A 69,370-nucleotide genomic window follows, 5' to 3' on the forward strand; every position below is an offset into this window, starting at 1 on the left:
GCTGCGACTGCTTCCATTTCACAACGGAAATCAATAAAAAAAAGCCAAAGAACGCCGTGTTGCTTAAAACAATGCAAAACATGTTATTTGATGTACATGTGTATATGTATACTTCCAGAAGAATGAACAAGCCCCTTCAACAAACAATCCTTTAGTCAAACCACAGTCTCCCACCTCGTTTTACCAAATAAAAGAATTGCTTGACCAATATTTTGTATGATTGTACTTCTTTTAATAGCAAATTTGGTCATAGAAAGTGCCACAATAACCAAAAAAATACTTAAGTCAAATCTCAATTTCAACTCATTTTACCACATAAAAGAATATCGTGATTAAATATATTGTATAATTTTACTTCTTTTACTAGCAAATTTGGTCATGGAATTTGCTGATAAAAATAATTCTAGAGAATAAGATGTATTTGAGTATTTGCTCAAAAACAACGAGTTGTGCTCAATTACATTTTTGACTGTAGAATAAAACATCTTTCAATATCGACCAACGTTTTATACGAATGGGTTTTATTAGGGAATAAGCTATGAAAAAGAGTAAAACAATAGAATATTTTGAATAATTTTATGCTATTATAAGGTAAAAAGGTTTGTGAATGAGATTGAGGAATGACTTGAGTATTTTCCTGATATTGGGACCATCTATATAAAGAATTATATCATTTAACTTACACTTTGATGATGGGAAATACTGTTGTTATGTTTCAGTACTATAATTACAAATATTAATTCAATGAAGAAAACAAATTGTTTCGCTTTCGCTCGCACCAGTTTTCAACGAAGTAAAACTATGTTGTTGTTGTTGTTTTCAATTTACCCGCTCCTTTCAATTTGTCTCGCTCAAAATCAGATGAATAAACAAAATATTTGGTGTTGCCTTTAATACTCAATTTTTAGATTGTACGTGTAATAAAAATGCTCCGGTAAGAAACGAGCGCTCGATCCGCAGTGCGGTCCGTTTCATTTGAAAACAGTTTAAAAAAAATTTGCAGTGCCATTCACTGTAGTTAAATACTATATCTGCAGACACAGCAAAGTCGTAAAAGTAATAATAAAAAAAAATCACACATGTTTTTCAACATATCTGATGCATCATTGATATACATGTTCGGCACGCCGACAAACATCAAACATTTCCCGAAAATATTACCTACTATATTTACAATAATTTTAGCCATATAAATGCCATTTTACATTTGAATATCTTAAAATTCATTTTAATGACTACATCAAAGACAAGAATTACGTTCAAAAGGTGAGGACTTAATTTCACTTTATTACATTCGATTTTCTTTGATTAAAAAAGTAACCGCTGCTTTGGGCGGTAAAGTGTTTGTGAAGTCCCGGGGGTGTAAACTTTCACCAGTCAAAACAATGAGCTGGTGATATGTTGCTGACAACAACAATCGTTTAAAGGCTGTCTTGTTTTAAAGATAAAATCTCACATCATAATGCTCCCTCGTTTGATGACGGGGCCCATCTTCCATAATATTTGTGTTCATTATGCAAGCGATAAGAACACTCAATTAGAGAGTATATATTAAACATTAATTGGCCATATCTCTTGAGCAAAACAGTGGACAAAACTTGCAGAAACATATGCTGGACAAGTTATTCCCATTGTTTTTATTTCAAATTAAATGCACTTATCGATAATTGTATTCAAAACAATAACAATGTCTTTTGCGCGTTTGTGACGTAAGCAGACACGCCCGAGTCCGCTTCCTTTGAAGATCACTATTGCTGCTATTTAGCATATTTTTCCCTGGTGGGGCTTGAACTCACAGCCTCTTGTATATTCAATTATTACTGTTGTCCATTTTGGGAGGTCATGATAATGTTTTCCCCTTGTTGCACCTTGAACTCACAACCTCCTGTGGAACCCAGTACTACTGTTGTCCATTTTGGGAGGTCATCAGAATGTGTCCCTGGTAGGGCTTGAACTCACAGCCACCTGTAGATCCCAGTATTACTGTTGTCCATTTCGTGAGGACTTAAGAATGTTCCCCTGGTGGGGCTTGAACCCACAACGTCCTGTAGATCCCAGGACTACTGTTGTCCATTTTGGGAGGCCACGAGAGAGTACCCCTGGTGGGACTTTAACTTACAACCTCCTGCAGATCCCAGTACTGCTGTTGTACATTTTGGGAGGTCATGAGAATGTTCCCCTGGTGGGGCTTGAACTCACAACCTCTTGGGTGAGAGGCTGACACCCCTATTACAATAACTTACTCTCACATTTTGAACAGAAAAGTAATATTTGAAAGCCCAAGTATACCGACTATATTCTCGAATGGCATTATAAACTTGAAAAAGTTCCACATACAGAAAAACGTTGGCGTCAACATTTCAAGCCCCCCCCCCCCGCCCTAAAAACTGCATTCCTAATCAGTTTTTCGTAGTTACAATCGGGACGGCAAGTGCAATATTAAAGCCTTATTTTTTATCATCTTAGTATAAATTGAGCAGTAATTGCGTTCTTCTTAAACAAATGCTATATTATTCGTCGCCAAAAGTCCTCAAAATGGCTTTTCTTCTCTGTAAACCCAATAAATTCCCATGCGGACACTTCTTAAGACCAGTCTTCAAATTACCCGGTGAATTATGCAATCGCCTGTAATTTTAAATGAGTTTTGTTGGTCACATGAAAGAGAATCGTCACCTTCATATTTTAAAGAAACAGACGAAAAATAAACACGCAGACGACATTTTGTCTTCAAATAATGAGCGCATCTTCAGCGTTGCTCTCGTCTGCGACAGATTGAAAATGGCGGGGTCATGTGAACATTGTGTAAATTATGTATTTAAGTGTGTTTAATTGTCGTAAAATACAACTCTTTTTTTCATTACTGACAGACCAATGTCTGAAAATGTTTAGGGATATCTTAGGTTAAACATTTTACAATAGCTTTTTGCATTAGTGTTGATTTATTTTACTTTTTTTTTCTTTTCAAGTTTCATTCATCATGACCTATCCCTTTATCAATGGATTGCTTCAAATTAGAATTTGAAATTTTGTATGAACTTTTTACATACATATTTCCGTACTTACTGTGAGCAATATTAAATAATAAGAAAAGGTAATTTTGAAAGAAAACTGAACTCAATACAGTTTGTGTAACATTCAATTGTACTTCTGCTATTTTATATAATTAATAGCGACTAATTCAACAACAATAACAACAACAACAGTAACACAACAGCAACAGTTATACAACAACAGCAACAACAACAACAACAACAACAACAATAATAATAATAATAATAATAATAATAATAATAATAATGATAATAATAATAATAATAATATAAAAACAACAACAACACAAGCAATAGCAACACAACCTACCCAAACATTAACAACAACACCACCCACAACAACTACAAGTACAGCAACAACAGCCGTGCTGCTGTTTCTACTGCTACTACTACTTCTACTTAATTTTAACACCACTTGAACTACTACCAATGGCTATCTCTTCTACTGTATAACAACTTGAATAGTTTTACTACTATTGCTACTACTGTTGTTTCTATCGCTGCTGCTGCTTGGTGTCTTCCGCTGTTGTTGCTGCTGATTTTGCTGTTACTACTGCGACGTAAAAGTAAACAAATATTAGATTCAGCTTATTAAGTTGTTGTTTTTCTTCAAAATTTATCAAATACAGATATAAGAAAAGATAGCTGCGGTTAATTCCCACTGATTGTGGCTGAGGGCCCATTAATTCTGCGGCACCAGAGGCGAGCGAAAGGGTCAAGTGTATTGCTGAAACTTGGTGGCAAACTTCCGCCACTAAACAGACGACTGGAGTCGCTACTTCCGGTCTGTAATCGGAACCGCTCGGTCAGGATTGAATATTAGCGGTTTCCTCTTGAACGCGCTATATTCACACGTGAAAAACATCCTATTGCCATTGAAAAATGTTCGAAAAGTGATTTATATTTGGTAGTATTTAAGGACTGGTCGTGTGATGAAGGTTTAGATAAGTTGATGAAATAAGAAGCGGTTTTAGGTGACTGAAAATAGTCGCAAATAAATTATGTACAGAAAAAAACATATACGGCATAGTTTAACCTATTTCAGACAGCCCGTGTACTTTAGATTATTAGCATGGACGCCATCAACAGATGCAAAAAACAACAACATTTCTTACAAAATTTTTTGATGGTGACAGTTAAACTATAGACGCCGAAACTGTTGTTGTTGTTGTTGTTGATGCTGCTGCAGCTGCTGCTGCTGCTGCTGCTATATTTGTTGATGATTACGATGATGATTAACGGCGCTTTCAGTATTTTACTTGATGAGGTACTTTCGACAAGAACATATTGGTGAGGGTGGGGCGGGGGAGGGGGGTTTAAATAGGGGAATGGAGGGGAAAGAGGTTGCAATTGGAGAACACGGGAGGTGATGAATAAGGGGGGTCGAACCGGGTAGGAGGGTTTATCTCCCAGAGATCTCGAAAGTGTGGGAGGGGGTTTATATAGAGAGAATGAGGGTCGAGATGGGAAATGAGATCCATCTAAAGAGGTTGAGGGATACACGTCCTGTCGTCTCCTTCGTGGCGTTTCAAATCGATGCCAGATTAAAGAACGTTCTTGAACAAAATCCCTGGTGTCTTATCAGGTAGGAAACGTTAAAAAACTATATCCGACAAGGCTCAATAAAGATTATGCAATAAGCTATATCAAATATCTAAGGCGCCTTTTATTTGCCTGCTGTATTGATATAAATGATATGTAATTGATGGAAAGATAAACATCGGTGGGTCCGCATCTATCGTATTCGCAAATCCGACGAAAATCTTGATTTAATACACTATACTTGATCACTTTATAGACAATGATCTTTAGTTTTAAACAACAGGATTTTTTGGGGGGGTTGGCAAATGACTATTATACAGCTATTGGACACTGAATGCCTTTTTTGGAACCATTTCCAATGCCCCTTTTATTAGAACATTTTTAAAATATATGCATTGCACCACAAAAGTTGACAGAGAACATTTAACTGGATGTAAAGGACTGATATTTTTACTGAATGTAGGCATTCCCGCTTGGCTCAAATTTCCCGAGACTCAAAGTATTTTGGCTTTTGGCCGGTCCCTGGGATTTCGAGCTAACGGGTTTCGACTTAACCCATAACTTGAACATTTAAAAAATGTATATCAAAACTAATGCGTTGACCTTAATTGTACAAGTGGTATCATGATTTTAGTCGCCCTCGAAATTTACTGATAAACCTTAACTACTTACTTAATAATGCATTCATGGAAAATATTAGCTACTGATAACAAGATTGTAACCATGAATGTAATTGCAGAAAGCGCAAAAATATAAAATGATTGGTGAATGCTAAACGATTTACTTTGGTCTACTTTAGTTGTATATGGTAGAAATACTGTACTGTGTTTTATGCTCATTTCTTTCAAATTAAACTCGATAACCTTCATAAGAACCATACTTTTTTACATTTATTCATTCTTTTTGGAATATTAAAACAAAATTATTAAGTGTGGTAAATCTTATTTGGGAGTGAGAGCGCATCTTTAAAAAAAAGATTGTCTGTATACTGCTTTGCATGCTGTTAATATAGGGTAAGCATTCCACTTTCTAATAATTATTTTCTTTTTTCATCTGAAGCCCTACGATGCTACGTTATTAGACGATTTAAAGTCCGCATTTAAAATGACTAGTTTGAAAAGTAAGATTTTAGACAAGATTTGACGTCCTTCAACAGTTTTAATTATCACATAACCAATTAACATCAGGGTGCCGCCTTTGATCTGATTTTACTTAAAAAGTGATATAACAATTTAATACCCCGACAGACAGAAATAAAACATTACCAAGGGGCAAGGTTTCAAGGGCCGTAACTCGGTAACACCAGTAACCCCAACACCTTGGCCGGCGTCGGAAAAGGTCATAACTTTCTATCAAGTCTATGTCATGTCGCCCCCTGGTCATTTTAAACGATTATTATATTGATGTTAATTCCCATTTCGAAGTGAATATTGTATGTTTATTGATAATTATTTTTGAAAACAAAGGCACAGGTAATTAGTTCTTTTGATAGATTTATGGCGAACTTCAAGGGATGTTTTAATGTTTTTTTGGTCGCTGCAAATATTAATGTATGTATTTTTTGACATGAATATAAGAATTCAGTCAGAAATGAATTAGGCTTGAAGTATACATAGTAGAATGACAATTGTATTATCAATGGACATTGAACTGTATAATTATTTTGATATAATAATTAACGAAGGCCAGATTATTATTATTATTATTATTATTATTATTATTATTATTATTATTATTATTATTATTATTATTTTAAATTAACGTACGATATATTAGCAAAAACAGTTAAATATAAGCCACTATATTTCCACATCATGGTAGTTTCCAAAGAAATAAATCACTACAAAAAAGAGAAAAATGAAATAAGAAAAGCCAATGCTATTATGTTATAATTAGTTTCATCGTCTGCGGGTATCGTCTTAGGATATCGTTTGAGCGTTTTGGGTATCATCTGAGGGTATCGTCTGAGGGTTTTGGGTATCATCTGAGGGTTTTATAACTGAAACGCATTATCAAATGGTTCGTACGTAACTATGTATATATTGTATCGTCTTAATAACTCAAACGATATGTTATTATAAGTGTTCTATAATACATATTCAAATGCCAGGTAAATATTATTATTTTCTTTTTATGAAGTGTAAGATTTAAATTTATTTAAGTAATACCTGCAGGTCAAAAATATCCTTTATTTTAATGAATCCAGTAAAATCCCGTTATCTCGAAATCACATGGCTCGAACTTTTCGTTTTCTCTTTTTTTATACAAATGACCGTTGTTGTTTTTTACATTATGTATATATAAAAATAGGCCCGCATTGCTCTAGGTCGTTTATTTCGATTTGTTCCGGGCTCGAAGTTATTTTCGCTTTACATAATAATATCCTTCCTGTTGCACTAATAGGATGCAGAACTAGTCAGAGATGGCGCGAAAAAAGTGTTTCATATAAGTATTTATATTATAAGAAGTAAGCCAAGACTGTGGTCGCGCATTTCCTAATAATCTTGTAATTTTCAAGTAAAAAAAACACAAACACAAATAATTGGCACATACATGAATTGCTTTAAAGAGCTTGGATGCATAAAAAACTTTCGTGAAATATTACAGTCAAATTCCGTTGGCTCGAACTCGCTTAGCTCGAATCCCTCGATGGCTCGAACGTGATGTAAAAAAACGATTTATAAGAAACTGAATGTTAGCATCTCCGCTTGGCTCGAACTTTCCGAGCGTCGAGGTATTTTCGTCGGTCAAGGTCCATGGGAGTTCGACGGTTTTACTCAGTTTTTATTGTATGAATTATTAACAAGCTTTCTGCGTGAATAGGATATATCTTCTTTGTATAATATTTATGTATGATTATAAGATGATGTTTTTACCTACTCTGAATGATACTGTTACCTATGGTTTCGCCCACGATTAAGATTACGTGACTTCCGTGCAGCTCCCGACGGCTCGGTCACGTCGGCGTTGGCAGGGGTGAACAGGGGCGTCAGGCGCGGCGACATCAAAAGGCCGATCACCATAAAACTACCCGCTTAATTTCAAATCATTACACGGTGATCATTAATAAAAATACAGAACCCGATATTATTTTAAGATGATTTCCTTAAGGTTATAATTTGATATTTGATCAAGATAAGTGAAGATAATATCACTGCTTTTACAACTTTATAGGACTTAGCAATACCTAAGGCGAAGTCTTAGTCAGTCTGTGCGTTTGATAATACATCGGGGTAGCAGTCTTCTGGCGATTATAACATGAAGACGTAATCTCCACTGACGCCAAACATTTTCAAGCCAACCCACTAAAACCGTTTAACTATATTGTTTGAGTACAAATGTATTATCAAAGGTCTGTTGAACAAACTTTAGACATTGTATTATGTAATAAAATTATTATCACTATTTTGGCAAAAAATATGTACTGAGTATCGATAATTTTAATTCTTTATTATGTGATTATTTAATGTTGCATTAGTTTCTCTATGGAATCTGATAATGTACTCAAAATGTTATACAATCGTTTGGTAAAAGCAAATATGATAGTCAGTCAGTCATCATCGTTGTCTACGTTGTCGTCGTCCATGTTTCATCATCATCATCATCATCATCATCATCATCATCATCATCATCATCATCATCATCATCATCATCATCAGCAGCAGCAGCAGCAGCAGCAGCAGCAGCAGCAGTAGCAGCAGCAGCAGCAGCAGTAGCAGCAGCAGCAGCAGCATCATATGCATCATGACAGAGGCAGCAGCAGCACCACCACCACCAGCAGAAGCAGCAGTAGCAGTAGCAACATAACCACAACCGCAACTGCAACCAACACCAACAAGAACAGCGACAACGGCCATAAAAACAACAAAAACACGTCTAACAACAAAACAATACGTTGCATTTGTTTAAAAGTGAATGATGAGATTGCCAGTATGTATTCGTTAGATTTGGAAAACCCTCGAGCAATACTTCCGGGCTGATGCGACTGTTGCCTACATGATATTATAATTTGAATGTTACTTATCAGATCATAACGTTATTTTATTTAATAACGAAGTAACGTATTTCACATTTTAAAAAAATGCTTAAAGATACAAACTAAGTCCATATTTTTAATAAAATATTAGCAAAATAGTATTAATCAGATAAAAACAAATGAAATTATGAAATCCAGTTATTAATTGCAGAGGAGCCGAAATGTATTGTGTGAGGCTGCTTTCTATTACAAAAATTGCGAGGTATCTAAGCTGCACATCTTAATTAAGAATTATTTTCAAAATATAATGACATTTATAAAAATCAAATATCTTTTGTTCTGAAATGTAACAATAAAATGAAGAATATGTTACAAAATGTCTTGTTTGAATATCATCCTTCACAAATACATTAATTGGTAATTTTGCTCTGAGAATATCATAAAATGTTGTTTTCTACTGCACAAAAGACATTTATTCAAAAGAAATATGACGTTTATTAAAAATTGTACGGTTTCATAGCAGTATTGGCATTGATGTCAATATGTTGCCAAGGAAACAAAACTATCGTCTGTTGCGTCCTTTTTAAACGCTTGCCTGTGAATCTTGTCGTCTGCTGCACGGAGTTATTGACATTTACTTCACTTTCTCCAGCAAAGTAAACAGATTAAACTGAATAGATGATTAGAACCGGTCTTGGATTCCGAGTTCTTCGGTTTCCAACACACTGGTTGTCTACCTGCCGATATCATCGCGAAATCTGGTGACATTTTCACAATTAAGCCGTCTGATCAACAGTATCGTCTGATAAATTGGAAGATAAAGAACTAAACGTAACGGAAAATCCTCGCATTTAACGGCTTCACTCCTCCCAAAAAAGAAATGTTCCGGTGACAATGCATTAAAATGCACTCATTGTCCAAATAAAAAACATACTCTGTGGCTTTGAACGCAGATTAAAGTGATCTCATATGTATGCAATGAAATACATTCTGTATTCAATGTATTGTGTACGTATATGTAAATGGATCTCTCTGTACGCAATGCAGTGCACTCTATATCCTCATGTAACAGACTGCACAAATCCCTTTGTGCATTTATCGGGGTTCGAACCCCCAACCTCACTCTGCATGGGGACACTCCACCGCGTCGCTAAAGATATAGCTCTTCGTAGCATCTAATGATGTGGGTGGGGCATTCTACACTCATGGTGGCCACAAGATTTTAAAAACACACGCTCGAATGAAGGAATGTCTTTATACGATGCATGTAATACATCTTTCATTTTGAATGTTCATAAAAGATTTACGGCCATAACGAACAAACGTTATCATAAAAAGAGATATTCTTTACAGCGTTGTAACAATCACGCGGCGGCTCGCGAGTTTCGCCATGTTGTCTGCAAAATCCCAAGGGTCGTCTGGTGCGATGTCAAATTTGAAGTTCAGAATCACAAATCACAAATACTTACAAGAAAATGTAACGTTTTTGATTCGAAACAATAGCTATTCTGAAGAAATATATTCTTTTTATAAGTAATATATCCTCGTTTTGTTGGCGGCACGACTTCGCTGTGGCGACACTATATTTCATGATAGGGCATGCTCTTCTCTGGTTTATGTCATTGCACACAAACGTGAGGTCTTTCAACTTTTTGGGGGGATTTCTTTTATTCTCACTTTGTTATCATTATTTAAAATGCATCTTAAAGGGACTATACACCAGATTGTCCGAAAATCGGCAAACACTTAATTTCCTCAACAAAAAAGCCTAGAATTGCCAATACGAACTAGTATGGGGCCCTTAGAACATCACTTTTCATGATTAAAAGATTATTTTGTCGTTGTCTCAGCTGAGTTTACCCGTTTAGAAATAGCGCATAACGGTTTCCAGTCATAGTGTTTATTGTGATTATTTAGCATGTGAAAGTCACGTGATTAGTACAGATACATATACCGACGCTATTTTTAAAAGTACGGGTATTAACGTGGTAGACAAACCCAATAAGTTTTAAATTTTAAAATAACACACAAAAATGCGAAAGATACATGTGTCGTCACCGATGTGATTCGATGATTTGTACACAACGGTATCAATTCTATGTATTTTTTGACAATTTTCTTTTTTTGTTGCAATGGTATCATCTGGTGTCTAGTCCCTTTAAAAAACACCAGTATGCATTATTTGAAACCTTTATGATATAAATCTTCTCCTTTTTTAAGATGACAACTGTTAGTTCGTTGTAGTTTAGAAACATGTTAATATACTGTCTACATAAGCTGGAAGTAAAAAAGAGTCAATTTTCTGGAAATGCATTCCCAGTTTGACAGTTAACATGTTCTTTTTGGGATATTAAGCTATAAGAATGGCTCCACATGAGATGCAACTTTGCAACATATTTCAGACTTGGCAGTTCCATTACTGGTAGCTATTACCTAACAAGACGACCCGGGTTCGATTCCCAGCCGGGGCGCATGAGAGTGCTTCACCTTCACTTGGTTTGTGGTCACCAAGTCGGACAAGTGGTTTTCTCTGTGTAAGCCGGTTCCCCCCCCCCCCCCCCACAACACCAGACCACACTATCGCATAACATCGTGCCAATGAGAGTGGCATAGTATAAGTTATCATAACTTTCTTCACAAACTTAATGGTAGTATCCTCTTTCTGAACAACTTACTACGATCTCCTTTTCTAAATATCAGCAATTCGTCCATATTTTCTTCACCGTGTTCACATAAAACTAAATGGTAGTATTATTATTCTGTAATTAAATATAATTTATAATTTATTTGCAGCATTGGTAAAACACCATAAATATATAAATATTTATCTGATTAATATGTGAAGTTTCATAAAAATAAGCAAAATATAAGCACATGCATATTTGAAAGTTGTTTGATCTAAATACAGTAACCTTTGTCATTTGAAGATGTATGAAAGTAAAACAATAGACAAGCCGATATTATTAATATTAGTATCATCACGGGCAGTTTTATGGATTACTGAAGTAAGGGGAAGTAACGTTGTGTGAACTGGGTTATGGCCTTGGCCTAGTTCGAATGCAAGGTAATAAGCTTACCCAAGCCCCAGGTCCCCCCCATCCCCCACACCCTTCTCTACATTTGGGATGAAAGGTAAACTAATAGAACATGTCGCGGGTATGAGTCAACAGTTGTGGCTTGGGGGGTCTCTAGGATTCGCACTCGACTTTTAATATGTTAATTTACACACTTTTCAAATCATAGTTTATATCATTAGACATGTTATGCATTTGTACAGAATGTCACAGTTTGGGTGTTGTCGTGGTGTCAAGTTATTAACAATATGCATTTTAACTTCATGTATAGAAATTTAGCATCAAAACGCTGACTGTTTTTAAGACAACTCCACCACGGATCCAGCAACTCTGGCGTTGAAGGTATATACATGTGAAGGCAATTATCTCGTCATTAGCCCAGTTACGTCACATTCAAATTCGCGACTATATTGTCGGACAATCATTACAAAGTTACGGCGATTCTCGAGAAACAAAATCGCCCCATTATTGGCAAATAATTATTATTAAGAAACTTGATAAGAATTTCAGACGACATTCACAGCTAATTTTACCGGGTTAGCACTAAGTCCTGACAGTTTTATTGCGGAATTTTGTTGCACTATGTCGATATAGTGAAATTTATTATGAATTTGAGATTTTTGTACAGATTAGTAAAGTGTTTAGGACACTTGTTTCAATAATGTTGAATTTAGCAAAGTATTAAAAATAATGAAATACACACGTGTCAGTATTTACAGATGTTAAAAATATTGGCGCGGGGGCAGTAAATCTCGATTTCAACAATGCTTTAATTACCCTTCTACCCGTATCATACAGTTGAAGTTTGTAAATGTTTGAAATGCATTGCTGTAAACATACAATAATAAACACTGCCTGCCATGCGCGAGCCACAACTTAACTGTGGTCATTTCAATCCATGGTCATCAAAAGCGATCATCAAACATGTCAAGTTGTTGACCAGACTCGAGTGAATTACAAACCGTTTGATGAAGGCAAAACTTTGTGACATTTCAATGAAATTTGCGGACATAATTGCCAATAAAACTGTGTACATTGTCCTTCTTTCAGTGAAATCAACAATAGAAATGGGTATATGAAGTTGTGTATGTATCACTTAATGATTACAATAATGCCTATACAATAAAGCATTTCCTCCAAGACTGACCGACTTGTTTGTAGTACCAGAGGCACGCGACCTCGAGAGGTTTTTAACGACCGCTTACTTATTATACATGCCAAGAAGCGAAACCCTTCAGATCGACTAAACTATACAATAGTCGGAACGGAGCAGAACAGAACAGAACATAATTAAAGTTATACTACTTTTACGATATATCAATTAATAATATAAGGCTGTAAAATATAAATATATATATTTACCATTCTTGATTTGGTTATCAGACTATAAAATAGTCAGAACAGAACAAAACAGAACATATTTATAGTTATACTGCTTATAACGATGCATCGATTTATGATATCAGACCATACAATATTATATATATTTAAATTTTTATCACTCTTCGGGCAGTATAGAATAATTGAAAAGAAATGATAATAATGAAATAATTCAAAAAAGGTTATTTCATAAAAAAGAACCACTCAGGACTCAAGTTAAATAACCTTAAACAATCTTGCATTGCACTGTTACTATTAATCTGTATTTTCTATATAATAGATTGTGTAAAAGTAATTTATGCAATAACATAAAATTATGATTATTTTCTTTCTTTTCTTTATTTGGCGTTGGTGGAAAAGGCAAAGAATTGGTATACATACAATATCACTTTCTTGAGAATTTCAAATGATGAAAATTCTAATCACTTAAATAATAAAATTATTGAAATCTTGACGTCGAGAAAACACAGCAAAAGAAACACGCACCATGCAGCGTGCAAAACAAGAAGTCATGAAGTGTTTTCCCGCCATTTGATGTACTTGGCATTTTTCATACGAGTTTCAAGACCAATTTTCCCTGAAAATAACCACATGACGTGTTCGACTCCTTGGCGTTGAGATTATAGGGTTAACCTCGTGTAACTGTCTAGCCCAAGACTTGTTTGGCGCGAGCAAATCTTTTTATAACAATAGAACTGATAAGCGCAGCCATACTTTGATGCCATTAGAGTTATTAATTTGTTGGTAAATTGGATGTCTTCATTTTCATGACATTTATTGCTTTGCAAAAAACGAAGGACTTGAAATGTAAGAAGTCCATTAACCTTTCAAGTCAGTGTAAGCTTTTTGAGAAAAGAATCGAATCGAATGATGCTGATAGCATGTTGGTATGTCTAGCCCCTGCCCCCACGGCACCTCGCACTCCCTCCTGCCAATGGCCGCCCCTCATCGCCTGTACGCGCTACCCGACGCCCCCGACGCCACTCGACCTCGACTGTATCATCGCATACACTTTTCGCAAGGCGGCCGACGGCGGCGGTTTATACGGCGGCGGTTTAAGAGTCAATTCTAGCGCAGCCGTTCTTACATTATCCCCTTCCCTATCACTGCTGGTGGACATACAATTAACGGGCACGCGATGCCTGGGCGTACTCATTAATAAGTGAATTATATTGAGAAAACCAGTATTTTACGGCTGACAATATCCGCGTCTGTTTGAGAGCGAAATGTCTCTCCGTATACGCACCAGTGTTTCCTAAAAAAAACTTACTATTACAGGATACGAACATATCACCAACGTCAACAACTCAATATCGTATATGTTCACAATATCCGTAACATTACCGAAATGGAACAGCTTTCTACATAAATGCGCCCAACCAGTGTCCATAAAAGTACTCAAAGGACCGGCAGATAAATTTTGACATGGACAATTGCGTTTGGGTTTGGGCAAAGGCAATCGCCTTAAAACCAGGGGCGGTATTCAATAAGCATCTTAGTGAATATTTTAACTTAGTGAGAATTTCGTAATTTTTTACATCGATTATTTTAAATAGCCGCTATTTTTCTTCAGATTTATTCATATGCATATTTTAATATGACCATGTTCTTGCTTTATTTCATATTTTTGGTGTGCAAACATTGTTCGTTTTCGTAAAATAAAAATTAGAAAAAAGGCAATGTTTTCACTAAGTTGAAAATTGTTACTAAGATGCTTATTGCATACGGCCCCAGATCCACAGTACACGTTTCACATGTGTATTGTTGCAAAGATACTTCTTCGATTAGGTCAGCCGCTTATGAACACTGCTCATGCATTAAGCTTATGCTTTTAAAATAATGGCGCCAGCTTGAGGACTACACAATCTGCAGGTCTGGGTAATTGATCATAGCACTATCAGGGCTATCCCATGCAAGTTTAGCGAAACCCATTACTACACAGTGTGACCCCTTTACGACGCAAATAGGGTCTTAATAGACTGCCGTGGCGATAATATGCCCTTAACGCATTATCGAAATTGCCTCTAACGTCTGTTAAGTAACGTCAAGTGATGTCCATTTTCACCGGGTCCAATATGACGTGTTAGGTTTCACGACTTTTGCCAAACCGGGTGATAATTATTCAAGAAATTAGCATATCGTTGGCACTTAGAGAAACCCATGAACACCCGATTGCTTGGAGACTTTGTAAAGTCTTTCCTATGTCAGATCGGAACTATATTGTGAAACATTTAACCCTTTTAAGTTGTTATCTTTGTTGAAAAAAATGAACTATTGTTACGTAATTTTGCTTTTTGTAAGATTGGCAAATCCATTAGATGTTGATAGAGCATTGATTCGCAATATTTTGGTTGGTACGACTTCTGGGGGTCAAGACGAAATTCGTTAAAAGAGTTCATATGATGATGACGTGTGTTGTTTTATTTTATGTCGTGTTTTTATTGTTGTTTAATAAATGCACATCTTGTAGTGGCTATTGTTTTACGTTCAGCGTGGTCATATTAATCGACTTTTTTAATGAATACCAAAATTTGGAGAGTGTTACGAACTCTATTGGCCTCTACCACTCGTTGCTGCAATAAAACAGTGTATCAAAGCAAATGTATACGTGGGGAATTCATCTCTTACCCTCACAAAGTTGCGGCCATCTCCACCCAATTTCACGAAAATACTTCATCTCTCAATTTCAATCTCTACTCTTTTTTTCCACATTACAGTTTGACATTATTTAAAATTACTAATGTTTTACTATTTTTAAAAGCACGTTCTCACGTGCATTATGTTGATTAACATGATTGCTCAATATTCTAAAAGAAATTATTTCTACAGGACTAAATGTACTTGAGTAAAACTCAAAAATAATAAATTGGACTCAAGTACATGTTTGCTTTCATTTTTTTCTATAAAGTATTGACCAATTCTTTTATCGACATAATGAATGAGAGAATGCGATTTTAAAAAAGGGTAAAACATTTAAAAGTTTGAATCTTATGATGCTGTAATTTTAATAAAAAGAGTTCAGACTGAGAATGAGATTTGACTTGAGTATTCGTGATATTTGGGCCTGGACTTGAGAAAAATAGCCAACTAAACATGAACTATTCAAAAAAGAAAGAAATATAACATAAAACTATTTTAGAGAACCTAGTTTGAATGCATGAGAAAGAGATCAATTCAAACTGATTGTACAAGATTCGTTTCCAGCTTTAACCATCGTTTATGAATGGCAAACACTAGTACTCAACGTTATGCAATATCGAGCCGCCATCTAAATTGTGTACGTCTTAGTTTCGCATAAACTTTGACGGGAACCTTATCAGATAAATTTCATTAAATGAAATAAACCATCAAGGATTAATTGCAATTATGGCAAAGAGGTTACAATAATGTTTATTCGTTGCACTCGGAGCCATTTTACGACAACAAGACTCATAATTAGATGTCGTAAAATGCCAAAATTTGAGAACAAATTACGGCACTCACGTAATGCGCATCGTTTGGCGACACGATTATGCACAAGTAATGCAATGTTTTCCTTTCGTAATCTCTCAGTTTTTGATACTAAACAACAAGTCTTTTCGTCACAAACAACAACTTATGAGTGGAAAAATACATTCGTCATTTTTGAGGATTTGCAAGAAGGCGAACCGACTAGTTTGACGACTTGTTAAGAACGTATCGTCTGCTTCGTGATTATTTTTTGTAGATTGGGCTTCTGAAATTTGACATTAGTAGCGATAAATCACAGGGAAGTCAGCAAAAGCTTCGCTTAATTACTCTTTGATTTATTTGAGACATTCGCTTTATTACATTCTGGGTAAAAGGGAGATGTCGGGGAGATACATCTCAAAGTTTTATATCTAATATATTATGAATATGGCGTACCAAGTGCCTCAAAAGTTACACGTTGAGAGCAGGGCCTATCAAATACAGCTACGGCTATATATTTATAGCATCGGCTGTGATTTACAGCTGTTAATAACATCCAAAGGTCAGTTTTGAATATACAGCTGTAGCTATAAATAACATCCAGTATTCTGTTGTGAATATACAGCTGTAGCTATAACTATAAATAACATCCAGCTTTCTGTTGGGAATATACAGCTGTAGCTATAAATAGCATCCAGCATTCCGTTGTGAATATACAGCTGTAGCTATAAATAGCATCCAGCTTTTTGTTGTGAATATACAGCTGTAGCTATAACTATAAATAACATCCAGCATTCAATTGTGAATATACAGCTGTAGCTATAACTATAAATAACATCCAGCTATCTGTAGTGAATATACAGCTATAGCTATAACTATAAATAACATCCAGCTATCTGTAGTGAATATACAGCTGTAGCTATAACTATAAATAACATCCAGCTATCTGTAGTGAATATATAGCCGTAGCTATAACAATAAATAACATCCAGCTTTCTGTTGTGAATATATAGCTGTAGCTATAAATAACATCTAGCATTCTGTTGTGAATGTACAGCTGTAGCTATAAATAACATCCAGCATTCTGCTGTGAATATACAGCTGTAGCTATAAATAGCATCCAGCCTTCTGCTGTGAATATACAGCTGTAGCTATAAATAACATCCAGCATTCTGCTGTGAATATACAGCCGTAGCTATAACTATAAATAACATCCAGCTTTCTGTTGTGAATATATAGCTGTAGCTATAAATAACATCCAGCATTCTGTTTTGAATAGACAGCTGTAGCTATAAATAACATCCAGCATTCTGATGTGAATATACAGCTGTAGGTATAAATAACATCCAGCATTCTGCTGTGAATATACAGCTGTAGCTATAAATAACATCCAGCATTCTGTTGTGAATATACAACTGTAGCTATAAATAACATCCAGTTTTCTGTTGTGAATATACAGCTGTAGCTATAAATAACATCCAGCATTCTGTTGTGAATATACAGCTGTAGCTATAAATAACACCCAGCATTCTGTTGTGAATATAGCCGTAGCTATAACTATAAATAATACCCAGCATTCTGTTGTGAATATACAGCTGTAGCTATAAATAACATCCAGCTTTCTGTTGGGAATATACAGCTGTAGCTATAAATAACATCCAGCTTTCTGTTGGGAATATACAGCTGTAGCAATAAATAACATCCAGCTTTCTGTTGGGAATATACAGCTCTAGCTATAAATAACATCCAGCATTCACAGCTGTAGCTATAACTATAAATAACACCCGACGGTATGTTGTAAACATACAGCTGTAGCTGTAAATAGCCTACAACCGTCCTTTGTAAATATTCAGCTACAGCTATAAATATGAGAGACAGATATGAAATTCAATGTGGTTGTGAGTCATCACTTCTCTGATTATTTTGCATAAAATAAAGTTCATTATACAAGTTAACTTGTCCACATGTTTTCTTGGAAAGTGTATTCTCGGTGATTAAATCATTCCATATTCGATAAAACTATTTGCGTTCAAGAAGTCAGTTATTTGAGTTAAAATGTAAATATTAAAAAAACGCAATGGCGGATAGCCCCGCCCAACCCATTAACATTCATGAATGATTACGAAAACTTAAAACACCCGTTTTTTATGGATTTAAAAGAAAATTCTAGTTATACGTTCAGTTTAACCATCTGTTCATTTTTTAGGATCAGATCAAATCCATTCTCATTCATCAGAGGTTCGACAATGACGTATCAAACGCATAGCATCATCGCTCTAGTGTACGAGAATGAACACAAGGACTTTAATTTCCTGATGAAACTATGCTTTCTGGTATAATGTTACGTTATCATCATAATATTGCAAGTCAATGTAGCAAGAGAACAGTCATGTGCGAATCTATTCCATGCAGTTATTAGGTTGGCATGTTATGCTATTATTCAATCAATCGATCAATTGAACAATCAATCGATTAATCAACCAACCAACCAATCGATCAATCGATCAATCAATCAATCAATCAATCAATCAATCAATCATATCTTCAATATATGGTTACATGTTGGATACCATTCTTGTACACCAGAGTGATGATGGTATGCGTACAACAGAGTTAGATTTATCATTATCAAACCTCTGATGAATGAATATGGTTTGATACTGACTAGATAGATTTACCAGAATTACCAAGATAGTATGCCAGTGTGTGTAGACCACGTGATAAATTACGTCATATATGCTACGTCGGGAGGCAACATTTTGCTGAAAATGAAGACTTGAATCAAAGATAACTTTTCTTTTACTATACCATTTTAAATGAAACAAATGGCAGTCTATGTCATATACACACACTGTATGCATTTTAATCATGTTCTTTGGCAACAGTGCCATTTGAAGTCAAATTATCATGTGTACATGAGCATTCGGAGATGAACGTGGACTACTAACATGTATTTTGAATGGGACCTTTTAACATTTGATGGAAGCAAAAACAATTCTTCGAAAAAGGTGAAAGTCGTGGTTGGAAATAAAATGCCAAGCCCCCCACCGGCCAAACACATTCTCTTTGCCTTTAAACAGTTATTTGAAGGCACTAACTGAGCATTGTGTAAACACTTAACCACACGGTTGCTTTAGGACGTTTGATGGAGATAAAAATGAGAGGCGGTTGTTTGTTAAATCCGTCATGAAAACTTAGATATCTCTCAGCTCTTTGATATTTCTCAGAGCCATTATCCTGTTTCTTTTGTTAATAACCTATAAAGTTTATATGCAATCTGCTGCTTTCGCCAGACGACAATTCGTACACTGTGAGTAAACACCGGTTGCATCTAAAACACGAAATCAAAGAGTAGACGAAAATCATTTTTATGGTCGCAGTGCAGTAAATGTTTTGTTCTGTACACACCTTCTGTGAACAAACACTGGAAGAAACGATTTTAGTGTAAACATGGGGAGAAATAAAATTATATGTCAGAAACAGGGTGGTCGTCAAATTCGTAGGCCTTCGGTTTTATTAGAAAATTGATATTTTTGTTCAAAGGAGTTTTCCGATGGAAGATCTGTTTTAACTTTTCACTTTACCTTACTTTCTATCACATGGGTTTAGATAAGTAATCAACATTTAAGGATATTAATAGTTGGGAATTGTGTAGAATAAGAACTGAAATTCGTTAATGAACATCTTCTTTTTTAATTAAAAGTGTTAGATTTATATTTTATTTTAATTTTAATAACAAATCCCAATAATAATACAGTTGAAGTATTATAATAATAATAATAATAATAATAATAATAAAAAAAATATAAAAATAACGATAATGATGATGATGATGATGATGATGATGATGATGATGATGATGAAGATGATGATAATAATAATAATAATAATAATAATAATAATAATAATAATAATAATAATAATAATAATAATAATAATAATAATAATAATAATAATAATAATAATAATAACAATACTACTAATACTAATACTAATAATAATAATAATAAAAATAATAATAATAATAATAATAATAATAATAATAATAATAATAATAATGATAATAATAATAATAATAATAATAATAATAATAATAATGATGATGATGATGATGATGATGATGATGATGATGATGATGATGATGATAATAATATTATAATAATAATAATAATGAAGAAACAAAACTTCAACAATAAGAAAATATTACAAATTATGTGCTTGATCTTGCTAATAATTATCATTGATTTTGATATTGTTACCTGATTAGAAAGTCACACCAAAGGGAAGGAATAAATAATAACCTACAAATATTTTAACAATATTATGTAAATTAGAAATTATGTATTTGATTTTGCCAATTATTACGAAAATCAGTATGATTGATTATGTTATTGATCTACGATCAGAATGTCCCACCAAGGGTAGGCACAAATCTCCCTCGAAGTAGCTAGACTTTTCGTCTACAGACATGTATCACCCTTGATTAATAAGATTACTATTTGTATCCCTTTAGCGCGTTATCGACGCATGTCATACCAGATTTGATAATGTATACCAAGTTTGATTGTCATATCAAAAGTGTTTGATCGGTATCGATGATTTTGATATAATACTGTTTATTAAACCTTGATAAAAATCGTTAGCAAACTGACTACCCAGTTTTCACCGGGAATAATGCACGTTAAAATATTAGTTGAAAAAGATTTCATCGGCCGACACCTTATTGTCATATCAAATCTAGAATCTTATAACTGTGGAAAGAAAGCAATTAATTTTCATGAAATTTGACACGTAAATTAGACAAATTTTGATGAATGGAGTACGCGACACTTTTGATAAAATTTTAACAGATTATCTTTCGATCTTTAAGGAATTACATAGTTCACATCATAATGACATTATACTTTTGGTGCGCTTACCCAGGGTCTAGAGAGCCTCCAGCGAGCTGTATTATTTTGGCATATTTTGTTACATACCAGAAGCCATTAATATTCTCTTATGTTCTTGATTTTTGTTGCACTTTGGATTAATTTGAAGATCGTGTTCTATCAATGCAATATTAGATTATGCATGGTGATATACGCAACGTGGGTACGGACAAATCCCTCCGAGACCCCCCCCCCCCACACACACACATCTTTATAAATTAAATTTCAGTTTTATTCTTAACATAGTTGAAGTGAATTATTATTATTATTATTATTATTATTATTATTATTATTATTATTATTATTATTATTATTATTATTATTATTTGAGTCTTGTCCGTATACATACTAAAATGTACATTAGTATAAGTCTTAATAAAATGTCTGTTCTGTTCTGTTCTATATACCTGCTTGACGTAAATAGGGCCTGTTTGTAGACACGAATTCTGTCATACGTATATATTAAATGATCAATTATCACCAGTTTGTGAACATTTTCACTCTAACTCGCAAATTTGAGAAAAATAGTGAAACCATTAAAGACTTGTATGACACACAGACTCTCTCGTTCTCGCACCTGTAACGGGAACTGAACCGTGATTGTAGAAAATTGTTACAATGTGGGTGGGGAAAATTAGACCTGATAAATTGTGTGGTCAGAATCACCCAAATCGCTATCACTTTTTTATCAACATTTACTACGCTGCCGGTGGTGTAACTTTCACTGCACATAAACATCCATACATCATATCTCCGCTGATTGTTAGCAGACTGAACCCACGTGAAGATATTGTCGTCTGCGTTTGTTTTATTCCCGCGCTATGTTTACATAGGCGGTCGTCATCAGTCGTGCTATTCTGCACAAATACACCTAAATTGTGGACGGAGATGAGAAAATAGCCCCAAAAGGTCTGAAATCAGTTAGGATTAAAATGATATTTTTCACAAGAGTCCGACTAAGAGATATTTTGTCTCAGATTTGGGGGGAGGGAAGAATGTTATCGCGCGAGAATCTATCACTTTTCCTGTAAGCCGCTTTGGAAGGCGACAGAAAATCTGTGTGTGCACAAAAGAAATGAGACCACATACAGAAAACATGTCAAGTAATTAAACATTCCGTTAAAGTGGTATTAAATTGCTATTTTTATCGAATAAAGTTTTTTTAGTTCATTGTTATTTTCAATCTCATCAATTTGCAATAAATGTTTAAATTTAGTGTCACACAATCAGGGACCCCTTTGAACCTTTCAAATCTTATATGAAATGCTATCTTTGCATGCTCGTGTATTAAAATGTGCTTCTAAGAGACAGACGATACCCTTTATGATAAGTGGTTGTCATTATATTTTGTCCAATGAGTAGGCAGTATTTCTCATGTATTCCACTACATTTATTTCGTAAAACAGCAGTAAATATTTTTAATAAGGTGAAGCGGTAGAAAAGCTTAGTAAGTGAGTAGTTTACACACTATAATGTAGACCACTAAATCCTAAAAAATGTCATTATGTAATTACACAAAAATAAATGGTTATGCGACTGCTTCGCATCAAACTATTTATTTTGGTAAGTGCATACAATTTCTTAGTAAACTGTGTTACATGAAACTAAAGATAAAAATATTTTTCAGAATTTCCATGACCCTCAGTAAAGCACAGCGTGGTTTACTTGAAACCAAAATACAACGCCAAATTTGGCATGTTTACTTAAAGTGACTAAAGTGTCAAAATTAAAAGTCATATACGATTCAACTTTTTATCTAGAAAACACAAATTATACATAATTGTTTATCTATACTCAGTTCAGTTCATTTCCGTAAGCTATATACGTGTCATAATTGTGAATTCGTCGCCTGCGGATTACACGGTTTGTAGACACCATATTTGACAGATGGTTTATCAGTTCAATACTGTAACACAGTACGTGATTTGAAATATCCATATTTCTCATAATATTTTTGACACGTTAATTTATTTCCGCTAAAATGTTATTTGTAACCAAAGATGAAGCATGTCAGAAGTATTTTGATATTTAAAAATTATACAAGATTGTACTTAAAAAATATACTTAATAGTACAGGAAATATCAATATATTACCACGCATGCATTTAAATCATTCTGCCAAAAATGTAAATTAATTAAAATGATTAGAAAATACCTGATCCAATTAAGAGTACATTATTTGATATGTAATGCAAAGTTTATAGGCCTGTTATGATACTCACGGAACTTCGATAAATCACCACTAATTTATATCAAAGTACTAATCAGAATTACACGAGTGTAGACGGGGGTAACTATCATGAATAATCAATTGAAACATGCTCAATGTCTTTTTTTCCGACTGCACTAGCTCGCGAATGTAATAAAATCATATTCTCCTCTATGCAGGGAAGGTAACTGTACCAGGTTTCCCCGTGCCAGTAACGCGAGACGCGCGTCCAAGTGCCTGATTTGCGCTATCCGGCGGAAAACTTCGTCGGCGCCGTTTTTCGTCGGCAATTTCAATCAGCGGTGCGGAGGGGAACACAGTTTCTGACAGCGTCCGCCGTTCAGTCTGCGCAGGCGCTCAAGGCCCGCCCCCGCGACACCTTGGTCCGCGCCTCCCCCCGTCTGCCTGCACGCTAATGGGGGCTTTAACTAACATGACGTTTGGACTGGCTAATTTTGTGGACAACTCGTAAAACCACTTCAGACTTATACGATATACCGTGGACATAATCATTATACTGTAACAGGAGTCGAATTGTTTCATAAACTTATTAATTAGAAAATAAGTAACATTACTTCAGTGCATTTAAACATATTTGGAATTGTTTATTTTTATACTTCAAAGTGAATTGGAAATATTGTACTTGTTCAAAAAAGGATTTACGCTCAACACTTCAAAATTACTTTGATATGTTTTCAAATATGGACTGGTAAGACTTTTTTTTCTTTTCAGCAATTCTAGATATATTAATACACATTACTAATTATTAACAATATTTTATTCAAAAAGAAAGAAGATAAATTCGCATGTAAGGTCTGTGTATAAATGTGATTGTTATATTTGCAAGAATATTAAAAGAATTGGATGGTTAGAAAACCATAAAAACAGTATTGGCAAATTAAGTCATTTGGCATAATAAATGTATATTAAATTAGGGCGATTTCGAAGAGCTGATAGAAAAGAGCGAAATTCTTCAGCGTTGTCTGAACGTGAGGGTTTCAATTGGCCATAGATCAGTTCAATATGGACAGAAAGATAAATCTTATTGTTCTATAACTTTTGATATCGATACTTTGCCTGTAATTCGCATTCTTGTGCGATATTGATTAGTGCATATTCATAGCTCCGCCCACTTCAACGTTATTGGCTAAGCGACTTGTACTGATGACAGTTTGACAACATTTATCGCCGCTTGACACTTGCGAGCGTTCGTCAACCATGATTGATCGCGCGAGTCTATTTTAATACCCGTGTATAGCTCCGCCCATTGCTTGTCTCTCATTGGTCGACTGTAAAGTATCAACCAACCGCGTTAAAGGCAATTAACATTGCGTGGAGAAAAACAAATATGCTAATCACATCTAGTGTTAGGGCAGAAAGGCAGTATAACACAAAAGTTATCTAGTCTTGAACGAGAATACATGAATACTTATCTGTGTTCTCTTAAAACATCTTCTGCTTTTACATCGTATAGATATATTAATAAGTTGAACATTGTGTTTATTCTTTAATTCGGAATAAAGGATATAAACATATATTTATAAAGTGTATTTTAAATCGGACTTACTTGTGTAATACATAGCAATCGAGTCACAAGGAAGGACATATTTATACAGTTCTATACATTGTATCTTCATACAGCGAGGACCTATTTGATATTCTAAGTGACTTTTGTGACATATTAAATTCATGAAAAACGCAGGTACAAATGATCTTTTCCGGAAATAATCCAGAGACCAGCCAAATGGCTTATAATCCGTTTCTTCTCCATAGGCCGTCGGACTACAGCGGCATGAATTCGTTGTTGGCGGCCCAAGCGAACTACCTTCCGGGCCTCGCGGGGTTCCAGCACCCTGGGCTCGCGAGCTCCATCTTGCCCAAGCTCCAACAGAGCATGGGGCGCGGCCCCATCAGCCCTGCCGACTTTCTCGGATACCAGCACTTGCGGCCCCTGCGCTCACTAGAACCTCCGGAAGCGGAAGTTCAGGACGATCCGAAAGTGGAATTGGAAGGGAAAGATCTCTGGGAACAGTTCAACAACATGAGCACCGAGATGGTCATCACAAAGTCCGGCAGGTCAGTGTTGGGGTGGGGCAAGAGTTGGGCTGGAATAAAAGGAAATCGGTTGGAGACGGGGGTAGAAATACATATCATTTTGATTTATATACTGCAGCTTCATCTTGTTGAACAAATGATAAATAGTCTATGAAAAAGTAAAATTTTAGGTGCAGAAAAGAAGTTGTAAAAAGCAAGCTTTATAAACCAAAAGCGTAGGCAATGTAAATAGAGAGATATTGCGATTATAATCTACCAAACCTAAATTCAATTTACTTTTCATGCTCATTAGAAAAATAGATAATTTATAAACAAGCTTTTATTAAGGCCAAAAACATGCAAAGTCATCGCTATTTAACGTCAGTTAGGTTATATATTTGACAAGAAATGATTTTAGTGGTAGCCATTTATTCATTTGTATATTTCAATATTAATATAAGTAATCTAAACATGAACTAAATTGTATAGCCCTTTACATGCAAGGAAAATGTATTATAAATAATACACGAATAATATAAATAAATTATTAATAATCATAATTTAGAAATTAGCATTTCATTTTTAAAATGTTGTCGTTGTATCTTTTTAGTTCAGCATTTTTGTAAAACAATAAACACTAACACTTATTTTCATGCGCAAACAAAACAAGGGAAACAGAATGACTTCATTTAAATTACATAAACCTAAATTACGGACAGAAAATGTAAACAATTAACGCCGAACTTCTTAAAAGTCATTAAATGTGAATTTAAAACAAATAAAACCGCATTCATGTTGTCTCCATCAGATTACACAGTTTGGCTGTTTAAATTGTAAAAAAAATCATTTATTTTATACAACCGAAGAGGTTATGTTATGTTAATGTGTTTTTTGCAAGTCGATACTATCTTAATATGTTTAGAATTATTTTCACAAGACTGTAGGATAAATTACGTTTATTTCCATAGGATCGCTAATTAAGAAACTAACGTTTTTGTGTGTGATATGTCCCGATACGAAAGTAAATTGAACAAATTAATCTAAATGTGTTTGATAAAAAAAAAATGCATATATTTTTGGCTCTTGGGCCAATTGCGTATCTGAGGAAAACTAGCGAAAATACCAGAAAAAAACGCATAATGAAATCGAGCATTTATTTACAGTAAATACAATGCTTTATTTGCTAATTTCTCTTTGAAATTAATTTTGTCAATCACTATTGATGTTAAACCAACAAAAAGCAAGAGAAATAAATACAAATTAGCATGATTTTCTGTTTGTAATGCAGTTAGATTAATACTTTTTTGAAGTCACTTCATTTTATTCTCATCATTAACACTGTACTAAGGGCGGACATGTTTGGGGGAAAATGAAGATGCTATCTTAATTAATTCATACTAAACTGAGTTATTTTAACACATATTGTCACTTAGCCGCTGTTTAAAATTCCGACCACCTAGATTGTCTATCGACATTGGCTAAAACCTTTGATAGAATTTATGATAAGCAGTTTGGCTGGGTTTATTTTCCGTGTCTATTCTGTTTCTGGAACAACTCTATGATCCTTAGACGCCGGGAAGAAACATAAAATAATAATCTAGCGCCGAATCACGCAACTTTCACACCTTCGGCTCCCATATTTCTCTTTTAAATGTTTATAAAGATTTAATCGGCGGGGCATCAAAATATACATATCTAAATTAAAAACATATTCACGGTATCAGTAAAGCGCTTATAAGCTCGCCTCCAAGTCGCTGAGCGCTTGCTGGAAAAGCCGTTTAGCGCCGAGATATCTTTTCGTATCTTGTAACGTCGCACCGGTGCATTATAACCAATTTAAAATCACTAAAATCGTGCTGGTTTCTCTTATATTTCTCAGCTTTTAAAAAGAATTACCGAATTAACATCTCTTGAATAATTCTTGTTTGAAGAAATTGCCTGTCTCCTGGAGCCGTCCAGGGTTCCCGTTGAACTTTTTATATATAATCTCTTGTGTGCGTCTGTGTAAAAAAACGCACCATATTTTAGAGAATATGCGCTTATTCTAGTTTTGAAAATTAACAACACAATTAAAATAATAAAGAGATTTAAATATATTTAATCTTAATAAGTATCAAATTTCTGAGATGACAGATAAAATCGTGATTGTAAATAAATCATTTTTTCTTAGAATAGTCACGTTGAACATGACAATTCTAAATCAAGTCAGTGATATAAGCCGTAGTTTTCTTGATTTTCAAAACCACTAACTGCCTGATTTTCTAGCAAATTGTGATTTTTTTGTCTAGTTTATTTGCGAAAATCCATTATATTATAGTTGATGAATTTAACAAGAGAATTAATACCAAAGCTATCTTATTTCAAAAGAGTTAGAAACTGAACACAAGCAGAAACATTAAATAAATCTTTATAATATAATGAGCAATTTATGAAAAAATACAACTAAATAATTGAATAACGAATAATTAATTAAAGTACGGTTGCCATATATCAATATTTATAGCAGTTATTAAAATATGAAACGTGTTTGTTGAATAAATGTATTTTGGGGTATTAATTTGTGGATACAAACACTTATAAAATAGAATGCATTTAAAATTCATTTACAAAGATTATTTATACATTTTATAAAATCATTATTCAACATAACATAAGGACATACGATAAGAATTTAGTGTTTGGGTAAAGCAATGTTCCAATTAAAAAGAAACAAGGGAAAAGATGATTATCAACATTGATTCCACAGGGGCCAGTAATTGTTGTCAATTGTTTAATAATTCCAAGCAATCACAAAACGTATAGATGGCTCCGATAGGGTCTAAGCCCTTCGCTAAATTTCTCTTGTACGTTTCACCATGCCGCTTGATTGTGGCTTGATTGCGGCAAAGATTTTTCACATTATACCGACATCAAAAGGATGGGACTCGTAATTCCTCCGATGTATTCGGAAAACTCGAAGACAGATACAATCAGAATGGCCCAATGTTCACACCTTCCCTTCTTATAAGCGCAGATTCGCAACTTTAGGCATGTGGTTTTATTTTCTCACCGATTGCTCTCGCCTTTTTGATGATTTCTGAGAATTAGTAGAAACGCAAAATAATCATATGATTGTAACGATACACGGATGGTTATGACGATTACGCCTTTTATCAGCCATTTTCTTTTTAATTCGTATTTTATCTTCAAGTCGCCACAAGTTTACGGTGAATTCATAAATATTTCCGCTTGAAATGATATGATTTACAGCGAATAATTATTTATCTTAGAATTAATACCTATTAGCTCAATAGAGTAAGGATTTTCAATACTCTTTAATCTGCTATTTATTCCGGTAATTTGCGCCAAACGAAAACATGGACATTTTTACACCGCGTTAGGTTAGAGGCGACAATGTGGAGAGTATTAAAGAAGTTTACAAAAAATAATAAAAGAAACAGTGCCATTGTTTTTATTGGCAATAAGGGTTTGGAATTATATACGGATTTAGGGGGATGATTATAACATTCTGTGTACGGTCTGTCGCGACAGATTACAGGAGATCAAGAGCAGAAAGGTGCCGAAATTAACGAGAATTTTGCACTGATATTTCTGAATTTTCGTCTGTCGGTAATTCCATAATTATTTCATACCCATGAAAAATATTTATTGATTTTCTACAACTGTAGATAGAACTGATGGGTTAAATTTTACTAATAGCTGAAATATCATTTTTTCTCTACACTTTTAATATTTTTTTATAACATATACCACAATCTTCCTAATATCAGTCGATTACAGTACATGTAATTTTATTGCCCTGAACTGCCATAGTACAAGACGAATTTGTTGACACTAAGTACATTTATTGTTCTGATAATTAACAGCAGACCTTAAAGTAGTGTGTAACCGCTTAATACGGGCTATATGTAACCGAAATTGCACTTAATGTTGTAAAATTTCTTGTAATCGACGTTCGAACAACAGCTCTTATGTATATTGTATTTGCCCATTAATTATCATTAATTATTCAGCTATATATTCACTGCCGTCAGTAAGTTTTATAGCCCATGCCAATGCCTATCATTCAGTTGTTTTTTAAATTAATATTAATTAATACCTGACACTTTTACGCGTCTATATAGTATCAGCCATTTTAACGGAATCTTATTACCAAGAAATTATAATGCTATGCGTTATTTAACACATAATCGTATAAGTTTTATTGGTTTTGATGTAATCTTTTACGGGAGTAAAAATAACATTTGAAACAATAACAATTTAAGACAGTCGTTTAATATTTTTTGTCCAAATTCCAGGGGGTGGGGTGGAGGGTGATGGAGGGTATCGCAGTCAATCCCAAGAGAATTGGCCATTTAGAAACGATACCAAATGTTTATCTTGATAACCCATTGTGACAAATATTAGTATCATTTCGGATTAGCAACTGATCCCCTGATCGTTGCGAGATAATTTTGTTACGATGGCCCCTAAATTCACTCCCTAAAATCCAATTCCCTTATCGGTGACACGAATAAGTCCCAGCCCCTCTGACACGAGGACTGTTAAGACTAAGCATACACTCACTCAATTTCTATTGACTATATCAAGTTACTAAGTCCTATTCCAAATCCTGAGTTATCTTGCGCAGGGGATTTCGGGCTAATTCCAATGAAAGTTGGTAAATTTAAATCATATTAAGTGTGATGCAATGACAACGCCGTGGCAACGGATATCTTAAATGTGTGTAAACCGCTTAATTCACTATAATTTGAGTATTTCTTTTGGAATTAAACCAAATTAAAATGTCAAATTACCATAGAAACGGAGTGAAATTCTCAGAGTTACTTTTATGGGAACCATATACCTAGCCTGAGTTGAAAATATACATCGAATATTCAAAATATAATTTATTATGTACTAGATCTAAGCAGACGACATTTCCGTAGCGAAACTGACGTGTAAATCCCATGTCTTTTTGAAAATGTCATTCACGCTCATCTTCAAAGGCGGGCACATACTTCGTGTGCAGAAGGATTAGCGAGTCCGCGAGTTGGAGGACCATTTCTTTAGTGACGAAAGGCGTCGTAACATAAAACAAAGCAGATACCGAAATCAAGAGTTGTCGTTGCTCGATTCTGTGCCACAAATTAATTATGTTGAGTGTTTCAGAGACGCCATTGTTTATTTTCAAAACTAAGAGCGGGTTGTACAGTCTTGATAGATTCAAAGTTGCAGACGACATGTCAACAGAATTTAATCAAGCCGAAGGGCGGATAAAAAGTGAAAACTACTTAACTACTGCATTAAGCAGACGACATGAGTATGGTTTGGCGCTATATCTATATAAATACACGCTGTTCTTATGTTAAGTGATTAATAACTCACGTTTACTGTAATATTTCGTCTGCTAATTGCATTTTCTCGTTATTTCACGCGAGAACACAACAATACACTCAGAATCGTACACGACAATAAATGGGTTACATAAAAATGAATAATTATTCATGTTCATTATAAAATATACTTTTCTTTCCGTACGTGAAAAAGGTTGTAAAAAAGGCGCCAATCTCAGGACGTACAATTAATCTTCCGCTTTCTTTTCGGTCACTTTCGTCCCGGATCTTACACCAAACGCCATATATGACAAATATCTCGAAGGTTATGATTATTTCCATTTTCGTTATGTAGGAAATGCCAACATCTAAGCAATAACTCAATTTTGAAACAGCCCTTGCTTTTCTTAAAACGTCGCCAAACCTGTACTGAATGTCATTTGTTCAGACTGTATTCAACAATATTGATAAAACTAATTTGCTGTTAAAATTAAAGAAATTATACATTGTATAATGACAAATTCACATAAAATGCACAAATGAACTTGCACTTTTATTCACATATAAATGTTTGTGGTCAGACGTCGACTTTGCAAACCAATTAGTTTGTTTTATTACATATCAAATGGTTAATAGAAAAATAAATAGTTTTAAGATATATTTCTACAATATTCACGTAATTTTAAATGCATGTTATACTATTTCAATTTCCTAAAAATAAAATGATGGTATTTATATATATTTGGAAAATTTAACATTTTGTAATGTATCATTTTGTATACATATAAAAAACATTCTGAAGTTAATGTGACAAAAATAAATGAAGAAATATTACTGAAGGTTTCAACGTTAATGGTTATATTCTATATATTTATATATATTGGTTTATTTTTTTATATTTGGAAGTTGGGATATTGTTTATAGTCTTGTATGTGTCTCTTTCAGGCGTATGTTCCCGCCTTACAAAGTCCGCGTGACCGGCCTTGACAAACGCGCAAAGTACATCCTGTTGATGGACACTGTGGCGGTGGACGACTGCCGCTACAAGTTCCACAACTCCCGCTGGATGGTGGCCGGCAAGGCGGACCCGGAAATGCCCAAACGGATGTACATCCACCCGGACTCCCCGTCCACGGGCGAGCAATGGATGCAGAAGGTGGTGTCCTTCCACAAACTAAAGCTCACCAACAACATCTCAGACAAACACGGATTCGTAAGTGTCAGTATCTATCCCTTTTTACATTTTTCTCACTGGCAGAAATGTCAACCCGGAGGCTCTTAGCAATTTGCATTGGGAAATAAGTCCAGAGTCCCGCGTATAAGCCCCAGGTATGTCTTGTTATTTTTAGTTATCCAAGCATTGCCCTATTTTATCTTTTATAAATACATTCGGTTTTTTGTCGGGGATTTTTTTTTATAATTTTTTTTGTTAACCAAAAAAGTAGGTGATTAAAAACCATCGATATCAATATTGATATTTTTAAAAACATATTTCCATATGGACATTTTAGAGCCTCCAAAATATATGTATTTCATGTATACTGAATTGTTACTATAAAGCTGAGAATGAAAACAGGCTGGGTTTTTTTTTGGTAAGGAAATTTATTGTTTTCTTTCACACGAGTATTTATGTATTCGCTCTAATTGGTCTAATTCAATGTTTATAGTTATTCAGATATCCACATAGACCTGATAATTTCTTATATCAGGCAGTGTTTTTCGAATATCAAGTATTTAAGAGCAATAAAATTTCAGTCTCTCCTTGTGGCGCCGTTTTGTACTACAATAATGTCGTTTGTGAGATCCTGGTCCCATAAATATTCCAAACTAGAGCTTAGCGTTCATGTAGCATGTGAATAAAGAAAAGAGCGAACCGCCGAGGCCTGCGCAATTTACATTTACAAGTCACTTGAAAAATAATTTCACGTAATTGCTATAAAAGACACATTGTCTGCGGCATATAGGAAATGCATTTGGAGTAAGTAGTTAAACTATATTCGAGTTGTTGGATTTCTGAAGCTTGCATCTTGACACTCTTATACCAACGACTTATTCCTTCACAAAATTAAGTACTATTGTTTTTGAATGAGATTTTTTACCAAAGACGCTGTAAATACAAGTATTAGTGCAATAATATACTAATATGCCTAGTGATTCACTTGTTAATATCAAGGGCGAATGTTGTGTAGATGCATTTTTAGCATCATGAAACCCACGTGCAAACAATTTGCCGACGAGCAAATTGAAATGTCTTACACGTAATTTGCGTTACGAATCTATAATCATGTTTTTTTTTGTCAACTGTTTTTTGGCTATTCAGAATTCACAAAAACGAGGCAAAGTATCATTACCACTTAAGATGTTTTCTTTAATGAAGTTCACCAGGTAAAAAGATAATGATTACGTTTAGTTACAATTGAAACACGCGGAAGCCGTGTTTTACATCGAAATTACACGGTAGCACTCGTGTTCGGCGAACTTCGGCGTTCGCTCTGCCCCACCCACATTGAGGCACTCTTTTATAAGGAGATAGAAATACAGTACTCTTCAATGAGGGAGATACAAAAACGATACACAATAATGTCAAGCAGCTGTCATACCCTGATGAAAGTCATCCTTCAAATAATTATCACTATCATTGTGCGTTATTGAAAAGAAGAACATTTATGGTATTCATCATATTTCTCCCCCATCTGCCGACCAGCAACGAAACAAGTCAAACATGGTCCTGACAAATTGAAAAACAGTATCCACACACTAATTTGCCATAATTTATTATTTTGAGTGTTGGTCGCAACAAGCCCTCAAGAGATCGCGCCACGGTATAAGTTACATCACAATATGCTTTTAATAAAAAAAAACTAGAGTGGCCGCCGTCATGTTGGAGCAGAAAGACAAGGTGTAAAATCTGTGGCCTGGACCAGCCGAATTGGCCTCGAGCTGGGCTCGGTGCTTTTGAACCTAATGGGGGACATTTATCACTGGGGTAAGAGTCACAAGAAACAAAAACTCGCGATAAATGTTTAATAACTGCATTCGTCATTCATTTCATGCGTTTTAGCTGTGTGTTTAATGTTTGTTTGCTGTATCAGCCAAAGAAATTTACATTCGTTAATAAATAATAATACATTAATATTCATGTTTATCCTTCGGTTCAAATTCAATAAGGCACTTCTATACCATATTTCCGATTTTTTTCCAGAACATTGTGATTTTTATCCCATTATAAGTTAGTTAGACATTCAATTTGTATTCAATAAAACTGGAGTGAGTCCGCTCTTAGCGTTAAATATCTTACGAAAATATTTGTTCAGAATGTCTGAAATTTGTAACAAGGATAATATTACTAACTTGATAATCCTTAAAGTGTTAATAGCGACCACGAAACGCTTAAAACAATAGTCGAATTATCTAAAAGAGCAGTGATGCATATTGAAACTTTTTGCCTGCAAAAACATGAAGTTTCAGATTTTAAAAACTCAATATGTTTTAATATTTTATATTATTAACGGCCATATGCACCTTTTAGCTGTTCCTAATTAAAGTACAGGGTAGAGTTTCACATCGCGACCCCGGGGCTCTGTACTTTGAACAATGGGCAACGGTTTTTTGCCAAAGTATTATACAGATAAAGTGAAAAACGAACCCAAAAACATAAGATAAAATCATAAAAGGTGAATTTGATAATACCAAAACGTGTGAAACCACAATAGCCTTGTCAATCTAGTGAAAAGAAGTTTTGAATTTAAACTATTTTCTGCTCATAAACTTTTACGGGTCTACTTTAATTTTGTGTGACTGACGGATATTAATTGTAAAAATGAGGTTTGAACACGCGACAGGTTTCAGCTTAATAAATTATATCTAACTAAAAATAAATTTATAAGGAAAGTTTTATCAAAGATGTTTCTTTTTTATAAATATTACATGGAAGTTTTGTTTACAAATTTTATATCAAAATTATATATGCCTTCATTTATAATAATAATAATAATAATAATAATAATAATAATAATAATAATAATAATAATAATACCATTGTTAAATCAAAATTATAATTTCATAACTTCAAAGAAAAATATCATAGGATTTATATATATGCTTTTAAGTGAACAATGCTATATATTTTTTAAATTATTCTAAAATTATTAGACTGATAATTTAATACGAACTTAATTAATCTAAAGTTATGTTTAAAACATAAACAATGTGTAAACAATTACAATGGACCTTCTTTTACCGAGCAGTTCTATACATGAGATCAGGTGTCAACCGGTACACCTAAAGAATGGGCTCCTACCCGGGCTCGCGGCAATTCTTGCACCCATGGGCTTTCCATCTGGGTGGTTTACTTCATGTAATTAGGCTTGACGTGAAAATGGCGAAGCCCGGGCTATCTATGTCGCCCCTCTAATGGGCACGCCGCTTACCTGTAATATTTTTTAAAAGTATTGGGTTGCAAAATCAGCACTTTGTTGTCATAGGGGGGAGGTTATTTGTACCCGGCCTTTACAAGTTTTTGATTTTCGCCACTTGGCTACGATAATTAAACTCATTTGAACCCTAAAGTGTAGCCAAAATTGCTAGTATTATTTACTACAGTTTTCAGAAAGCATTTGAAATATATACCTGACATATTGGTTTCATTCATAAAACCGCTGCTTAATTTGCAGAAAAAATACACTTAGGCCACCTTTCCTACAAAGATATATTTCTTCTGAGTTAAATGTATCTCATGTCTTTTAATTATTGAAATCTCACGGCAATGAAATTGTTAAGATACGCATTAAATCGACGTAGGAGAGACGGAGGCCAAGACGGCATAAGTGTGATATAATGTGCCTTTAATTACTCCGGCGGCATTAATAATCCTGTTAAGTGATAATTTCTTCATAACTTGTAGATAATGTTTTCCTATGTACGCCTTAAAAACCCTTCAAACTGTGCGAAATTGAATCAGCGAGGAAAAAGACTAAAGGCTTTGAGAGAATAGCTCACTTCAAAGTTGCAATTTTCTGTAAGAATCAGAAATAATTCTCACAAAATCTTTGGTAATCAAAAAAGCTAACTTTTAGATGTTTTTCTCGGAATCAAGGCGGATCTGATGACAAGCAATCGATGCATATGGTGTGTGTTCTCATTAATCAATTCTTTATTTTATATTGAAATGTTTAAATATATAATACAGTATTCAAATTTTGCAGTTATTACATCGTAATTAAATCAGACTTACAAAAAAACCCATAAAACCCGGATGATTAGAAGAATATTTTGATTACAAAAATAATTTTAAAAAATGTGTCTTAAAATAAGTATGACTCGAATATATATAAATTGTCACAGTGTCATTCCTAAATTTGTAAAAGCAGCGTATAATTTAAAAACAACAACTACGTATTTCTCAAAAGAATCAAAACCGTGTACCTAAAAGATGTTTTTTATTATTATTATTGTATTCAGGACATACTACGTTTATTTTCATGGGTGTAAAAATACATATCTGTATACAAGTGTGGGCTTGGAAAGTGTCATTTACGACAGAAGGGCAGTCTGATAGGCAGTTATATTCGTTTTCTATGTTACTTTTGTTACTCTTTCGACATTTTAAAACTCCGTATTCAATATATCAAATATCGTTTACAAACTAGCTAAGCCGTAAAAGTCATATTTGTTTACATATTAATGTCGACGATTTCATACCGCGTAAACCACTAAAGCCGGTGGTCACTCAGTGGTCAGCCTAGTTGGGTGGACGTAGGGTAATTTGATGAAGTGGTCAGCGATGGTATTTGAACGTTCGCTGTCGAAAAAGTCGCCAGTCCGACTGGACTTATAAGTAATCTCGACGCTATTTAGCAAGTATTTGCACGAAACGCGACAAATTCATTAGTTTGTCGACAAAAGTTGTCGTTTTTTAGCGTTTTCATATAAAATTATTAATTATTTTGTAATATCAAGTTATGCCTAATAAGTTGTGCATCACGACTTGTCCTTTGCGTCAAAATTCTACATGAAAATAATTATTTAAATAAACATTCTGAACCTTTGGGCCAAAATGTCCTTTCACTAATTAGAATTATTCACGTCCCGAAAGCAATTTGCTAATTATTTTCATAAGATATGAATTTTTAAACGTGCGCATATTTTCAGCAACACAAAGCAATGTGTTATATTAAGTTTCAATTCAATTCAAACTCGATTTAATTAAAAACAACAACATCAACAGCGAAATGTTTCTTTATTTTTATGATTAATATGTCTTCCAATTTGTTAATAATAATTATCAATTGAATATTTACTTGCTGCTGTTTGTTTATTCATTATGATTGTTTCCCCGCAAACATTTTGTTTGGCATTATTAAGAAGGCACGTGGGATCATTCTGGGAGCATTTGCATATATTAACAGAACCTGACGTGGCAAAATTCTGCCATCAATTGCTAGCTCGCGGACATATCATTTATTAGAATTTAGCTGATGCGTTTCGTATCACACTTAGACGAACTCAATATAGCGATCCCTTGTGGTCAACACAATGCGATTTACTCGCAATAAAAGTCAGATGAACTATGTGGCAACTGGACAGATATAAGTCAGAACATAGACAAGAGTCAGTAGAGGGCTACATAACGTGCAGTAAGCTCTGCCGACCAGGCAGAAAGGTGATTAATTCAAGCCTAAAATGGGATTGGATCAAAGTTGGCGCCGGCTGGACAATTGGCCGAGAGAGAATACGCCGTTATCGTGATTAAAATCTGGGAAGTGAAACCCTGAAGGCGTATTGCTGGCTTAACTCTTCGGAGACTCATTGTCTAAATCAAGGGTTTCCAACTGGACGAGTTTTGTGAGCAAATCAAACAGTCGTGACAAATTAAACGCTTGAATTGTCAGCACTATAAAGCGCCTTAGCGACAAGGAACAGGCTTTGACAGGAACCAGTCCCGTTCTGTAAAGATATATTTCCAATGCATTTAAATTAATAGATCGGAATATGAAGACCACAAAGCAGTAAATGGCTTGGAAATAATGACTGGATTCTAGTACATTCCTGTATGACTGGAAGCTGGAATTTAAATATCAGGTTATAGCATCACATGCAATTTCTCGCCTAACTTGACGTCGTCAGAACAATTTCATCAATACACGAAGAATTAATCGCTCCTTAAATATTGTCTTTGAAAACAGAATCATAAATAATCAGACAATTTTATTGTTTTTTACATAATTGGAACATCCTGATTCCAAGATAAACTGTTTTCTAAATTTCGGTCACTGCCACTGCGCAAACGCAGTGCCATGCGCAAATAACTGACTTAATGTTATTACGCAGATTTTGTCGCAGAAAATACAGAATATTTGAGAAATAAAGCGCAACTTCAAACGCCAAGATACCAACAAATTAGGCACGATGTGTTTTAAATATAAAATCAAAGTTGATATCATCAGCAGTTTTCTGGAAAACCTTCCAATTTCCCTTTGTGTGTCCCCGCACTATCACAGATATGCTATATAAACCGTCGCAAATGGTTATCTGTTTTAGAAATGGCCAAGCAAATGGCGCCTAAAATGAGTTTGATTTAATTTAGACTCCCTCGTGCACGGGTAAATTATCAGGAAATAAAATCAAATTATTTCACTCTCGAAATATGAAATCAAGTAACACAATTATCTCCCCTGAAAGTGTAACTTGATGTTGTTGGTTCTCTGGGGGACTAATCTTTTAGTGAACACACTTTAATATATAAAATTGATCATCTTTTATGAAACACAAAATGAATAACCCGCCATTTTTTGTGTATTTACAGACGATTCTGAACTCCATGCATAAATACCAGCCTCGTTTCCATCTGGTGCGAGCCAATGATATCCTCAAGCTGCCGTACAGCGCGTTCCGGACGTACGTCTTCAAGGAGACGCAGTTCATCGCCGTCACCGCTTACCAGAATGAAAAGGTGGGTTAAAATTGTTTTTCACTTTTCTGTTGCAAATGTGTGATTAAAAAAAGGTTGTTTTTTTTCGTTTAAGAAATATTTCTGAAATATGACCAAAGTTGCGTATAAAGTAATAAGACAATGTCATGCATATGAACATGATTATTTGTTTTATATGTTAGTGTATTAGTTAAAGATAAAATATATAAAATGATTCGAATTGGCATGTTATCGGAAGAAATACCTTTCTTGAAAGGAAGTATAATTCTAAGTTTTGTTTGATGTTTTTGGCTTTGCTGGGTACTTGGGGTTGAATTAACAGCACTGGTCTCGTCTGCATAACTTCAATTCCTAATTGATGAGTTTTTAATGTCATAAAAGTCTGAATTATGTCTCCTTTCCATTTAAGAAACTGAAGTAAAACTGTCTCCTATCATCTCTTAGAGGGTCGCATTCTGATCTCTCCATCATTACTAGCCATTAAAACACACCGTGAATTAGACATCAAAGAACTATTTACACAGCAAAGTAAACTGTTACCGCGTAGTGATTTGTTAGTGTCCAGGGAGTCGTGTGGCGCCCGTCAACGCCACAAGAAATAGCGCTCCTCTTTCGAGTGCCTAGCAACGCTGTCATTGGTTTATTTTCCTAATTCCAAGTCGCCTATCGCTGCTTTAACATTACCACGCATCTTTCCAAGAACTCGATAGTCTGCCACTGAACATTATTAAGTTGTATCGGATTCAAAATCGATCTCCATTATCCGCGACATTATTGGCTGGTTTGTTCTGAAAATCATCAGTGTTCTTGAGAGGCTTTATGTCGCAGACATGCGTCTAGCGGAAACGGTGCGCACTTGGTTCACTAGAGTGATGACTAGTGGATCAGTTAACCGATTAAACCGGTTTGTTCACATGAAGTCTGGTATTTAGGGCGAGAAATGAAGCGAGCATGTATGGACAATGTCCGCCGCTGTCATTCGATCGAAAACATATGAGGCCAGTTATTGCGACCTATGGTGATTGCTCATTATGGGCCATTAAAATGAAAGGGTCTGCCGGGATGAAAGCTAATAGACAACACAAACCCCTTATTCCCCTAAACATGCAGGAACCCAGCAAACATGACAGGGGACCTTTGACCCTAATTACATGTTGAGAACTTGATGATGGCGTGCACATTTTGAGGTCATTATTTCTTGTTCTTGCAGATCACACAGCTCAAGATCGACCATAACCCGTTCGCAAAAGGGTTCCGTGACACCGGAAGCGGCAGAAGGGAGAAAAAGTAAGTGAATTTAACCCAATCCTGATTATTACCCGCAAGAAAATTATTACAACAATAGCTTAATGTCTGTATTGACTAGTTTGGGTTTAAAAAGTTTAACATCAGACACGCGCAATTTGAGTTCATGCACAGAACACCATAACGGCCCAGGGTCACTAATCAAATCCCATTCATATTACGAGCGGTCGTAAGTCTTGATTTCCCATTCTCCCGTGCACAAATGGACACCTAACTTAATTTCATGAAACAGTGAACGTAGCCTGCGTGTTTTAACTGCCACGCTTCTGTTTTTGACAAAAGAACATAAAAGCAGATTAGAAGCCGATGAGTAAATTATTGCAATTTCTAACGTAATTGAGCCCAAACGGGCGCTGGATTTGTCTCCGGTGGTTCGCTTTTTAGCCCAATATTTGAGAAAATAAGCATCTGATTAGGGTTAGTTATTCTCTTCATCAGCAGTCTCGGATAATGATTGAGTGACATTAAAAAGCACCTAATTTGGACGGGGAAAGTTAATAAGCTGTTTGGGGGAAGAATAACCAGATATTTGGATGCTTTCGAAAACATGAAATTTAAGACTATACGTGCGAGCGCAAATCACTTTCCAAATTCCGGAACTTCAGACTCGGAACGTCTTGGAACGCCATGCCTCCTTCAAATGGAAGTCATTTCCGAACTGGGATAGAATTACCGCAATTTAGACATCGAGTGATGAAACGGTTTGATTACGTGTTCTGATTTTCACTTAGTTTACGATATTGTTTTCTTGATGATAGTGTTCGAGTGCGCTAGAAAATTGCTCCGATTATTAACAAGTCATTGAATTTGGGCGCAGCTTCAACTGCGAATCTCCTCCGTCTGAGTTCATAGTATTCGTGATTTTAGTTAAGCACATGTTACCATTCAAACTTCAAAGAATAATATGACTGTATCAAGGTGCTTCAGAAAATAGGTATAAACTTTGTGACACAATATATAAATATGACAAATCAAAGTGATTCCGAAATGTAGAGACGCTCTTTCTTCGTAAGTGAGTGATCCGTGTTGAGTGGCGCTGGTGGATACCTACAGACAAATGCTTGCCAAATATGATTTGAACATCATAAATAATAAGATTATCAGTTAGGTGAGAGTGTTCAGGGGTATGTCCCTGTCACGCTTTTTACGGCTCTCCAAAGAGGCAACAGACGCCCGCCTTTTGAAAATGAAATCGCCTCAGTAGACAGTCTGTATTTACTTAGAGAACACACCACCGCCATGTTTCTCATCAGCGTCCGTTGTCCGGCTGTAAACTATTCGCATTTCACAGGGGTGAAAATGATGTCCATATTTGCTTTGATTTAAGTGCTATCACATCACTTTGTTTTCGTGTAAGGTTTAAGATCTCGGCGAGATCTCGCGTGAATTCGTCACCAGACGACTTCTTCACGCGCCCGGAACAGACGGAACCTAGCCTCTAAACTCTTATGTTAAGTTTTTAAACCGGCTTCAATAATATTTGTCTTATGGGAATTAGCGGTGTACATTGACCCGGGTCAGAGTTCCTGTTTATACAAGTACATTCTACATCGTGTGTATGTACATACACTGACCGTAGTCCTTTATCACTGTACATCAATCCTTTGAAAGCGTCAAAACTGTATTGATGTCATATATCGAGTGCACTTATGACGTGTATCCAACAGCACAACTGCATTATCATTATTATTATAAAAGGTCACTGTTCATTTCAAAATAACTCATACCACGGTACTTGGCACACAATTTTAATTATTAGTATGCTTTGGGGAATAAAATTGAATATATAAACATTTCTTAACAAATATGTATTGTCTTTTGCAGACGACTGATGTTACAAGGTACGCATGCAACAACCGGATGTGCAGGACGAGCAGACAACATGGGAGTCGAACACGAAAGCGAGGCTCATAGTGACGATGAGGATAACGAAATCTGCGTCGTTGAAACAGACGACAAACCGTGCAATTCGGACGACTCTTATACACACATCACTTCCGGTAAGTTTCCTAACTTTCGGTTTTTAGGTTTTAATATTAATGAATTAATTTAAAGTTGAATTAAAATATATCATTGTATATTGACGGCATTTTTAGGTTTTTAAGGGAGTAATCATTTCCCTAAAAAGCAAAAAAAAGTGAGAAGGCACATTGTCTCCAATGTAATAATCTCTTGACAAAACCCCGAAACATCAAAGAGTCGAAATTAAGCCTCGACTCATTATCAGGGTGCATACGGAATGCAGTTGCCTCTTGTTAGCACCGCCACCCATTAAGAAACAGACCATTCATGCTCAAACATATCTGTATCAAAGAAAACAAGTGTTTACTTTTAATTTCCGACTGTTAAACAAACATGTATAAACTAAAGAAATAAATAAATTAACCCTTCAATAAAAAAGGAAAACGACACATTAAAAGGTATAAGCGATACATTTTTGTTATCTATGTTTATAAATAAGCGCGGCACTTCTGAAGTGTTATAAAAGCGTTAAGTCGTACCTCTTTGGAGTGAAAGTTAAGATTCGTGTCTCAAATAACATTAGGCTGACTCCAGAAAATGGCTGGATTTGTTTAAAGTAAATACGAACTTCTTAATACTGTCTCAAAAGCATTTTGTCTGGATTAGCTTAATGAGAGTAAATTTATCTCTCGACGAACCCTTCCACTTTTTACATGTTGGATGTAATAATGGAATGTTTGAGAAATGAAAATGATATTAAAATATTATATTGCTCTAAGTTATAAATTTTCGAAATCAATCAATCAATCAATCTAGCAATCAATCAATCAATAAATCAACCATAATAAACCATTTTCACAGATACATACAAATAAATAAATAATTAAATGAATTAATAAATAAATATATAAATAAACAAATAAATTTAATAGATTCATTAATAAATAAACAAAATAATAATAAATAAATGATAAAAATTCATAGATAAAATTAAAACATAGATAAAACACAAATAAATAAAAAAAAACATAAATAAATATATAAATTATTTAATAAATAAATAAATAAATAAATAAATAAATAAATAAATAAATAAATAAATAAGCAATAAATAAATAATAAATGAATGAATGAATGAATGAATGAATGAATAAATAAATAAATAAATAAATAAATAAATAAATAAATAAATAAATAAATAAATAAATAAATAAATAAATAAATAAATAAATAAATAAATAAATAAATAAATAAATAAATAAATAAATATATAAGTAAATAAATAAACTTAGTAATATGTCAATTACTCATGAGAAGCTGGTCTAGAGACCACCCTAGAGAGGAAGCCGACTGTTTTACAATCATTTATCGTTTTTTCGCCTAAAGCTTTCGTATCTTTAAAGATAAGCGCACATCTACATAGAAAATTTCATACACTGACGCCTCCATGAAACTTGCAATGAATAAATCACCACCAGTTAATCATTTTCTTCACGTTTTTGTCTTTTTATTTGGGTTTTAGTAAATGAATGTATGTATATATAATTAATTTGTAAGTACCATTACAAGAAAAGTTGCACACTCTTTGACTGGATTAATGAGTATAGTTGCTTGCAGTAAAACTGGCTGTTCTAATGATGTTTTCGACTTAATTTTGGTCATTAATTGCATAATTGCTATGCACTGACTGTCATAAGTAGAAACTCTGAAAATGCTTTGAAATTCTGTGTTTTATTTCTGGGATCGGCTTATCAAATGAATAAAATCTTGGTTGCAATAAATATCTCTAGTTTGCACGCAAGTCGCAAAGTGAAGCCAATTGCAATATTAACCCGACGATTTTTTCTTCTTATAAAAATATGAGCCAATTTCTTAATATCAACTATTATTCCCCCAAAATGCCCGGTGGCGTGTTATTCACTTAGAGGTGGCGAAAAGGTGTTTTTATTTGATAACAATTTTCATAAATTGGTGGGTGGTATTCCGCTGTAAGCGAAAGTTCGCATTCAGATATCTGATAAACGGTAGAAATTTCACAAAGCCGACGAGGGGACGTTAACGCACAAATTCTTGAAATGAGACACAAATCCGTGAGGGTTTTTTATCAGGCGACGAAAAATGATGATACATTTTGACACGGCGGCGCTAATTTGTCGGGATGAGTTCGAATAAAAATGAATAAGATGAATCATTTAATACTGAATGTCGTGTCAAATAAGAGATGTATTCATCCAGAAAGTCTAAAATAAAGAAATCTCAAGGCGTATACAGTTTTTTAGTTATTCATAAAGGGCACACTTAAAATAAATGGCGAGCTAAGAACAATTTTATTATTTAAATAGTTTTATCGTAAATATATCCATCATTTGATGCCATTATGTCCAAAACAAGTGTGTTGATCCGACATTGATACGTTTTACAGCTAGTCGTACCGAACATTATAGTGTACATCGTACATTTACGTCAATTTCCGTTAGTCACGAACGCGAGATATTCCGTGATTTCCGGTGATAACATCAAGCGAACTTCTCATCTGCCCGATCTAATTTCCAAGAATCATCATTGAGCAGACGACACTATCAGAAGACGACTTAGAACTCGGAGTAAAAATACGTTGGAACAATAAATATGCTATTCGGAAGACTACAAAAATAGTTTTCTTCACAAAAAGTGGCAACTATGTATTTGTTTGATGTCGTCTGCGTTAGAGTTCTCGTCTGCTTGTGATTTCGAGTGTTATAGTTACTGATAGGCCAACTGTGCATATTTTGCACATCTAAATGTTAAGAATGCCTTTAATAAACACAAAATGTGCATTTAACGGAGTCGCAGACGTATAACTTGTCAGTATGATTAATATTTTAACCCTCAGACTGTAAGCTATTAAGATATTGACAAAACAACATTCATTTGGCAGTAGGTGCATCGTATTTAATTACAAACACATACTCATACATTCAAAGGCTTTTTTGAAACTGCGAAATTATTGCTAACACCTTAAATGAGTTACTATGGTAAACTTAAAATGATACCCCGTAGTAGCTGGTCAGTTGTTGAGGTTTGTTCTAAACAAGGGAATTATGGATAGAAATCCTGTTAAAGTGGCACCTAGTCCGTAAATACAAATAATGTAAACAGTCGTATGATTGTGGACATATCATTAGCAGACGGGTGCAAACCCAGAAAGTTTTCAATCAAAATTAGATAAAACGAATTTAAAATTGATAAAATGGATAGAATTTACACCGAATTCCTATGTATGGTATAAATAAAATCGACTTTTATCTTCGAGTCTTTTCAAATAGCTGTCAAGCTACCGTTTATCGAGTCCACTTAAATACCATGATAATACTCCGGGATTAAGTCGGAGTCGTTAGATATAATAGTTGCAATACAGTAATGGCGCTCAACTTCATCCAGTGGTCAAGTTTTGATTATAAAGATTGATTATACAGTGAGTGTGATTCCAGTTTTCGATTTGTACGTACTATAGGCGTCAAAAGTCTGGTGAAATATACAATATTTTCTGTCATTACCAGTCTGTTAATCTTTGCAATTAATCTCCTGTATACAATATTTTATATTATCTTCGCGTTTATTTCGCTGGAATGAGCACACAACTAAAATTTGTTTGGACCGTCATTTATTTCAATGAAATCTTTGATAAACCGTGACTTATTAATATGTGAAAATTGGGGTCAGATCGGTCGATGTCTTTTAAAAGAATTATAGCGTGAGATTTCACAGAGAAAAAGTCAGAATAATATGTAATTTAGTGATTAGTGACACCATGTTAAAACCGTTTGTAAAAATTTAGAGATTATCGACTGTCGGCCATTAAAATTATCAGTGAAGATTGAAATTGCTAGATCTATTTAGATGTCACCGATTTTATTATTTTCTGCCAATTTTGTCACTACAAATCTTATTAAAAAGCTGTAAAAGCCATCTACGTGTCGGAATAAGAATACATGTACGAAAATTTATGTCGTTATCAGTTTGAGGCAATTATTTTATGTGCCTTTCCGCCTATAAAACAGCGAAGTTTGTGTGATTTTCATTTTTAAACCAATGTTGATAATTGCCTTAAATAGCCAGTGAAATCTAATGACACAAATATGATAAGTCTTCGTGATAGTTCAATTCAATCCAAGCTGCAAATGAACGCTTCTTTTTGTCCATAGAATTTCTTTTCGCTACTTTTTAATTATTTTAATGACCAGTCTAAAAGTCCATAAGCAGTCACCCATAAGACCCCAGTCCGCCGCCATATTGGTACAACTTGCAACACTTCAGTCTTTTATTAGATGGGCGTTCTATTTAGATTATTTTCGACATTTCATTCAATTGGCTTTATTCAGTATCATTTGAGCTGAAGATTAAATGTTTAACATGCCGGGGAGCACTTCACACTGAAATGGACCATGTAATTATCGATTCATTTAATGATGTTCGGGGTTTTGTCATGAGATGGGTCCTATGGAGACTGCCACTTTTGTGATGACATTATAATGTTGATCTTATAGTTCACCCTCATTAAACTTGCCATCATGAAACCTTCATGGCATTTTAATTGAGTTACATAAGTTCTTGGGGGCAAAACGGCCGACATAGCCACACGCACATTGCTGAGATTATTTCTTTATTTATTTTTTCAAAACAATTATACCGTTTTTAATTTTTCTTTTATTTGTGTATTTGCAGGACCTTCACCGGCTGATCTGACAAGTGCGAGAATTGACCACAGGTTAGATACCACTAAATCTAATACGAGTCACGATGACTCGGACGCGGAGTCGGAACCCCGACACGAGACATCCCTGCCTCACCGACATGAGCCGCCATTCGTCTCGCCAGTCAAATCCGCGTTCCCCAGGAAGATCAGTGAAAGTGACTTTGTGAGCAGTTTTGACAGAAATAAATCGCCGGAAATTCACAGCCATGCCAGCGACTCCTCGATGGTGCAACCATCTACATCTAGTCCCATTGAGAATCGTGTTCACCACAGTGAGCGACGTTATTCACCAGACCCTGAGGCTCGTAGTCGAAGCCCATATTGTTCGGATAACGAGGAGGTGTTTAATAGCAAACTTTCAGAAAAATCTGAATCTGACAATGAAAAATCTACAGACAGGCGTGATTCTATATCCAGTGACACTTGCACAAGTAGACTATTAATGAAGGAACACACTAGTCCCCCGAACGTGACAGTTGTTCAGCCGTCTGTGACGCACCCCATGTTCCCCTATTTCTACCCCCACGGGTACCCCAGCACCACCTCGTCTCTGCCCTACCATATGTTCTTAAACCAGGGCAGTTCATCTTTAGCCGCACATGGACTATATTTACCAACCACACACGGTGATCTGAACCATCTATCACCTACCCATGGCTTATCAGCATTCGGAGGCTTACATATGTCTGGACATCCACTGTATCCTAATCTTTCCCCGACGTTTTCCTCCTCTTCCTCCAGTTCTGGTTCATTAGGACCGTTATTCGCATCGCGGTCCGGTAGCAGGTACTCGCCATATTCGTTCGGAATGACGAAAACAACCATGGCGACCAGCACGTCACCGATGACGTCATCAGGGTTTAACATGGGCTCTCGATCGCCTACGTCACCACATTCGGCACAATCTAGTCTAAACCTGAGCAGACCTTCACCTATCCGAAGCAGAAGTCCTCCTCATCACCATTCATCAAGCAATCCAAACAGTGAATTAAAAAGTATAGAGCGCATGCTCAGTGGTCTGGACCGGAAACGGGAAGTAGGCCCGGACTCTACGGGCGCTATAGTGGAAAAGTGACTAAATAGGTACTTTTAATAGTAACTTACGTGTAAACAAAAGGCTGTTCATTCATGCGCCTGAAAAGGAATGCTCCGGACATTGCGCATGCGCGCTAAATAAGGGAGTTAATCCGTTCAAAGGGAGCGAAATCATGTCTCACGAACCGTAGGCCAAAACAGTGTTAACAGCATTAATTTGTTGCGTCTGAAAACCAGACGGAGGGAAAATGGACCCGCTATTAAATGTTCTTTAGTGTTATTTATTTCGGAAAATGTGTCGAGTTGTCTTAAATAATATGTAATATTTAAGATTTATATTATATATGTGGGCTATGTGCAAAGAAAGGTTTTGGTTTCTTAAAACTCTGTATTTTGAATTGTATTTTACTATTCTTTTGTGAAATATAATTGCAGTGTCAGAACTTAGACATAGAAATGTACCAAAGGATTTGACTGGTTAACCAATTAAATGTGATTTTCCAGCTCATGAATTTATATAGGTGCTTCAGAACTTGAGTTCTGATAAAAAATAGAACATTTCTAGAATTGAACTTAATTGTTTTAACTGTGACACTTTGAATGATGGTTGTTTTATAAAAAAAAATAGTTTTTTTTCAAAAAATGTTTAAACCCTTCTGTTTCTAGGTTACACACAGGGTCGTTGCTATGGAGATGTTTACCATAGCAACCACATTCCCTAGTCCCTTGATTGTTATTGTGTAAATGAGTGAAAGAATGCTTGTAACTTTTCCATTTTGTGAAATGATGCTATTCATTCATTATCGCTGTTAATATCTGAGTTCACTGAAAAAAGTTACAAGCTATTAACATTGTTTAAGTAGTTGTTGTTGTTATTATGTATATTAGTGACTTTTAATATTTTACCGAAAACGTTGTGCTAATTGATGTATATTCTGATTGAATGCATGGTGTATAAAAATGCACGTGAAGAAACAGAAATAAATGTCTGAAAATATTAAATGTCTATTTTGTTATTTCTTTAATGCTTTATGTAGCGTTATATGAGTAAGTTTTATTGATAGAAGTTCCGTTAAAATTCATTACTCATTCAATATAGCCATGATGGAGCTAAGACGGACAAAATAAATTTGTATCTAAATGGATAACTCGAATTAGTTTAAGAAAAAACAATAAACGTTAACACAAATTAAACCACCATTAAGAAGCAGTGTATAATACCACCAGCACGAAACCGTGTCAGAGCGATACATTAATGGCAAATGAAAGTCAGGAGTCACCACTTTGTGAATGATAAAAGTCCTGCGGTCAAAAATGGCGTCGCGGAGACTTGAAAATACGTATGAAAATCAAGGTATCGCTAATGTATTAGAGGGGTTTACATTAAAGTTTTCCCGAGCAGTGAATCATTCCAAATAACTGACACTAAACGAGTAGCGATTTAATTTCCGTGTTAATAAATATCACTAGACAAATTGAAAGCATTTTATTATCAATAGTTTATTAAAATAAAACGGGGTAAAAAGGAATCAATGTTTATACTGCTGATATAAATCTTGATGTCTGACTCCGGCTTTTGTAAAGATATGCTTGGTTGTGTGTTATACGCGCAATGTGTGAAAATACGAATGAATCAGACATTATATTTATATCAAATAAACATTATCAAATCCTCCATCATATACACCGGTGATAGAATTACCCATCACGGCCACCCACACCGTTGTGGACCAGCCAGGCCGGGACCGTAAAAATACAGGTATGTCCAGTAGACAGAACAGACGGATGTCCAGTAAAAAGGCACACCAGACATTTAACGGGAGACACACACCGCCATAAAATAACAAAGACAAACTACACTTGTAAGCATCACAATATCTGTATTAATACATTTTAGGGTTTAGCGCCTAAGGTCTTAATGGAACCTTATGGTATACAGACAGTGAAGTCGTTAGGAGTGGCAGAACTGTTTTCAATGGCGATGGCATGTCTTAAACACAGCATAAACATTTTTCTTATGTAAATTGAAGTAGGAGTAAATTAATACACTAATCATTTAATAATTTATTTATACAAATATAATAGTATGTGCATTAACCCTACATGTATGTATTTATAATCATTTAACAACAATACAGCCTATATCAGGTGTTGCAGGGTCGTATGGCCGTATATATATGTGTCTAGCAATAGTTGCCTATAGCGATGGCCTAAGAAAGAAGGAAGAAATTGAATTTATAGAGCATTGCATTTCCAGTGTCTTGTATAAACATGCGAGTGCGAGTATGAGCATACGGCCTAAAACAAAATTGATTGTTTCCCCCCCCCACACCCACACACACGTACATATACTTTTTTTGCCGTAGTGTGAACTTTTGGTAATTTTCAAAAAGTGCATTTATTTAGTGACCAAGTTAATATTTGACCAATATAAATATATAAACAATAGTGTTATACCCTGATTTATGTTTGGTTTGGTACTTTATTCCTGTTCTAAAACCAATTTAGAAAAAAAAACCTACCCTATTTTTTGAGACGTTAGTGGGAACAAATAACTAATAACTAACTTAAAGTTTTTGTATATCTATTTTCCTATAGAACACAAAAAGTAAATGCAGAAAACCCGCCAGGAATTTCACTAAGAACGATATAAAATCAAAAATCATCAGCGGCGACCGTTTACATTAAATTGATGTATTCGGGCTGTTTACAATGTTAAAAATCTTTACATTTAACTACGCTGCAAATAGATCGCGTATTTATTCCAATTAGCCGTTAACTTAATGCCTTTGTTCTTCGAAATCTTAATTAAATACACTTTACTGCAATCAATTTAAAGCTTTGAAATACAAAATACATTTTAAAACCCTTGAATTAATTAATGCTATAATTAAAGATTTAACGAACTGCTTCAATCAATACAGGAGTTCCGAATGTGATATGGTGTTCATCAATCTATTAATAGAAATCTGGTAGATTGTTTATGAAACCTGAAGTCAAACTAATAATAAATAACCATTGAAACTGTTGGTTTTTAAATGAAAAATCATTCAAGAATAAATCATCAAAAATAATGAGTTTTAATCATATGCGTCACATATACCGTAATTCACATATTTTAAACTGTGTTTTTTTCCACTGGAAACTGCTACTTTAATTTTATATTTAAATATGCTATTTTAATTTAAGTATTGCAATTGAAGACAGACGCCATTTGCAATACTTTATCAATCCTATGTGATTTTTTTCGGGAGTTGTTATTGGTTCTCAATCATGGCTCTCAGAGCCACCGCTCGTACGTGTGGTCGTGTACAGTGAGAGATCTGTCATCTCCCGTATATATCTTTCTTGGCTCGTGAACATGCACATGTGGTCGTTTACAGTGCGAGATCAGTCTTATCAATCCCACTTTCTCTTTCCCTCACCTAATATTCCCCTTTTTCAGTACATACGTTTTGCTCCATTCTCTCTCCCAACCTTCCAGCACTTTTCCGATTACCTTTGTTACATATTAGGACTTTCCATCTCCTACATTCCTCTACACTCTTTTCAACCCCCTTGCCATTTCCTCTGCCCCTTCTCTCTCTCTCTCTCTCTCTCTCTCTCTCTCTCTCTCTCTCTCTCTCTCTCTCTCTCTCTCTCTCTCTTCTCTCTCTCTCTCTCTCTCTCTCTCTCTCTCTCTCTCTCTCTCTCTCTCTCTCTCTCTCTCTCTCGCTTACATGTATTACACACTTTTCCACTCTTGCAAGCCCTCTGTTAGACTTCCATCGCTTACTCACTCTTCCATTGTCACACCGTTTCCATCTCTTGAACTTCCAACTACTTTCTACCATCTCTCCCTTTTCACACACTTTTTTTTATCTTTTCTTACATGCCTTCCACTTTTTTCAACCACTTTCGACCTTTTTACATCCTTTCCATAATCTCTTACCTACTTCCACACTCCTTTCTATCCCCTATTTCTCATTTCACATCCTTTTCCATAATCTCTTACCTACCTCCACACTCCTTTCTATCCCCTATTTCTCATTTCACATACTTTTCATAATCTCTTACCTACTTCCACACTCCTTTCTATCCCCTATTTCTCATTTCACATCCTTTTCCATAATCTCTTACCTACTTCCACACTCCTTTCTATCCCCTATTTCTCATTTCACATCCTTTTCCATAGTCTCTTACCTACTTCCACACTCCTTTCTATCCCCTATTTCTCATTTCACATCCTTTTCCAAAATCTCTTACCTACCTCCACACTCCTTTCTATCCCCTATTTCTCATTTCACATCCTTTCCATAATCTCTTAGCTACTTTTACACTCCTTTCTACCCCCTCTCTCCCTTTTCACGTTTTTTTTATATAATCTCTTACCTACTTCCACACTCCTTTCTATCCCCTATTTCTCATTTCACATCCTTTCCATAATATCTTACCTACTTCCACACTCCTTTCTTTCCCCTATCTCCCTTTTCACATCCTTTCCATAATATTCTTCCTACTTCCCCACTCCTTTCTATCCCCTATCTCCCTTTTCACAGCATTTCCATGATACCCTAACTAATTGCCTGCTCCTTTCTATCCCCTCTCCCCCCCCCCTTTCACACCCTTTCTATAATCTCTAACAATCTTCCCACGTTTTTCTACAACCTCTGTCTCTTTTTCACACTCTTTCAATCATCTCCTACACACCTCCCTCTCTTTTCTATGCTCTCACTCCCCTTATCACACCCTTTCCATAACCTTTTACATACCTCCCATTCTTTTGATATTTCCTCTCTTCCTTTGCCATACCTAACATACTTTCTCAATCTTCAATACTCTTCACTCTTGAAATCTTCCATCTCTTACATACTTCCCCACTCTTTTCACCCTCATATCTCCTATTGTCACCCCATGGAATAACAGTCTCCACTCTATTCTTCATGCTCTCTATCCTTGCCCCCTTCCCATCATCTCCTGCATACTTACCCATTTTGTTATACCAGCTCTCTCCCTTTGTAACCGACCCTTTTCTTCTCTTACGCACTTCTCTATTCTTCCGTTGTCTTCTCCCTTCCGCGTCCTGCATACTCGCTGTTCATTTCTACCCTCTCTATACCCTTGTCACACCCTTTTCATAATTTATTGCATACTATCCTACTCTTTTATATCCCCTTTATCCCCTTGCCCCCCCCCCCCTCCATTCTTACACACTTCTCGAATTTCCTTTGTCTCTTCACTTTCACGGCTTCCCAACTTCCCTACTCTTTTCTACTCATTCTCTCTTACATTGTAGCCCCATTTCCATCTCTTTCAGTCCCAACTCTTTCTACCCCCGTCTCTCTCTCCCCTTGTCACCCCCTTTCCATCATCTCTTGCTTACTTCCCCGCTCTTTTCTATCCCCTCTCTCCCCTTGCCACCAACTTTTCGTCATCTCTTGCATAATTCCCCACTCTTTTCTATCCCCTGGCCACCCCTTTCCATCATCTCTTTCTTACTTCCCCACTCTTTTCTATCCCCTCTCTCCCATTGCCACTCCCTTTCCATCATCACTTGCTTACTTCCCGATTATTTATATTCCCTCTCTCCCCTTGCCACCCCCTTTCCATCATCTCTTGCTTACTGCCCCACTCTTTTCTATCCCCTCTCTCCCCTTGCCACCCCTTTCCATCATCTCTTGCATACTTCCCCTCTCTTTTCTATCCCCTCTCTCACCTTGCCACCCCCTTTCCATCATCTCTTGAATACTTCCCCACTCTTTTCTATCCCCTCTCTCCCCTTGCCACCCCCTTTTCATCATCTCTTGAATACTTCCCCACTCTTTTCTATCCCCCCTCTCCACTTGTCATCCCTTTCAATCATTTTTTGCTTACTTCCCCACTCTTTTCTTTCCCCTCTCTCCCCTTTTCGTTTCTTATATATTTCTCCACCTTTTCACACTTTTTACAAATCTCCAACGGTCCCCTCTATGTTGCATCTGAATCAGCAGCAATGCCACCGACCTTAATCTGCATCAAAGCATTGATTACTCTGTGTGTGTGTGTTATACTAAAAATTACGTAGCGGGAAATAATTTGTCATTGTAACGTGTGAACATTAATTTGATTAAACATTTTGTTGCACCGATGTTATTTGTTTCAATTAAAAAGTGATTCGGTGATTAACAAGAGCTGAGGTAATAAACACGTGGTATAAAACATTATTACAAGCTTGTGGTCCGTAATTTGTTTACACATAATTTACTCACTAGCCTCGATTCTGCGTCACCTGTTTACTTTAAGGTAATTCATCCATTATTAATACAAACACATTCTACAGCTAAAATTTCATTTCAAAGTTACCAAATGGTATGTTTGAATATTTTTCACCGAGATTTTAGACAGTGTTTTAAAGCTGCACTCTCACAGATTGAACGTTTTGACAACTTTTTTTTATTTTTTGTCTTGGAACGAGCCAATTTTTTGCGAAAATCCCTGGAAAGCAGTTATATAAGACTGTTGACAAAAAAAGATCGCAGATTTTGATATTAAAAGTTCAAAAATTGATGTTTATGCATTTTCCTTAAACAGTTAGTAACGGTTTAAGCCATAAAACATCAATTTTCGAACGGAAATATGAAAATCTACGATCTGATTTTTTGTAAGCAATCCTGTATCATTGGTTTGCAGCTATTAACGCAAAAATTTTAACTTTCCAAGACAAGAAAAAAGTTGTAAAAATGGTATATCTGTGAGAGTGCAGCTGTAAGACACAATTAATAAGATGGCTGTGTAATCATATTTTTTTTAATGTTTTTATTACCTCCCTTTGATACATCATGTCACAATAATGGCGTCATATGGTGTTATTCAAACATATAATTAATGCAAAAGTAATATAAAGGTTAATGAATTTAAATTAAACAAGGTAATAATCTCGATGTTGATATCTAAAATCTAAAATGCACATCAAGGCTTTGCATCCTCATGATGGATGGCTTGCCTTAAATATAACAGAATATAGTCTAATATTTTACTCGCGTTTGATAGAGAAATAATTACAAACTAGTTTTTGTTTATTTTTGTTCGAATTCAGCAATGTGTATACAAAGACCTAACAGAACTAATGACGTGAAATGTATCAATGACGTATCATATAAAATATTTTGATATAATTTCTGTAAAAAAAAAGGTTATTTAGAAATTAACGTCATTAAATTGTTTGTTTACATCGGTTGTGACCCGTGGTGAACCATGTGAGAACCACTTTGAAGTCACGTGATTCCTCACCTCGCTCTGCTAGTATGCCATGATACCGTTACATATACAGGTGTTGAGAAGCTGTGTGCGCGATACGGAAGGTCACTCAACCTGTTAACGGGAAAACCCGTGTTCGGGCCCCCGTCTAGCTGCACAGCTTCTAAACATCTATTAAGGTAACGGCTCTTTATACTACTGGATGTATACCGAAAACATCCCATATACGTACATTGTCTGTATCAAAACTATACAGCAACCAAGGGAGGTAACACTGTTTTTCAAACATAATTTCACACAACTAATTTCAGTCGTGTTCCATGCATTCGAAGCCCCTAATATGGAGTTGCTTGGTCTAGTGGTCTTGTTTTATACCTCTCACCCAAAATGTTGTTGGCTCGAGCCCCACCAGGGTGAGAGAGGTCCAGTGGTCAAGTGATATACCTCTCACCCAAAATGTTGTTGGTTCGAGCCCCACTAGGGTGAGAGAGGTCCAGTGGTCTAGTGATATACCTCTCACCCAAAATGTTGTTGGTTCGTGCCCCACCAGGGTGAGAGAGGTCCAGTGGTCTTGTTTTATACCTCTCACCCAAAATGTTGTTGGTTCGAGCCCCACCAGGGTGAGAGAGGTACAGTGGTCTAGTGATATACCTCTCACCCAAAATGTTGTTGGTTCGAGCCCCACCAGGGTGAGAGTGGTCCAGTGGTCTAGTGATATACCTCTCACCTAAAATGTTGTTGGTTCGAGCCCCACCAGGGTGAGAGAGGTACAGTGGTCTTGTGGTATACCTCTCACCCAAAATGTTGTTGGTTCGAGCCCCACCAGGGTGAGAGTGGTCCAGTGGTCTAGTCGTATACCTCTCACCTAAAATGTTGTTGGTTCGAGCCCCACCTCGGTGAGAGAGGTACAGTGGTTTAGTGGTATACCTCTCACCCAAAATGTTGTTGGTTCGAGCCCCACCAGGGTGAGAGAAGTACAGTGGTCTAGTGATATATCTCTCACACAAAATGTTGTTGGTTCGAGCCCCACCAGGGTGAGAGAGGTCCAGTGGTCTAGTGGTATACCTCTCACCCAAAATGTTGTTGGTTCGAGCCCCACCAGGGTGAGAGAGGTCCAGTGGTCTTGTGGTATACCTCTCACCCAAAATGTTGTTGGTTCGATCCACACCAGGGTGAGAGTGGTCCAGTGGTCTAGTGGTATACCTCTCACCCAAAATGTTGTTGGTTCGAGCCCCACCAGGGTGAGAGAGGTCCAGTGGTCTAGTGGTATACCTCTCACCCAAAATGTTGTTGGTTCGAGCCCCACCAGGGTGAGAGAGGTCCAGTGGTCTTGTGGTATACCTCTCACCCAAAATGTTGTTGGCTCGAGCCCCACCAGGGTGAGAGAGGTCCAGTGGTCTAGTGGTATACCTCTCACCCAAAATGTTGTTGGTTCGAGCCCCACCAGGGTGAGAGTGGTCCAGTGGTCTTGTGGTATACCCCTCACCCAAAATGTTGTTGGTTCGAGCCCCACCAGGGTGACAGAGGTACAGTGGTCTAGTGATATACATCTCACCCAAAATGTTGTTGGTTCGAGCCCCACCAAGGTGAGAGAGGTCCAGTGGTCTAGTGGTATACCTCTCACCCAAAATGTTGTTGGTTCGAGCCCCACCAGGGTGAGAGAGGTCTAGTGGTACGCAAATTCACATCCTCCCGCAAGACCTTGTTGGTTCGATCCCGGCCACAAGAGTGAGAGGTCTGGTGATCTCGCTTTTCGGCCAAATTTACCATTTTCTGTCACATTATTAAGAAATAATTAAAAATTAGCTCGAATATAAAATGTTAATGACGTTTGATCATTGAAATAAGCATTTAACACAAAATAAAATAAAAACAACAACAACAAGATATCTGACTTTAATGAACATGAGTGCGTTCCTTTAAAGCAATGTGGTTTAGTCCATTAAAGACCGGTGTGATGTAGTATTATAATTGTATGTACGTTAAAAGCAAAATTAACAATAAGCCTTTTGTCTAGAGCTTTGTTAAAGTTAACAACGTTATCAACAGCATTATTGTTAACTTTAAAATATTCATTATTTTGTGATATACTCATATACTAGTATCTATATAACATATTTACAGCTTAATGTGTCTGAAACCTAGTTAGAAATTCTGAAGATCACACATGTGTCCAATTAAGATTCCAAAGCATTTGAGAGTTAACATCGAGGAAGTTAACAACGTTGTTAACTTTGGCGGAATTCTAAACAAACGGGCCATTGAGTCTGAAATGGGTGAAATATGACAGTACAAAGTGAAAGCTCTTTGATCTTTTATCTATACACTTTCAGGTTCAGAAGTAACTAAGTAAGGCATTATTCGGCCATTGTAGGGCGAAACATAAGAACAAATAGTCTTTCAGAAGAGAAATATCTTTGATCTAACATCTCACACGCATTTAATTCACATGCAAACTAAATGTGAAATTTTTTGTCGCCTTTATAATTTAGCGAATAAAATCCTCGTTTGCAAAACCGCCCATTCTCTCTCTGCATAATGTCGGACCAGAGAAGACGACCAGACGTAAACATGATTAAAGAATTATTTGATCACCAGCGAGGTTCTGATATTCGGCTGGTCGTTGTTAGTTGAACTTCCTCTGTATAATTCTTCTCGTCTCGAGGCTGTCAAAATAGGTAAAGAATTGATCCATCTCTTAAATGGAGGCGCCACCGTAATATATTACCCCTTTGAAAATTTGGCCTCTAAATTTGCTCCCCAAAGACAATCACTTATATAACATTCTTAATGTATTTTATACCCCTCGTAATGTGTTTTAAATAACATTTTGATAAAATACTGCAGTAAATTATTGTATGCAGTCAAAACTTTGAAATTGAAATTTGGAAGTGTGTAGAGGGATTCCGAATGAAGGGTACTTGTAAGCGCTTGAAGTTTACTTTTCGAGCGTCTGCAGTTCAAGTCTGACTGGGGGTTTTCCTATGACATCTTAGTTTGTGACTGCGTGTAAATCCTTCAACGCAAACGCAATAACAATTAAGAGCTCTTCAAATGATACAGACATTCATTCGCCCTTGATGATCAGAAATGAATAACACAGGTATTTATTGGATTGTAATGTTATAAAATACACCCAATAACGATACTTATCAGCGAATCTCTTTCTATAAAAAGGTCATTCATTTACATACCCTCAAAGACCAAGTACCTTCAAATATGAAATAACGTAACTGCTTTAATATGATGTTTCTGTCTCGTCGCTGTAGTAGTGGTATTAAGTATGCGTCATCAGCATTAACAGCAGCAGCAGCAGCAGCAGCAGCAGCAGCAGCAGTAACATCAGCAGCAGCAGCAGCAGAAGAAGAAGAAGCAGCAGCAGTAACAATAGAAGATGTTTTTTATGTGTTTGTTAATGTTGTTGTTGTTATTGCTGTTCTTCTTCTTATTGTTGAATTAAAAAAAAATGTGCTTTAATAGTAACTACTGAAGCCTGGTTACTCTATAAAGCATTCTTCCAATCAGCTGTATGGATTTCCAACCAATAGAAACGTGTCTTTTGTCATTTAAGTGTCTCTGTTTTGGAGAAGGCCAAATCAAATTATAGAAACCCAAATATGAATTAAAAGGTAAGATTAACTTTATGTTCCACTGGAAATAGGTTTCCATGTTGTTTATCCGTATATGAGGCAGACGAGTTTACAAAACAAAACCCTGTCATCTGATTGGACAATAGCAACATAGTATATACATGTACGAATTAAATGTTAGGTGTGGTGGATGTGTTCCAGCCTGCCAATTCCACAGGTAAAAACACCCGGCAGTCCCAAAACTCTTACTGTTGATGATAAATGTTGAAATAATTTTCTTATAGTACTCAAGTTGTATTTTTGATAGTCGCTCCGTGAAGCCATTCTGCGCGAAAATGTCCACATTTTGTTTTTGTTGTTCAATGAATATAGACTAAATATTTTTATCAATCAGTGCTGTTATTCAACACTGTTTTTAATTTGAGCTAAGAGCGATATAGCTTATCGGATTGATCGATGTAAACAACGGACCTATACAGTGAATGAAGTTTATGATGTATGACCATTAGATTGATTTAGGTTTAATATTGAATCCGACCCATTAGCGTTATCGACACAAAAATCATCATTTGCACAAAAGTACAACAATACAACTAAGTCAGTAACAATTGCGATCCAAAACAGTTTTACTCCGCGGCCTCAATTTTAAAATCTCGACATATCAGAGTATTAAAACCCAAACGAACTACCAAAGGTAGAACTGGTTCTTTTATTTACACATACAACAAGTACCCATAAAGTAGTCAGTGTCTTTACTGTGGTCAAATTCAACACAAAGTTACTTCCCCTTTCCGATCCGTATGTTGTATTTATGACACAACTGTAGTTATTACTAAAATACTAAAACAGTCATAAATTACAGTTCTATTTATATTTACAGCTCGTGTATAGCTATAACATACGACAGTATTTTGTAAATATAAGAACAATCAATACAGCTGTATCTTATACTTATATGTTATACTTTGGAATACAACAACAGCTTTTAATTACAGCTATATCCATACATATACAACTGTAACTTAATTTCTAGAGTGTAGCGTATGAGCAACTCGGTACCAACTGTATTGGTAAAGTTTCCTTCGTAAGGGCTCATTTTAGCGGAGGTTTCCATCCCGGAGACTGTGAAGTGGGGGCTTACATTTTAAGTTTATTAAAACATGTAAATTTCGTTCAAACGTCAATTCCCCTCATGTTCAGGAACAATTCGAAGAGATATGGTGTAATTACGGCTTATAATAGCTTAGAAGTTTAAAGAAAATTTAGTGATCTCTAACCTAGTCTTATACCCAGGCAATTAATTCTTAAAGTCTTGGCGCCGATACCGTTTTAAATAATTTTAATTACAACGGACAGTTGTCGTGGATGCATAAATTGTGTTTGGAATGTCGAAATAAACAGTAAAGCACAATATTTGTGATTAGTTGGTATGTTTTTTGGTTATTTGGCAAGTAATTTCATTCACTTAGTGAGCGTTTTATTGTTACAAATTATGTAGGTATACTAAGTGGCCCGCAGAAAATACTTAAGTAAGCTCCAAAATGTTGCCAATCGGACCATACTAAGATAAAATGCGTTCAATTTGATCGCGTTTTAAAGTACTAGAAAGAATCGCAGCCAATATTGCTAGCGTATAATTGAAACTTCAAATATCTAGTAATTTTGATTAGAAGGAGTAAGAGAAAAAACAAAACAATTTCGCCTATTTGCCCTTTTTTAATTTTAAGGAGTCGGATTTAGAATAAATGAATAAAGGATAAGTAAATAAATAAAGGATTATTGTTTTAGTATTTACTTTTGCTGTTCACGAGATGTAATATATCGAGATCTTACACTAAAACAAACAATTTTTATTTTTATTATATGCCTCAAACGGATATAGAATGACATTTTATTGTAATATTTTTTCCTGAAACGCGCAACTAATTGTATGCAAACGTGACGTCATTTCGGACATGACGTCGTTGCCTTTTTGTCCCAGCTCTGTGCGCCCTGGCCCCGATTGTTCGAAACTTCTTAAGCTTAACAGGCTTAAGTCGCTTATTTCAATTAGCCAAAATACATACTGAAAAGGATTTTGATAAATCCAAAATGGTTTATTCTGATAATCGTACAGATTATTCCTACATAATTTCTAAAGATTCTTAAAGAAGTTAATATTACACATTTTAAAGAACAACAAAAATAGTGAGATTAGCTTAATCCTGTTATAAGGGACTTAAGAAGTTTCGAGAAATTGGGGCCAGACGTTTTATTTGTAAAGCTAAAAATTCAAAACAGTGAAAAATATCAAAATGGTATTTCACTGTCAGAAACAGTGAGCAATTTGTATTTCATCGGTAAATCTCTATGAATCACCGGAAGCATATAATAAATACTTTTCATATCCTTGATCATGCTACGGACGAAACATGAATTGTTTACTGTTTAGTATTTGCGTTTCTTTGATTTTAATTCGAAAAGTTAGCAGTCCTAAAGGAAACCCAGTTCATTATAACTAATACCAAGTTCGGTTGTTTTGGCCACTACTTTAACATTGATAAAACCATAAGTAAACAGTCCCATAGCGCTGCAGGTAGCGACAACGGGCAATTATTGCGCAATCGCTAATTCGAACAAATCCCCGACGTCTATCAACAGTATGTAATGACCTCTCCGCTTATCTTCGAGTCTTGTTCAACGCGTCTTTCTAGTGGTCACTCTCTGTTTGACCACATAATGACCATTGACCATGAGTGTTAGTCAGGAGCCTTGTATATACCTCTCAGACGATACATTCATAGACTCTTGGCGTCGGGCGTACAATAAACCGCTGCCAAGTTGTTCGCAAACTCTTACCTATAAGCCTTGAATTTTCAATTATCTTGTTAAGTTTAGTAGCCTTATTGTGAAGAACCTTAATTGAGGATAATAAAATTTGATAATGAATTATTTCAGCAGGTTTAGCTGTTCGCTTTATACTGTAACGTGCCAAACGACAACCTGGTCTCCGCTTCTGAAATTGGAACATTCTTAAAGTTTGGCTCTCTTGAAGCGCCGTTTGATTCTTTGTGATAGCTATGCCGTTATCAGAAAGTATGTCAATTATTTCTGTATTATAAACATCACCAACACATTTAGAAGATGTAATACACTTAACAATGTCCTTGGTAACGCCGTATTGTGGTGGCGACGAATTTTGATGACTTTGAAGGAGACGACTCATTCGGAATTCCTCGACCATTTTCCGTCGATGACAAATTCTTATGTATAATATACATCGTGACGGTTTACAACGTCAGAAATCTTTAACTACTGGAAGAAGATCGCGTAGTAATTTCAACAGTTAGACTTAATGACTTAACTCTTGGGAATCTTAATTATGTATGCAATAATACAGTGGTAATCAATTCAAACTTAGATATACAAACTTCTCATCAAAACACTAAAATCAATTGATACTATTATTTAAAATTTTACGAACTAGTTCTACTGATGTACCGGCATACATCCGAGGTTGCTTTCGATGGAAAAATGGCCGAGGAGTTCCAAATGGGAGTCGACCCCGTTTTCGCCCTGTAGCCCAAACCAAACTGGCGGCAATATTGACGTTACTGTGCTGTACGATCAGCGTCCTGGAGCTTCCGACGTCAGATTGGTCTAGTAACCTGGTCCTTTTTAATTAGTTAAATATCGTGCATGATAATTAAACATCGGATGTTATTAAATGCTACATGTATATTAATTTTGTAATGACTTTCCTCCATCTGAAAGCTGCACTCTGACAGATTGACAGTGTTGACCTATTTTAATTATTTTGTCTCAAAATCAGCTGATTTCGACATCAATGTTTTCAATTCAATCATATAAGATCATAAGAATCATAATAGAACGGATATCAATCATTTGGAAAACTGCCGAATTTTTATTGATTTCTTAAATCGTTAATAACGTTTTTAGCCATTAAAACACCCCATTAATTTTCGAAAGAAAGTGAATACTCCGATCTGCTCTTTTGTCAGCAGTCTTATATAACTGGTTTCCAGACATTTACGCAAACAATGGTTCATTCCAACACAACAAAATAAATAAATAAAGTTGTAAAAACAATCAATCTTTGAGAGTGCAGCTTTATAGGTATTGAGATGTTCGTCCATTATATTACCCCATGGCTGCATTATAGTGTTATGGCTATATATTGTTTTTGTGTGTCTATCATGGATAGAACAAAATATGTTTACAATTGTAAGCCATTGTTAATGTTCTATTTTGATCGTAAACAATTTTACGGGGTTTTCTAGATAAGCACTCCCTTGCTTTTGGCAAATCCTGGACAAGGTGTGGTTGCCTTGACATCCGTGGCACTACTAGATACTTCCACTGGCATCAGGGCCGCTGGCTTGTACAAGGTAAGTGTTTTGATGCTTTAATGTTGCCAGTGAGGTAACGAAATCATTTATCTCGTGTGTTACAACGTATATAATAAAATACACTTCTGTTTCCTGATGTCGTCTGTCAAACACAATTAATCAGCACGTCACTCACACGGAACCAATCATATTGTTTACATCGATCAGATACGATGTTATCCGATGATTAGCGCGTGCGCGATGAATTCTGATCCGAAGCGAGGCTGGTAATTTCTCCTTACAAGCTCTTGTGCATTCTGGCGTTTTCTAGGAGTGATAAAGCTTTCAATGTTTTAAAGAACGCATTTTTCTTTATAACCACGCTGACATAATCAAAATGGCTTGGGATATGAATCGTAAGGAAACCACTAAATGGCAAAACGATTGAATATTTATGAGACAAAATGCAATTAACACAATAAACGGTCAATTCCAAGAAAGAAAATTACTTCTTACACGCGAAATCACCAAAGTGTATAATTCTTGAATAATATTCCCAATTTTTAGCCGATTCTCTTTACAAATGCCTCGAAAACGGCCTCATGAATGTTTAAAGCGGCTTTTCATTGATCACATATGGTGCCTAGAAGGGGCTAATTTGCCCAGGCCGGACAATCTCTTAGAATATCATAAAGAGTGTTTAATGAAGTGAACAATGGCTTGATTATTCCACGACGGTCCTTTTCAGAGGCAGCACCGCATAATTGAGTTCCATCCATGGTTTACAGCGGCGCTTCAGAATACACGGCAGTCGGTCCTAATGGCGGATAATTGACTGCATCAATAACAAGAAATTTGTTAATTTGCGTACATCTGTAATTATCCCCAATAATCAAGGATGTACGAATTTCTGAAAGCTACTAAGAACAGAAAATAATGAGCATTTTTACATGCAGTATGCTTGTCATATGGTATTGTTGTTGACGTAATTCCTTGTTGATCATTCGATGGACGGTAATTTGGGCTTTTGATTTTACCGCTAACTGATAATGGGACCACCCCGCAAAAGTCGTTAAGTTTTAATCACCGTTTAGATTGCTTATCGTCACGTCGTAACCAGGTACGTTACACAGATTTCCGTGTTTAGTCCTCAGAAGAGCGCATCTTTATCTTGTTAACGCTTGTTCTGTTAACTTTTTTCAATGCTTGCACCGAGTTCCCTTAGACGCACGTCGCCTAAACGCTTTGTGACCAAAACGTTTGATTGTCACGTCTGATGCGATACGTTAACGTTTAAATATAAATCACGTGACGCCGTTGTCACAAAAGGTCAAATGTCTGTAAGAAAAAAGTCAGGATGAGTGTAAACGAACACTTTCACGCCATAAAACAAACCTTGTGGCGTGTACATTTATATGAAAATCAGGCAACGATGACCGGCAGGTTTTTCTTGATTTATTGCAAAGCAAATAAGAGCAGCTTTAAGGTTTGATGTTAATTTTAGCAACATGCCAATAAGAGCACCTTTATGGTTTGATGTAATTTTTACAACATGATTCGAGGACAATTAACCCCATATTTTTTATCATCTTTTATACAAGTAGTTTTTTTTCTTATTGTTTTTAGCATGAGTCTCCCATGACATGTTGATGATTCAGAGCCCTAACGCGATGTATCTCAGACAAAAACATGTTCTGGCGTAAATCGGTGATAAACGATGATTGTTCCAGTGGCTATCTCGCATTTAAAACCCAGTGGTCATCTGGATGTAGAAGACAAGTGTCATCGCTAATTTCTCGGACCTTTATTTCCTGCCATACTTGACCACTTAGATAACATTGCAACATTTTTGCAGTATCGCTTGTAAGAATTGCCGATAATTGACCGTGTTCATTACCGATCAGCCACCAGATCGACATTATCGATTTTTATCGTCGATGTTTTCTCTTTTACGCCGTAATCGTTTCGGACGACGTAGAAAGTCTGTAATTGAGGCTGGCAGGCGTCATGTTTTACACTTAAAGTAATCTTGTAGACGGACCATCGTACATGATGTCAAAATGTTGTTCTGAAATTGGAGAAATACGGATTCTTGTACGCGCACGATTCCCACCCCTCGGCTGTTTGAAAGAGAGATTTAGGGGTAGATAGATGATATACCGTTATGTTTACATAATGTTACGTACCGTTTGAAGCTTTTGCTGTATTCTTTGAAAGCCATGCTCAGATTGTGGTGATAAAACCTGTCTTTCATCATGGTTTATATTGCTGTGCCACCAACGACTGGGGCATGGAATCGGCTTTTGATTAATTCCCTTTCGTTTTACCTTCAAATTTCAAGTTACCATTTTTTCGCGTTTCTTCTGCTTCTTTTTATATCTTTTTTTGACCTGATTATAAATCCAATCACCTATGTTTACTTGTCAAATAAAAGAAATTAGTTAATTATGATTTATGTTCATATGTTTTACCTTCAAATTTCGAGTTACCATATTTTAGTCATTGAATGCGTTTCTTCTTTATATATTTTGACCTGATACACCGTATCACATTTGTTTATGTTTTAAATAAAAGAACATAGCTCATTGTATCGAGTAATATTTAAATCTCAATGAACACAAAATAGCACTCTTTATAAAAACTTCTCTATATACTATGGACTTCTATAATAATATAAATATTATATAATATCATTATTCCCTAATATTTTTTTTTATTTTTAGTAACAATTTGTATTCAGCACTGATGGAATTTGACCAATATGATATCATTATTTCATTATATTTTGTATTGAAAACAAATGGTATTCAACAGTGTGTATTGTATGTCTGCAATTTGGGCCAATTATTTTTCTCATATATTGAAATAAAAAGTAAACTTGGACGATTTTAGGGGAGGGGGGGGGTGCGCCCCCTGCCCCCTGGATCCGCTAGTGTATATTACCCTCAAATACATCAAACCCCAAAAAGAACCGGAGTGATGATGTTGCGGTCGCGTCACCTTTCAACACGGCAATGGTACACTCATGCCATGCAGAAACTGTACAGAAAAAAGGCTGTATAATAGAATAAAAGCAACATAAATCAGGGCTAACCGAGAGCTGATTTGGCATCAAACTACTTTTATCTAATTATATTTTCGTACAATGACAGGAACCAGAACGAGGATTTAGCCCGGGCCGGGCGGTGTTTTTACTCGATTGGCGCCTTCCTGCGTCCGCCTCAATGCCGGGTCTGTTTCAGTAACAAGTTTTATGTCCGGGGAAATTATGGCTTCGCGTGGAGCCAATTTAGGTGCATTAAATAATACATGAATCGGTCGGTCGTATAGCTACATATGATATACGATTCTAACATTAATATGTCAGTTAAATGGTTTTGATGAATCTCAATTTTAGGTTCCACTCGCGGCCGTCCCTGGCACCCCGGCTTGCCCGTGGGTTACGCTTATTGACAGAAACGATCTGTTATCGCTGGTGAGGTTCAGTGCTATAAATAATGACCGTGTTAGTCCTTTCAATGGTTTCTTTTTACCATTGACGCATTGGCATCGTTTGTCTGTATGTCTGTGTGTCTGTGTGTCTGTGTGTCTGTATGTCTGTGTGTCTGTGTGTCTGTATGTCTGTATGTCTGTGTGTCTGTATGTCTGTGTGTCTGTGTGTCTGTATGTCTGTATGTATGTCTGTGTGTCTGTATGTCTGTATGTCTGTATGTCTGTGTGTCTGTATGTCTGTATGTCTGTATGTCTGTGTGTCTGTGTGTCTGTATGTCTGTATGTCTGTATGTCTGTATGTCTGTGTGTCTGTGTGTATGTATGTATGTATGTCTGTGTGTCTGTGTGTCTGTATGTCTGTATGTCTGTTTGTCTGTATGTCTGTTTGTCTGTGTGTCTGTATGTCTGTATGTATGTATGTCTGTTTGTCTGTATGTCTGTGTGTCTGTTAGTCTGTATGTCTGTTTGTCTGTTTGTCTGTATGTCAGTATGTCTGTGTGTCTGTATGTCTGTTTGTCTGTATGTCTGTTTGTCTGTATATTTTGGTGTCTGTGTGTCTGTATGTCTGTGTGTCTGTATGTCTGTTTGTCTGTTTGTCTGTATGTCTGTGTGTCTGTGTGTCGGTATGTCTGTGTGTCTGTATGTCTGTTTGTCTGTATGTCTGTATGTCTGTATGTATGTATGTATGTTTGTCTGTATGTCTGTATGTATGTGTGTCTGTATGTCTGTGTGTATGTATGTCTGTATGTCCGCATGTTTGTCTGTGTGTCCGTATGTCCGTATGGCTGTAAGTCTGTATGTATATATGTCCGTATGTCCGTATGTCTGTATGTCAGTATATCTTTAATCTAGACGTTTTCTCACCTAGCTTATCTTCTCAACACATAATTAAGCAAAAGGATTCGAATAATTCTATAAACATTCATTTTTTCCCTCTACATTTTAATAATTATACATCATATATTGTTGAAAATAATACATCATATATTGTTGAAAATAATACATCATATATTGTTGATAATAGAATACATCTTCTATGATACACTTCACCTTCTCACATTTAATTGATAACTTTATATATAATACATTTGTCTTATTACACTGGATGTAAGATTGCTTATCTTATACAAAGATACCGGGATGCTATTTTGTTATGATAAGAATGTTTGCAATATGTATTATTCATGGGCTGTAAGCATATATTTAAATAAATGTTATTTCTTATAAAATCGTCGCAGAAGCGCTCCATTTAGCCTGTCTCAACCCTAGGGCCTGCCTATTGACACATTTTGAGTAGGGGTCAAAGCCAAAAAAACACCAGGATTTTTTTTAAAAACGGGGGACCGAAAAACTACTATCAATATTTTGTAACAAATATATAAAATAGTTCAAATCAGTATTTTCAACACCATAATACACCGGCGTAGCTCCACGTAGCGTCACTTTTGGCTAGGGCCTGCATATGCTTTTAAAAAATAGGATTTTGAAATACATCGTAAATAAAACATGCATTTAAAACTTGAGGGGTAGAGGGTATATACTTCAGGTAAGAGTATGTGCTTGTCCTTCTTTAAGCTGTCTTCGTTGTGAGCTTTTTTTATTCCATGATAGAGTTAAAACGTTCCTAAGCGCCAACTGCATTAAACAATTCGTGGGGCGCATGTTTCCGAACCCCCGGGCCTGCATATCATTTCTAGTATATCTACGCCCCTGGAATATAACACCACAAAGTACATTGTAGTTCAGTATATCGTATCATTGAAATCAGTTCAGAGATATATATTCCGTGCCAACTTTAACTGTATTTTCTGTCGCCAATTCAACTGTCCTTGGGTATACTTGTCTAGGTTCGGAATTCAAAGCCCACAGTCGACTGGACTAATAGGCTCAAGTATTATTAACGTTTTCACAAGTAGTTTAATCCTAAAACAAACAGATTTTCATGTTGAACGTATCATCACCAATATCAATAATTATATTTCATACCCTAATGAGTTTGAATAATGGCATAGGTGCCAAGCAGGTAAACAGTCAGACGCCTTTCGTATTTCATTTGCATGGTCAACTGGTCAAAACTGTACTCTTGCGTGAATCTCAGTGGTCGAGGCGCCGGAATTAAACTGACCGGAAGTAATGAGTGTCGGTGATTTAAACAGGGCCAATGAATTATGTATGTAATATTTGGCCACAGTTTTATGAATCACATACCTCCGGTAAAGCAGTGTCATTCTTCGGTCCTGTCTAATCATTCGGAACTTCTCGGCCATTTTCGATCGAAAACAAACTCGGATGAATGCCGGTACATCAGTCGAGAAATTTTGAATATTATCATTTATTAAATGTAGTATTTTAACATATATGTGTACATCAAAGTTAAAATTGATTGGCAGTGACGTGTATTATTGCAAATTATTGCAAATTAAGATTCCCAAGAGTTAAGTCATTAAGATTAACTTCTAAATCGATATTACTACGCGATCGACTTGCAGCGTAGTGAAAGTGTAAAGATTTCTGACATTGTAAGCCGTCCATATACATCCGAGGTTGCTTCAAAAGAAAATGGCCGAGGAGTTTCGTTTGCTGTCAAATGTATAATATAATGTTTTGCGACTTTCTTCTTTGCGGCAGTTCTCTCCCCTGATCTATGTTGTACTATTCATTTCGGCTACTTGCAATGCAAAACGAAATGTGTTGTTTTGTTCACATATTACTTAATCAATTCCTAATATATTCTACGGAAAATTGACCAATTTGCACGCGAAATAACACTGATTTTTAGTGTTTCACGACACCAAACACCATATTTGGCGAGAAAGCTCCACACGTGAACTAAACATTAAA

General features: G+C 35.6%; 1 protein-coding gene across 3 annotated transcripts; it reads left to right on the forward strand.

The window, feature by feature from the left end:
- Positions 1–24,173: 24,173 nt before the first annotated feature.
- On the forward strand, positions 24,174–48,906 carry LOC128230043 (T-box transcription factor TBX2-like). 3 transcript variants are annotated; one of them, XM_052942029.1, is made up of 7 exons: positions 24,174–24,297; positions 25,362–25,664; positions 31,883–32,156; positions 38,742–38,888; positions 40,078–40,154; positions 41,997–42,172; positions 46,839–48,906. In XM_052942029.1, the coding sequence occupies exons 1-7, from the start codon at positions 24,278–24,280 to the stop codon at positions 47,942–47,944; spliced, it is 2,103 nt and encodes a 700-aa protein (XP_052797989.1). In that variant the 5' UTR covers positions 24,174–24,277; the 3' UTR covers positions 47,945–48,906. The 3 variants fall into 3 exon arrangements, with proteins under 3 accessions (XP_052797989.1, XP_052797987.1, XP_052797988.1); XM_052942027.1 differs by lacking the exon at positions 24,174–24,297 and having other exon boundaries at positions 24,976–25,664; XM_052942028.1 differs by lacking the exon at positions 24,174–24,297 and having other exon boundaries at positions 24,976–25,664; positions 31,883–32,150.
- Positions 48,907–69,370: the final 20,464 nt, after the last annotated feature.

The sequence above is a fragment of the Mya arenaria genome, chromosome 4 (assembly GCF_026914265.1).
Source record: "Mya arenaria isolate MELC-2E11 chromosome 4, ASM2691426v1".
NCBI classification, from domain to species: Eukaryota; Metazoa; Mollusca; class Bivalvia; order Myida; family Myidae; genus Mya; species Mya arenaria.

Bases quoted from the DNA above. Each gene is read 5' to 3' on its own strand.
- LOC128230043 (XM_052942027.1), top strand. From the start codon at position 25,297: ATGATCTTTTCCGGAAATAATCCAGAGACCAGCCAAATGGCTTATAAT. The intron at 32,157-38,741 runs GTCAGTATCTAT...GTGTATTTACAG, and splicing joins ACAAACACGGATTCGTAAGT to ACGATTCTGAACTCCATGCA. The intron at 42,173-46,838 runs GTAAGTTTCCTA...GTGTATTTGCAG, and splicing joins TTATACACACATCACTTCCG to GACCTTCACCGGCTGATCTG.